Below are 72,089 nucleotides of genomic sequence, written 5' to 3' on the forward strand. Positions count from 1 at the left end.
TACAGCAAGATCGACAACAGAAATATAATAAAGAGCCTAAATATTATAATAAAGAGCCTCAATATTATCCAAAAAAGTCTTATATTTATACAATATGTCAATTAAAACTTCGGAAACGAAACAAGTGTATGACATTACTTTTGCTGTATTTATTAGCATTCTTGAAGTATTTCCTTTGTTTCCCGCGGCTTATTTAAGTCACCAGTACGCAGAGTAAATCAAAATGCTAAGTTAAATTATGGGTCAGCCAAGAAAACAGACTAAGATGATTGTAAGCAATACTCGAAATATCATTTGTTTATTATCTTTGACAAACTGCTTGGAGGACAAGGACGTAACATAGTTTCGCTTTAGCTTAGCCTTCCGGAAAATCTATATTGAAACCTGTACATTAGGAGAAAACTCACTGTTTATGGTTAACCCAGTCTTCGAATTAAAAGAAGAGCATTTTTTATTTATTTTTAAAATGAAAACCAGCTTATTGGCGGCCGTTATATACATAACACAACGCTTCGTGTATTCATAAAGTAGAAATACACATACATATTTTGTATTCAAGAATTGTATAGTTCCGTGCCGTAATGCAATAAGATGTAAAATTATAAGATTACACAAAGTATTCCAAACAGCTAAAGCAATCCAAATAAAATGTACACTTTAAGCAATTTTTAAAACATAAGCAAATAATAAGTTTTACAGATTTATATATATCAAAATCAGCGCTGAAAATTCTCTCATTTTTATTTCTGTGAACAATATTCAAGATGTGCACCAAATATGACCTAACAAAACAAGTGAAATGTATATAAACTGGAACATACATGAACACCGACCTATGTCATTTTTATATTAAGTACTTAACAGTCAATGATTTATTTAAAAACACAATTGGTATTGTGAGACAGTGAAGGACTTTTCCTTGTACCTATCGGCCAAACCTATTCGAAGTATTTTTTATTTGTGCTTCTAGAATTTGATCTTTACAAGCCTTTGTAAATAGACATTAATCTCTGAAATGTATATGTGATACTGAGTAGATCTGTCGCTATTAACCCAATATGCATTTTAAAGATGAAACGAAATTTTGTTTGAATAGTTCAATTTCTTCTTGGTTTTATTGGAATACCTAAATCTTCGTGTAAGCTGTCTAAACATCAACATTGAATGGAAAGCGTTTTTCTAATTCTAGTAACAGTGACTTGGGCATTTATCAGTGACCAAAATAATATCTCAGGGTAAGATTTTGTGTAAGCTGGTGGTAACAGATGATGTTGATCTACATCGGCTTTGGGCAAAAAGAAATATATTTCTGTTAAGTAGATATGCCCTGAACATTAACCCCAAATGACATATAAAACAGTTTTCTTTATCAAAACAGAAGAAAAACGTAGAAATGTCAAGTTAAAAATTTATTTTATTAAGATACTTGGAAATGTATTTGCGCTAGAGTTATGATTCTTGCGCATTGCACTTCTAATTATTGTTTATTCTTAATATAAAATGCGTTCAAGTACATTTTATAATAACTGAAGTACCTTCTGTAAAAACTGTAAAAAGAACGAACAAAGAAAATGAACAAGCTACTTGTCCACAATTTGGCTGAAATTTTGCAACATGTTCATTTCGAATAAGTTCGGCAAATTGGTAAGAATGCAAGAAGAATGTAAATGATTATTATTTCAAAACCGTTACAACGGTTAACTACCTTTTGTACAATTCTTTTTGTTCAGTTAAAAATATCTTACAAAAATCTTATATCAAAAGTTTGTACTACAAGTCAATTTCAGGGTAATCGCTTTTTAAGAACTTTTAAAGTAATTATTTTTCGCCTAAAAGGTGTGGGATAGTTTCTTTAAAATTGAAATCAACACTAGAAACAATGATTTATGTATATTTGCTTTGAAGTATGCAAGAATGGCACGTTTCGAATAATGTAAACTTTAAGTGTCCTTTAGACTGGCCTAACTAATGTAAAAATCTGTTTGGCCCAAATTTAATACTTACACGATGTTTGTCAGCTTTCTTTGCATTAGCAAAGCAAATTTTCATTTGGTTACTTGTTAAAGATAGTTATGGCGACTGATGAAGAATTTTATTTGCTTTCAGAAACGGAGATAAATGCTTCTAAAAATTATTTGACTCAGTATCTGTATAAGATTTATAATGAAGAAATACAATTTAAAATTTGTGATGAGGAGCTGTCTCGGATCGAAAAAGAAGTTACTAATACGGTACAAATCATAGCAAAATATGCAAAAACACAGTGTAAACATAATGTTAAAGCAAGGCTAAATTATATTTGTTCGATGTTTCCGAATATGAAAATGATTAAAGATTGCAAAGGAGACCTTATTAAAGTCGGAAGCTTTTATGAGAGAACAAAAAATAGGTTTCCGGACGAGTTTGACTATCTATTCCCTATATTTACCTTTGAAACTGATTTACAGTATTATGACACCCAATATTTGCGCTACGAATTAAAGTGTTTCGAGAGCTTTCATGATGTAATCTCAAAACTGTTCTTGTCCAATGAGGATCAAATGGAACTATTTAGGCATAACGAACGGATATTCTTCAAAAGCTTTGCTGAAAGAAGAGGACCTTCCTCGAAACTCGAACTATGTTACAAGACAAATATTAAAGATACAATAGAAATTCCGGTGTATGTTGATCTGGTTCCGTGTTTCAAAATAACATTTTCTCAATCAACAAAATATAAAAGTGATTTCATTCGGAGATCTCTCCTTTGTGAGGAATTTGAAAGGCATGTAACATTGACAAACAGTTTCGTTCTTGTAGATCACAGAAATCCGGTCTCATTTACCGAGACGGAGGTAAGATTTATGAAAGAAGAACTTTCAGACAAACACAGGAAGGTGTACAGAATATTGAAATTCCTTCTAAATGGACACGTGGATAACGAAGCGCTCCGTACGGCATTCAAACAAAAGGGATTATGTTCGTATTACATTAAATGTGCAATTATATATCATCATTTTAGATGCGATAATGAAAATGATCATGGAGAGGAACCGTGCGTACTTGCTACATTAAGATACTTGAAATGCGACTTAGAAAAGAACCTAAATTATGTCACACTATTAACCAGTGTCGCATACGTGGGCAGTGGCACAACTAAAGCATTAAAGAAATTACTGAGGCATCTTGAAGAAATGCAAAAACCAGATAAAGTTAAAAAACAAATTGTAGAATCAGCAGCAAAAACACAATTTGATAACAATGTTAAAGAGATGAGAATCGATGATTGTAAGGAATGCTGTATGCTACCAGCTGAAATATACTGCGCAGTATGCAGCGACCCCTACGGTGCATGTTGCGTATGCCGCGAAATATGCTACGAGAACCTCAACGTTCTATGTGTATCGGGTTTGACTTGTGTTTGTATATTTACAGGCGTGATTACAATCGCCGGGATAATTTATTTCCTAGTAAAATTTTTAGGTATTTTCGCATAAGAATATACCTTAGTGTTCTGCATGTAGCGATATTTTTTTCCTTCAGTATAGATTTGTATTTGTCTTTGATCTTTCATTATTTCAAGATACTCGAGAAAACTTCAAATAACTGTTTTGTCTTTTGTTTTTAATTCAATATACCGAATGTCAAAGAATAATTTATTTTTCTAAGAAAAGGTAGATTCATCGATATTTTATACTCAGGGTATTTGACCAATTGTTAGGGATACCTATACCTTTTCTTCTATTCCAAGCAACCGCATTGATGTGATAAAGACCTTTTATTGACTGATACAGGTGGATAGTGTTAGCTAAATGGACTGATTGAAAACAAATACAAGGAATAGAAATTGACAATTTTATTTAGGAATTCGACTAGCCTTATTGGAAAACTGATATTGTCAAATTACCAGATATGCATTAAAAAAAAGAACATACAAGTTAATATGTTTGATGACTACGTATTGGTATATGATTAAGAAAAAGCTCAACTTATATTAAATGATTCACTATGATAGGTAAATAGCGAGGACAGACAGAATTTCTTTTTCATTGCAACCAACGAAAAACTCCGATCTAAAAAAGAGAAAAAACCTTTGGCGATAAGTACATAAGGTAGCAGGGTACACTTAGATTCGAAAATTTTGGGCACGGCCAGGTTTACATGTAGCGAGTCGCAATATTGCACTTCCCTTATGAGCAGAATCAGGGTGGCCATTTTATAAGTTGCTTGCATGTTTTGTGCTTTCAATTAGTGGCAAGATCAGGACTCTCATACAAGAATACAGAAAGTTATCAAAACCGAAGTTTTACATATTTCATTAAAAATGGCATGCCAAAATCATCAATTTTGCACTTTTTGAACAGCCTGCAATGATCCCGCTGCAGGAACAATGCCCAATTTTATTGCATTTCTCAATTTAATAGTCCCTACTGAACTACAGGATATAAACGGAAAGGGTGCCCATCCAGCTCGTTTTTAACAAAATAGCGAAAAAGTTCCTAAGTATCAATCAACAAGCATGGAACCCTCCCGTGATTTGAATTTCCCGCGCCAAGGTGACTCATTGATTCATACAAAGCTAGTAGCAGTTAGTTTTACAACTTACATCAGAATTTTACATGTTTCGGCTGTTCAAATTTTCTAAAGAATTAACAATCATTATCTCTCACCTTAATTTACAGACATCCAAAATCACGAAGTTCTAATTGTAGCAAATATTGACGGGGGCCAAAATTCGAAGTGTACCCTTAATTGTAATTCCGTAGAATAGTGAAATGATCACAGGAGTGTCGAATTGAAGAATATATTCTAGATGGGGTTGAGAATGATATTGCTATGTTTATTGCCATTTTTACCTATTTTCATCAGAAAATGCAATATCTAGCCTATTTCGTCGATGCATTAAAATGCAGATTCTTGCTACTTTTAAAAAGTGCAAATTCAAACTTACTATCTATTTTCCGATTTTTCTTTTTCTTTTTGTAATGATTTGGGGACATGCTTTGGGTGAAAATGGCCCTTAATAATTTAAATTAGAATTAAAAATAAAACTTTCCAGAACTAGGGCATACTATTTACCAGTAACCTGTTGTTTCTTATAAACTAGGCCTTTTGTGTAGAATAAATACTGTTTACAGAGGGCTGAAGAAATTTAACGCAAGTTGTTTAATTATATCTGTCATCCTTTTGTATAATGTATAAAGTATTCAACACAATCCTCTGAACCGGAAACATGAATTCTGTTTTCCGTTATATTTATTAAACTCACGAAGTTTGTACTTCATTGTTTCTTCGACTCATTCAAGGCAAATAAGTGTTTGGTTTAAGTCATTATATTGCACGTTGTAAAAGGAGATGTGATTTAGATGATGCATCAAGAAATCTTATTAAGATTCAGACAGTTATTTTGATTTTGACCGCTAATTTAAAGGCGTACGCTAGAATTCCCTGTATATGAGATGGGCGAAAATTTTCCCAATAACAGAATTTCTTTAAACTTTGGATATTGAAGGACAATCATCTAAGAAACCAAAAAATGCAATAAAAATCATAGGTCACCGGATTCGAAAAAGAGTTATCTGCCCTTGAAAACGTCATTTTTGGGGTAAATTCTAAAGTAACGCTAATTTGTCAAATTGAAACACAGTGCTACCTCCCCTTTATCGATACAGTATACATGTTTGACAATGCTCCCAAAAACAGCAGCTATGGCCCAAAAAGCATTGTTTGAACGATGTCTGACCTTCCGTCAAACTAACATTTGTAAATATTTCTCTTTCAGAGTCCGATTTATGCAAAAGAATCTACATGATCGATATTAAGCATACATGAGCATGTTGAGATTTGAATGATTGAGTTTTAATACTTTTGTTCTCATATCGCTAGCTGAGCTTCTCTTAAGACTGTAAAAAATAAATAGTGAAGTTTAAACACGTAAACCTTGTGCAAATTCTGAAACATGAAACTGACACAATATTTTTGAGTGAATGTTTACAAGCGCACGTAAAAGAATATTTTTCGTAGGACGGCCTTGTATTACATTTACAAGTTAAAGTCTGATTAGCTGTTTTGTCTCGAAATTGATGTCAAAGCAATCGGCACAGTGTGCGTTACATGTTATAAACTTTAACCTTTGACTCTTGGTATCGGATCAAAGATATTTATTGAATAGGAACAAAATATACTGGAGAAAAAAGGTACATATTCCAAACTCACTATTATACACAGGGGCCCCACTGACAGAGTGGTTAAGGTCACTGACTTCGAATCACATGCCCTACACCAATGTGGCTCCGAGCCTTTATCGGGGCGTTGAATTGTTTATGTGAGGAAGTCATCCAGTTGGCGTGCGGAAGGTCGATTATTTTACACGGGAACCCGCCAGTGATGAAATAATGCGTGGAGGGGCACCTTGGCTCTTCCTCCATCATCAAAAGGTAGAAAATGGAAGTATTGCCTGTACTTCTGTCGGTTTGACGTCAATCCGCACCCACCCCTATCCCCGACACATACACACACACACACACACACACACACACACACACACACACAAATCCAGCGAAACAACAACAATAAACACAGATGTTAAATAAAATCATTAACAACTTCCTGAATATCTGACTAGTACTTGTGCCTGTCAAAGTACTTGTGGAGAATTAAACGTGCGATGTCCGGGGTAAGAGTCTGTCCTACTTAATAGTCAATAGCCATATTCAAATACGTTCCAACAAAAATAGCTCCAGTAAACATATACGCGATTTGAAGGCTTTGGAAAACTTTCCGAAATAATCAAATAAACTTTAGGAAATTTGTCAAAAAAAAAAGAACAAACAAAACAAACAAACAAAAAAAAACAAATAAAAAAAAACGAACAAGCTTGTAAACTCAGCGAAAGAAAGAGTACATATTTCTCGGTGTAGAGCTGAGAATCTTTTATTTACATACGCATCTTCTTTATCAAAACTTGAAAGAATAAAAAACTGAAAATATTGCCATTCATGATATTTCTTAGCCACGACACTAGTAATTACGACATGTTTTCCCCATACAAAATTTACACTTCTCTATGAAAGCTACGGACATACAGTCGAGACTGTTTTAAGAGACCGAGTTTGGGAAGCAGCGAAAAAGGTCACATATGACAGGGAGTCTCTTAAAACAGTCTCACTTAACAGGATGACGCTGGTTTCATATATTTTTCCAATTAAAGTATATGAATATCGGATACTTCAATACTGGCCTCTTTTAAGGTAGGAGTGAAAAATGATTAAATACTATTTCTTTAATTGCATATTGATAAAATATAATTTGCATCATTCGTATGATGTTGATAAAACAAATTTAAGCTCATGATCTGGCAAGAAAATAAAGGGGAGCAGTAAAATATAAATGTTCCATTTGAACTACTTACACACTGAGGTTTATGACATTTATATTTTTGTGTACTAATTATTTATTGTCATTTATTCGATTATTGACTGCATCTTTAATCTGTGTTTACTTCGTCGTTTCCTGTTAAATACCGCCATATTTTTGTTTTGTATATTACGCCACGGAAATTTAATGTACGCAGACAAAAGGTATACGTCATAGATCATTTATGGACATTCTAATGAAATTAAGATTCGAAACAAGCGTAGTACGGATATTTACATATCAATAAGTGACCTATAACCGATTTAGAGCTAAAACGCCCCGTTTCATTCAGTTATTAACAGGTTCAAATGACAAAATCTCCCCCTGGAAAAAAAAATAGAAAAGTGGAAAACCATAGGTCGCCCAACGCGACATAATCCTGGCCTTGTTTTAGTTTCTAAAATGTCAGTGGATTGTAATATCTGCAACAACAAAAGCTTAAGTTTGTAACTTCTGTCATTGTATTACTTAATTTGATGAACAGTCCCTGTATTTTTGGCAGTTGTTTCGTCTCCTTTGAATGTTTGTGATCCGTAGTAGGCGGAACTATGAATTCCCTTTAATTTTGATCCACCTTGTGGTTAAGTGCATCAAATTGCTCCGTTAGGAAATAACATGAAAATAAGATGGTCATTATTTCTTTTTGAAAATTCTTTGTTTAGCAATGAATAGAAATAGCCTTAATTCACATGAGTTATTTTAAGAGCAGTATTTCATGTCGACCACATTATCTGGAAAAGTTGCCCAATTTTATTGCATTTCTAACCTGTGTTCCTGGATTCTGTACCAGTACAAACCTGTTCTCTGCAAGTAACTGCCAACTTCCCCACATGAATCAGAGGTGGAGGACTACTGATTTCAGACAGTGTCGTTTATCAAATAGTCACGGAGAACATACGCCCCGCCCGAGGATCGAACTCACGACCCCCCGATCCGTAGACAAACGCTCTTACCTACTGAGCTAAGCGGGCGGGAACTTTAACTTTAGAAAGACAGTAACAAGTGCCATTGTAATAAATTCACCGATAAGTTGCTATGAATTCATGAAATAATTTTCATTTCCGTACGCCGAATCTAGGCTTTATTCTACGTTTTCCGGATAAATGACGTTACGACATTATTTCCGGTTTATCAAACGTGCAGAACTATCTTAGGTAGAGATGAGCCAAAAACAAATATGATACATTAAACAGTATATATTTTTATCATACCTGGTATCTGTATGCCTTGTTTTAGTTTTCCTCTCAGTGTTAAGGACTATCTGGTCATCAATTTCAAATACGAGTCAATGACATATAGAGTGGATTTATTTTTCTTGGGTTTTTATCTCCCAATGTTTTGACTTCATCTTTATTTTCGAATGCACGTCAAGCAGTGGCTTGGCAGTTTTATAGGGTTTTTGCCGTATCATTTTCTGTCATCGGCAGACTTTTTTACCACTCAAAACAATGCGGGCTTTAGAAGATTCTGGGTCATTACTAATAGACAGTTTAAAGTGTTTTTTATGTATCTATCTTTGAACTAACAAAACTCCTTCGTGTATTGTACTCGTACTCGTTGTTTTTGTTGCCCCCAAGAGAAATTCACAAACATAGGCATTTATCGCATTAGATGGTTTAAATTCAGGGATTCTTATTTCATATTTAGACAGAAGAAACATGTCGCAGAATTTCATATCACATTCTGTTTTCTTTTAAGGAAGCATCAACATCAACTGATCTGAATGTCCTTTCAGCAGTAAACTAGCTCTGTATTTCAACCTGATTTTCAGTGTGTAGAATTTCCTCATCAAAGAAGGAATCAGGATCAAACCAATGGCCAAATACAGCCTCATTTCTTTAAATGTTCTCCATTTTGAAAATTGATTGATGTTGTTGTTGTTGATATCACACTGGTAACAAAGGGAGGTAATAAATAAACGAAAGAAAATATCTAAATTGAAGTATTCATAATGGGTATCCATGAAATATACTGATCTCATACTGGATGCACATGGTTTAATGTGTATCAATGCATATTATATACCCTGATGTGAATGAAAAATAAACTTGAAAAATAAAAGAGATGTAGAATAGATAAAAGAAAGTAGTTTCGGCTCTTTTCTCAAAATAGCGAAAACTAAAAATAATATTTTCACTGCTTTGAAACAGTGAAACATATCAATGTTATTTCATTGATATATTTCAGTATTTTACCAAAAACCATAAAATAGATATAAACAATGTATCTCAATCTAGTTCGTTATATAATGATGAGAAATTCTAACGATAAATCCTACATTATATAGGATGATCGTCAACTTTCAGTTCATGCTTTGCATAAACGGAAGACATAAGGCTCATTTACTTGCCATTTGTTAACTACAAGAAGGGTTTATAAAAGTTCATCTGTTTGATGATGAATACTGATGATCATATCGAAGTTTTGAGTGAATGACATGTAATAGCGTAGTATAGAAGAGGAGTAATGAAATAGCCCATATATGTAAACGTTGCTAGAATTAGAAAGTCAGAAAATGCATAACTTCTCATTAGACAGGTTGAGTTTTTGCATGTGTGTACACATTTTGAGAATTTTGTTCATACATATTCAATTTACTCGCAGATGACAGACTTTGAACCGATTTTTACCGTGGATTTGATTTTCCTCGTCGTCCTCGTCCTCGTCTTCCTTATCATCACTATCATCATCATTATCATCATCATCACCACCACATTACCATCATCACCAACACCACCTTCACCCTCATCATCATCATCATCAGTCTTAAGTAGAAGATACACTAATTAGACATTAAACTCATCATTTTCAGCTTTGGAGTGAATGTAGAAGTATGATGAGGTGAAAACATAGCATGCACTACGTGGTACACAGTTAATCAAAATCTCAATGTGGCCAAATACTGTTGGGATAAAGAGCGAAATTCAATAACCTAATCAAGTTTATTACAGAGGAAATTTGGTCTTTATATGTCTTCATGAAAAACTGGCCGGTTTTTGGATGCTTCGAAAAGCTGTCTTAAACAATGTCTATAAATATTGAAGCATACTATCAAAGGTCGGCTATAAGTTACTAACTTTTCACATGTAAAATATAAAGTTTAGTTTGATACTGTTTAAAGTTTTTTTAGTTGATTTTTTTTCAACAGATTTATAACAAGGGAGTTTGTGACGCCTTTACAGTGCCTGTTTTCTACACAGCAGCATGCCTTTAAAGCTTCACAACATATTGGACAGCCTCTTTAAATGCACTTAAGATAATTTTCAATGCTGTGCACTCCATGTGTATATCACTGACTTATCACAAATACATGATAAAGTTATTAGCTAAATGGGTACACTAGACGCTTGTATCTTTACTACTGGATACGCATTATGTTGGTTATCAATGTTGAGTGTTGTATTTGTTTACAAAATCTGCATATTCTCACGTATATTGGTCATAATGACCTGGATAATAACCAATTTACATTACATTTCAAGTTTGATAAACACGGTGCATCAAAGTTGGAAAAAAAGGATACGCAATGACGGTTTACTCCGTGAATAAAACTTTAGGCAAAATTTTGATATAAAATTATACCCGGCTATTGAGATTAGACTAGCCACTACATTTTCGAAGCCATACAGACGCCCGAGAAAAAGTGCTACAACACTGAATCTATTACTTTACATAAAAAAAAATCATTGTAGAAAGGAAATGATATAACAGAAACTCACACAGAATCTCTCAGAACTTGACAATTCCAGTACATTTTTTATTTACCATTTTTGTTGTTCTTGGAAACGGTAAACATGTTTTAAATATCCGTATCCAGGGCCAAGAAATAAACAACACTATCAAAAGCGCATCCTGAAGGTCTTTACATTACTAAGTAATCTTAAGCAAAAATGTTTGCATCTGTGATATCTTGCAAGATGACGGTTTCAGTTGGTATTGCAGAAAGATACAGATAATTAAGAAATAAATCAAGAAGACATATTTGTGAATGTATGATGCCAAAAAGCACTTTGATTAAATACGACATCAACAAGGTCCTCATGTAAAAATGCAATGAAAGCAAGACAATTAAAATCACCTGACACCACGATATCATAATGATGATGAGGGATACAAAAAAAGGAAGACGACTATATACATGACTCGATATGGGATAATGACGAAGGATGGATGCAAAAAAGACGATCATGAACACGCATGCTCACGATGGCCTGATGATGGATGCCAAGAATGCAAGATAAAAAGACTCGAAATAGGAACATCACTTTGTGATAAAGAAAAACAATGTTACGGAATTTGTGCACTATATCTTAGGCCTACACATTGAACAAGCGTGTCAAGTTTCAAGTCATTTCAACGAGCAGATGCAAGCTCAAAACGAAAAGCTAAAATATCTTTGGCAGCTTAACAAACGCTCATTTCTATCACGTTTTCATTTTAATGGTTCGATGGTAGACATATTTAACTTCTTAATAATTTAGATATGTAGGTTTCCGTTTACAAGTCAACCACTACACACTTTTCTGATAATCTAATAGGCTTTCTGCGCCACCATTTTACGGAATCCAGCTAAGCTCCTGTCGTGCTTGTCTAATGCGACACGATTCGCTACACTGCAACATGACTTACGACAATAATGACGAGATGCCATGTTGTATTATCAGCCTTCGCGTCGTATGTTGAGCATAATTTCTCATTGTTGTGAGTCATGTTGTGTGTATACCATCTACTCCACTGCGACATGAAATATGACGAACGAAAATTTGAAACGGCAACATGTCACGCCTCATATCGCGTTGTCGTGACTCATGTTGCATTACCGTTTTGTAAACTCTTTAAGGTCGATCCTTTACAGGATTTTCTTTGTTTTATTAAAAAATGACCTAGATGGTTACTTTACGAATTATACTAGCTTAAATTCTACCTGACCTCTTATGTATTTAGGTTAGTTTTGTTTTGATATGCATTAGATGAAAAACAAAACTTTATATTAAATGAAATTGTCTTCTAAAGAATGACTTGTTTATCTTTTCAAACTATCCTAAAATTCAATTCTAATGAAATCTGAAATACATAAAGCAGGGATGTTTTCCGAATTTTAGGAAGGCATTACAAACAGTTAGTTAACACGAGGTGATGCATAGACTCACAAATTTCATATCATTATTCCTTCTCCTGAGAAGGAATATTACAGTTTAATAAGTCACACTTGACTGAGCTACTGATACCGAAAGCTGTTGTCATTACATGCCGGCCAATAAAACTCCGTGACCTTAGAAATAACCTCTGACGTTAAACTATTCTTTCTCAATGGGGGCGGGAGGGAAGGGGGGGGGGAGTCCATGGGTTACACAATACTAAACCCGAATATGATTAATTGATTCTTTTATTTCCTCCTGAACATAACATATGTACATTCACCAGATAGACATATATCAGCAAATTTAAATGTAAACAACCAAATATTATCGTTACCTTCAAATGCATGGTTAATATATGAAAACAAACCCCATTGCGGCCCTATAATTATGTTTATTGGCAAACTGCTTCTTAATGGTTTCCCCAAAAATTCAGTAATTTTTAACTGACAGGTTTAATTGGGAAGGTCATGATAAGACCACAATCAAGTGATAAAGGCAATTTATTTATCAGACTCATTTATTTGTGGTGTACTTTACAGGAATACAGTGACATACTGATGTTATGAAGTGTGAAAATATTCAATTAAACATTTCACTATAAGAGCTATAGCTATGGAACAAATGACTCTTTTAATTCTTTGCTCAACATAATCCTTTGAAACAAACTGAAAACAGGCCGTCATTTTGCTAGACATTCATATTTGTTTTGGCTATAAATTGCAGAAAAAATAGATGGCGGAATTCACACTCAGCTTACCTCTAAAGACACAAATTTGTTTGACAACTGTTACAGCAATTTCATGGTTAATTAGGAAGGTCAGATTTCTTCACCCCACATATTTGCCAATAAGTAGGTGAGAAGTTCTGATAACAGGGCAAATTTACTATACTGAAAGAGGTAACAGATTTAATTTGTTGTTGGATTTAACAATTTATGTTAAATAACTATCGTAAATACTTACCTGGTAGTTTTGGCAGTATAAAACAGACGTACATTACAACCAAAATTTTACAAGATGGTCATTTTATATTTATATAGATGTGCCCTAGAAGGAACTTTTGGTATGCTTTAACTTGTATTTACAACTGCAATTCAGTTAATCAGCAAGGTTATTGAAACCGCGTGATCGAAACAGAACTATATCATATTTATCATTTTAAATCAGTTAATCAGCAGGGTTGTTGATACCGCGTGATCGAAACAGAACTATATCATATTTACCATTTTAAATCAGTTAATCAGCAAGGTTGTTGATACCGCGTGATCGAAACAGAACTATATCATATTTATCATTTTAAATCAGTTAATCAGCAAGGTTGTTGATACCGCGTGATCGAAACAGAACTATATCATATTTATCATTTTAAATCAGTTAATCAGCAAGGTTATTGATACCGCGTGATCGAAACAGAACTATATCATATTTATCATTTTAAATCAGTTAATCAGCAAGGTTGTTGATACCGCGTGATCGAAACAGAACTATATCATATTTATCATTTTAAATCAGTTAATCAGCAAGGTTATTGAAACCGCGTGATCGAAACAGAACTATATCATATTTATCATTTTAAATCAGTTAATCAGCAAGGTTGTTGATACCGCGTGATCGAAACAGAACTATATCATATTTATCATTTTAAATCAGTTAATCAGCAAGGTTATTGATACCGCGTGATCGAAACAGAACTATATCATATTTATCATTTTAAATCAGTTAATCAGCAGGGTTATTGATACAGCGTGATCGAAACAGAACTATATCATATTTATCATTTTAAATCAGTTAATCAGCAAGGTTATTGATACCGCGTGATCGAAACAGAACTATATCATATTTATCATTTTAAATCAGTTAATCAGCAAGGTTGTTGATACAGCGTGATTGTGTGAAATTTTGAACTGATTACCGACTTTAACCCGGCACATTGGGGATACTAGATAAAGATAGTTATCAGTTTGGGTCACTGGCTTGAAGCGCGGGGCGTATGTTCTCCGTGACTATTTGATAAACGACATTGTGTCTGAAATCATTAGTCCTCCACCTCTGATTCATGTGGGGAAGTTGGCAGTTACTTGCGGAGAACAGGTTTGTACTGGTACAGAATCCAGGAACACTGGTTAGGTTAACTGCCCGCCGTTACATGACTGAAATACTGTTGAAAAACGGCGTTAAACCCAAAACAAAACAAACAAAACAAACACCTGGCTTGAAGCATGTCGTTGGGTTATTACAGATGATGTGAATGGTATCTTAAAGTATAATGTAACCCGTCAGGAACCTCTTTGTTCCATAGTTCCTTTCCGCAATTTTCTTTGAAAAACAGTTTTCTTTTAGCAACCTGTTAATCATGGACATTCCACATGCTGTATTTACTAAAGGATGTACCTAATACTGGTAATATATATCAGGGGCGGAACGAGACATTGGGTTGGTGGTGGGGGCGCAGAATTTCTAGCGAGGTCAGGTGAACATCTTGTACAATGTTTAGCAAGTATACATCAAAAGGTGCAACTGCACGTATAATTTACATAGTTTTAGCAATTTGGCACAATGTCATGTCTTAAATTTGTTGTCTGGTTCTACGACATTAATTACAAATGATATTCATAAAGCGTTTTGCGAGCTAACCAAACTTAATGGTTTGACAAAAATGACTTTTAGGCTATCAAAATGTTTGTTTAAAGTTTTTGAGGGCGGGGGTAAGCTGCATGCTTACTTCTTCCTTGGATCCTCCCTTGTGACAATTCAGCAAAATAACTACAGGTTTCCCGAGGATACATTTATTTTTACGATCAATTCACTATAAAATTATAATGAAATGAACGATTAATTTGTGTGTTTAAGTTTGTCATCTCTGTCCTGAGGTATGTCATATTTATTTCTTTATATATCTTCAAAGTTTGTGAATGCTATGATTCGATGTTATGATGGAGACACAGGATTTGTTATAAACATATAGGTGCTCACCCATAGAAAATGCTAACGGTTCTACACAACAGCAGAGTAAAAATGTTTCCACCAATGTGTAGTTTTGTGTTACAGTAGAGTACACAAGATTGCTTGTTGACGTACAATAGAAAATGCTATGGTTCTACACAACGGTTAAGTATATTATTAATTATTGGGTATGGTAGGGAACCTCCACGGAAATAAGTATGGTCAGTATGATATATAGGGGACGCGATAGCCGAGTCCCACTCTTTATAATACTGACCCCACATATTTCAGTGGAGCGTCCCTAATAAATCCTATGATTGATTTGTTTTTTATCGACCACATATGTTAACCTACAACGGTATGACCTGGTGACCACTTTTTGTTCAGTTCAAATTTGGGAATCTTAAGACAGGTAAAACAATATTGGCAACCTTATTCAAAGAGCATGCAATTGTTCTACATTTAACTTATAGTCGAAAAACGCTTGACCATAGAACATGCTATGTCTATACGTTTAAACGAATATATATGGCTTCTTCTTGGCATAAAAGCGCCTATAAACCATGTACTAGTCATACGTTGCAACAGTGGACATATAGGTTTTTGACGCTTGTCAATAAAGTCGGCTGTCGTCTTAGTTACAACTGAATACCTATGGTTATACGACATGATTCCGAAAAGAAACTTTCTCATAGAGCATACCATGATTCTATTTTACAATAAAAGACGCTCGCCATAGAACGCGTCATGGTTCTACATTAAAATAAAGTGAATGGGACTTCCGTCTGGAGTATAGTTGCTCGTCCCTGGGACATGATATGGTTCTAGGTTGAGGTAGTTCTGCACGTTTGGATCGAAAATTTGTCTACAATGTAGAATTTGATAAAACACTCATTTTTTCAAAACTTCGAAATATACCTAGAAAATTCAGCAAATAAAAAAGATGGGGTCGTGTGCTCTATATTTTGCTAGACTGATTTTAAAAAATCGGATCTCACGCAATGTTTCACAATGGGAGTCTATGGGAAAATCAGTTTTCATACCTTTTTCGTGAATAGAATTTTTTCTACATTGTAGATTTTAATGAAACTTTTCAGTCGTAAATAAACGCTAAGCCTATACTTTGGTGAAATAGAATGTTTAGGTCCGTGAGCTTTTTTTTTTTTTTTAGATATTTGACCATGATTAAAGTGACCCGCACATTTCAAGTTAATTTTCAGATGTCATTTTGAATTATCTAACATGTCAGATGTTTTAATATCATATTTTAACTTTAGAAAGAAAGTAACGGTGCGTGCCGTTGTAATAAATTCACTCACAGGTTATCTTTAATTCACAAACTGATTTCATTTCCGTGCGCCGGCCGAATCAAGACTTTATTCATCGTTTTCCGGATAAATGACGTTACGCTATCACTTCCGGTTTATCAAACGTGCAGAACTACCTTAAAATAGTTTATATGCGAAACATTTTCGGCGTAAATGCGCTACCCAAAGAACAGGCTCTGATTTTTTGTTATAGTAAAGGACGTATACGAGGGGCGCTCGCTCATCCATCATGCAGCTGATCTGCTTTACAATAAAGTCAATATGGATTTCATAATGGCGTAAAGGCATACTGCTGTATACAAATTGTATACGTCTTTGGAAAATGATTGTGGAAATACCAAAACAAATATACTGTTGCAGGAACATCAATTTTGGCGAAGCTGTGTTCTACATACATTTGACAATAATCGGCCAAATTTGGCTATTTCCGGAAGCTTCATCTAATTTAAAAGTTGCATTTTTGTCTTATGTTGTATTTCATTATACATGTATTAAGAGGCAAAAACTATCAAGCATTTGAAAAATGCCATTTTCTTAAGACTGAAGAATCAGTACGTCCATTTTCTTAAGACTGAAGATAATTTCTTACTTTCGAATTGAAAACGCATTTATATCTTCTACCTAAGTGGCACATTTGTTTGAATGAAGAGGACTGAAAACCGAATTTCTCATATGATCGTCCTTACATTTATTTGCTTCTGTAATTATTTTAACATTTATTTCTTTAAGTAGTTTTATTTCTTATGCATATAAACAGAGATAATTAATAAAGACATAGTAGTTAGGCGTAAAAAAAAATATTTGTTTCCGGTATCCCGACCTACCCTAAATTTTTTGCCCGACCCTAAATGTTTTTATTTCCTTGGAGATTTTTTTTTTTTAACTTTTTAACAAAAAGTTGCAAAACTGCACTTTTCATGCTTTAAACATGGCCAGTGATGTTAGAAATAAACTTACTGGTGCTCTAAAGGCATAATCCCCTTATTTGTATTCATTTTTAACATAAAAATAATTTCCGAAAAGTCTCCCTTATAAAAAAAAAAGTCCAAAAAAAAAATATTTTCCGACCTACCTACCCTACTTTTTATAGCATGTTACCGGAAACAAAGATTTTTTAGACCTTATACACATATTGTTTTACGGATTAAACGCCTAGAGTTTTAAATGTTTATAATGGACAGATTATCATATTGCGAGATGTCCATCTTCCGGTTCTCCGAGACAAAAACAGATGCTTGAAGTTAAATGTGACTTGTAAGTGCTTTGTGGCGGCCGTAAAAAGTCGCCTCGACTTCATCTCAGTGTTGTTATATTTTCTGGTCCTTCGGGATCATTGATTTCAACTCATTTATATTTGAAGATTGAATACTGCTTAAGCCGGTGCTAGGGGGGCGTGGGCAGTGTTGCATTTTCCATTTCTGCTCATGAACAGACTCAATTAAACCGAGTCTGCAATTTTCACTGTTTGCATTGTTTTCGGTGCTTCCGAGGGATCTTCTTTCCAGATTTTATTTGTTATTGTATTCTATCTAGTAAAAAATCTTGACTTGTTATTGTAATTATATTCAGCAAAACAATTTGAGATCCAGCATATTCAAATGTCAAGTCATGTGCCTCGTCACCTGATACATGATAAGATAAATATTGACATACAGATAGGCTACACTCAGTGAGTAAATTATATTTATGTGGATTGCCTGTAATAAATGCAATGACATTTCATTGACTATGGACTGTAGCAGAATGAATGATGTGATATGACAAAATAAAATGGCCGGTAAGTAATTTCTCTTTTGAAATGCATTCATAATTATAATTATCGTAATCATCACCAACAACATAACATGGGGTATCATTTATTTTTCGTCACATTTTAGATGATACCAGTACGGCCTAAAGCAGCATGCCTCCAGATCGTTCGACAACAACAAGTTTTTTTTAGATATCTTGAAATAAATGCTATATTTCTTGAGAAGGCTTTAAAACTTAATTACTGACAAACTTCCTGTAACGGAAACACTTGAGAATTTGCTGTTTTTACTACATTTTACGAAGAAAATTGAAAAGCGTTTGTCACGCTTTTACTCCATGTAATCTGTCTCGATTATAAATATCTATATTTTGAAGTCATTATTCACTATTTCAGCTATAGCGCTATTGGTTACGACGATGGAAAAATGTCTTCATTGACGCGGCTGACCGGGGCTCGATTTCCGACGGTCATCTTGTTTTTTTTTCGTGATTTGGAACTTTTAAAATATTTTAGAAACAAAAAATGTTCATATTATGACCAAACTTCAATTTGAAAGAAAGATAATCTTTTTGTTTAAATCTTGAGGCGAGCTGCATTAACTGGTTTGATTAAAAGAATTAAATACTATCATTAGGTTCATTTTCAAGTTAGAAATATCAGTACGATTGTGAATTTAATGATTGATGAAAAGTGAGTTTCAGAATGACACTTATATTTCTCCAATCACATTATCTCTTTTTTTATTCACTGTTAACATGTAACTTTGCAGAATCAAGTAACAGTCACTGCTTTGAGTGAAGTTTGAGATTTGAGATTGTGCAGTTGTAGAGATGGTAAGTTACATGAACTGCTGTGTGTTATGTGTAACTATATGTGTTATAGTGTTATATACGTTATTGGATAAATATTTTATTTTGCCACCAGTCGCGCTTGTTGTTATTTTCTAAATGTGAACGTACGCTTTTTATGATTACATGTGCATTATGAATCCTGTAATGTTTTTGCTATGTTTGACCATATTTTGAATGTCTTTTAACCTTTGTTTTCAGAATGTGTTGGTGTAACTACATTTATCATATACTACGGTTGTATTGTACTGGATAGAATTCAACCAAATCGTTCCGTCAGTATTATACAACAGTTTCACATGTTGACAAATCGAACACGTTAAACCTTAACGCCTCAGACTATTATTATAGCGCCTGAAAACACTGTATAATGTTTTAACTGAAATTCAGACAGACACAACTAATTAGGTTTCATATGATTCGTTTCTATGAGCTATGCTTTGAAATATTTTAGAATCTTCTTTTTCGCATAATATAAGTGTCCCCGAGATAGTAGTCTTAACGTCTGGAAGGTTGAGTGGGCTGGAAAACAAATGTTAAGATTTGTATGATCCAACTTTGATACATGTGGTATGCTCAAGCTGTATATGTAGAAGAATTGACGTCGTTTCGTCACATGTTTAAAACAGAATATTTTCACTTGCGTTCTAAAACGGCATATTATGATAATGAAAGACGATCTAACATTCGTATCCCATACTGAAAATGCCTGAAAATGCTTCTAGAACTAGTCTCACTCAATATTTGCATCATATTTATGATAATGATATACAATTTAAAATTTGTGATGAGGGCGTATCAAATATTGAAAAGGGAGTTGTTTCTATAGTGCAATACATAGCAACATACGCACTAGAACGATGTCAAGAATACGTTCAACGACGCCTAGATTCTACTTTTATGAAAAAGATAAAAGACTGCAAAAGTGAAATTATTGGCGTCGGGAGCTTTTATGAAAGAACGAAAAATGGATTTCCTGACGAATTTGACTTCCTATTTCCTATTTGTACTTTAGAAACTGATGGTCAGTGTCATAACTGGGCCCTCAGGTTTACTTTCGAATACATTCATTACGCAATCTTCAGATTTTCCGAGCATATCGACGAACATAGGAAGGAGCTTCCGTATAATGAATGGGTAATCTTCAAACGTTTAGTTGAAAGAAGAGGACCATCCTCGAAACTCGAATTCCTTTACAAGAAATGTAAAGATGGCGCAAAAGAAACACCGTTGCATGTAGATTTGGTTCCGTGTATTAAAATAATTTTTTCTCCAATAGACATATATAAAAATGATTTCATTCAGGGATCTCTGCTCTGTAAGAAATTTGAAAGAGATGTATCATTGACAAACAGTTTCGTACTTGTAGATCACGAGCACCCGGTCTCATTTGCCGAGACGGAGGTAAGATTTATGAGAGAAGTCCTTTCAGACAAACACAGAAAGGTTTACAGACTACTGAAATTTCTTCTAAATGGAAAAGGGGATAACGAAAAGCTCCGTTCTAAATTTCGCGTAAAAGGATTATGTTCTTATTACATTAAATGTGTAATGATATACCATCATTTTAAATGCGGTACTGAAAATGATAATGAAGAAGCACTGTGCGTTCTTACTGTATTAAGAGACTTGAAATGTGACTTAGAAAATAAACATGTCACACTATTAACCCATGTCAAAAACGTAGACAAATACATATCCACTACTGAAGCGTTAAAGAAAGTACTTGGGCATCTTGAAAAAATACAGAAATCGTACAAAGATAGAAATTTGAATTTAGAATCAGCCGCAAAATTACAATACCATAGGCTAGAAAAAGAAGTGCAACAGAATATCAGAGAGGAGAGAATCATTGAATGCGTAGTTTGTTGTGTGCGTCAAGCAGTATTTTTCTGCGGAACATACTTTAAAATCCGCAGTCAATGCAGCACATGCCTCGGAAGATACCTCAAAATATGCAACATACACTGCACATGCTGCGAGAGCTGTGAAGTACGCCACGAGTGTATATTTATAATTAAGTATTTAGCCTGTATCTGTATGTGCGTGATTGCAGTCGTTGGGATAATTTATTTATTAATAATTTATTAATTTATTTCGTGATATAGTATTTAGATAATGCATAAGTATATAACTAAAAGTTATGCATTTAGCGATCACTTTCTTGCCCTCGTAACTTGGCATATATGAATCATACTGTCCTTTCGTGTGTTTGTGTGTGCGTCCGATAGTGTAAAATCTTGTCCGTGCTGTAACATTCATAGGAGGATTTGAAAATAAAGTTAACCATATTCAGGTGTTCGCGCATATGGCCCGGATCTCTAAGGCCAAGGTTACAATGTGGTGTGACTGGTTATCGTGTACGGATCATATGGAGGGATTTTGTTCATCTAATCCCAGGAATGTGAGGTGTCAACGATCCGGACCGCTTGGATCTCTAGGATCAAGATCAAGGTCACAATTTGACATATCGGTTTTCTACATGCGGTCATTATTTTTGTTTTTGTTATACATATATGGATTTAAAAGTCAGTTTGTGCAAATAACTATTTTAGCCTGAAAATATGCCATGGGCATGATCCCGGTCCCTCGGGTCATGGTCATTATGTACATTTTTTATCTTTTTTGCACAGACAACTGTAGCATTCTTGGGCATGCTTCGGGGCATTTGTCACTAATACTGACAGCCCTTATTTCTACAGTGTAGACTTTTATTTGATCTTACAACAGAATAAAAGAAACTTAAAATAAACAAAAAAAAATTGATCGTTTTGTTTAATATACTGTTTGTCAAAGAATGGTTCACATTTTCTAAAAACATGTATAACTATTGGTGTATCGTGCTCAGTTTAATTAACAAAACGGTGCGGGCCTTTTCATTCAATCAGACTGTGTACACGTTTATTCCGTTCCAAGCAACCGCTATAATGTGTTAATGAGATAATCAAATGAGAACATGTGACTTTGGCTGAAAATGAACACCGCCCCCCTTTCCCCGGCTCCTATCCAAAAATGGCCGAAACAAGTGAATAGGACCTGAACTTGCATTGCCAAATACACCTAAATTACCTTCAGCATGGCTATTTTGGCAAAATTGGGCAGAAAGTTGAGGAAGACATTGAGAAAAAAAAACACAACTAAATTTAACTTTCGGACCTTGGAGTGTTGAATGCAAGGAAAGGAAGAGTCATGAAGTATATTGTTATGTTCATATTACAGATTTTGCAGATGAAAACGGCATACTATTAAGTGTATTTCAGTGATGTTTTTCGGGATAATTAAAGATAATTAAAGAGTACTTAATGTTCATTTTGCTACATTATAACAATTGAACATTCAAATTTCAATGATTACCTCTTCTTCGATTTTTTTTTCAATATTATTTGACTCGACTTTGGGCCCCCAATTAAATTTTAAAAAAACTCCTCCAAAAATAGTACATAATATTTACCAGCAACCTGGTTGTTGTTCCTCATAAATCGGGCCTTTTTGTGGAACTTAGTTGTATATGAATACTGTAAACAGACGGCTGAAACAATTTAACGCAAGTTGTTTCATTTATGTGTGTCGTCATATTGTATATCATAATCGTAAAGGTTGAGATTTTTAAAATAAAACATTCAACACAATACTCTGAAACGGAAAACGTACATTCTGTTTTCCTTTATATTTAATTCTGTTTTCCGTTATATTTATTAACATTTACGAAGTTTGTACTTTATTGTTTCCTCAATTCATACGAAATAAAAGCGGCAAATAAAATGTTTGATTTAAGTCATCATTTCACGAAGGAAAACGAGATGTGAGTCAGATAACAGATCAGTCAATCAAGAAACCGAGCTCACAAATTATTTTGATTTTAAACACTGATCAAAATATTTGTTAATATTAGCTTTAACCAAATGATTTACAAGAAATTAACACAACACAAATTTATCTTGAGCTATGCCTTTCGGAAAATCCAAATGAAAACATGCTCATAAGGATATATCTCACTGTTTCTGACTTTCTTAATGCCCTACTCTTCGGCGATTCAAATTCTGTTTCGTGTATGCAACCCATGATTATAATAGGTAACAGTTAACGGCCACGCGCCACAATTTAAAACGTAAAACCACAGGTATTGTGCTATATAATAGACCTGTCAAAACATGTTCTCGGCTTTCATATTAATCTGATACAGGCTGGAATAGAATATAATGAAAGCCGGGTCCATGTTTTGATAGGTCAAATAAAATGGACAATATTCTATAGTGGACGCAACTTGACCCCGATGGTTGACCTTTGTATTATAATACATAATGAGGCACAACTTTTAATTGAAAAGCAGTGTGCGTAAAACATGAGCTGCACGAGAAAAGGGAAATATAAATTTGTGTAAATATAAATTAGTGTATTGGAAGGTTTTAATTGATCAAATGTAAGTATATATACTTTGAAACTACACTATACACAAACTAATTCCATATAAATATATACGGCAACCCTAAGCACCCTTGATTTCTATAATGATATAATCGATATGAATAATCAGCCTAAGGTCAACCATCGCGGTCAAGTTGCGACTACTATACTGGATTGTCAATATGTTTCTTTACCAATAGCCTGTACGGGTACGTAGCCCAGAGGATAACGGCGCTGTCGTAATAACCGAAATGTACCGAGTTCGAATCCGGTCGGCGGAATTTTTTTCCCACGCAGTATTTTCTTATTCATCTATATAGTTATCTTGATTTTTTGTGTTTCACGAATTATGCATACAGAATAATTTCTGTAGAAAACGTTAGTCATTTCACTCCACATAAAATGGCTAAAATGCCTATGAACACTTTTTTAACTGTAACGAGCCTTTGGAGAATAATGTTGCGTTAGCATTTGGTAAACTTCATAATGAAATAAATGGTTGATAATTAAAAAAACTAACACGAAAAACATATAAAAACAACATTTCAACAACTCAAGTAAAGCAAATGTAACTGGTCTTTCAAACAATATGTTTTTGCTACAAAATAAAATAAAATATAGTTCGCCTACCGCTGGTTTCGAACCTACATCGCCCGCATGACAAGTAACCAACACATCCACTGGGCCATACCTTACTTAAAGATTTTGATATGATAAGGACATATTTCTATTTAATATAAGTGTATATCCGTTGGGGATATTCCACGGTTATTTATAGTTTGTTGACAAAATGACGTCACTGTCAAAAATTGTAGGTGGATTAGTATATAGAATTTTATATAAAATAGACTCTATTTTGACAGACGTCACTGTTCATACTCAGGATTTTCATGCTTTTCAGTAACAATGTAAGGTTAAAAGGTTCGACCATATTATCGGGATTAGGTGTAATTTTGGCTGCAAAAACAACAACAAAAAAACAACACATTTTTCGACCCAGATTTTTTTTATTTTACCCGATATAAGATGCACAGGTTTAAAAAGCAGACTCCTTAAACACCAACATGCACGTGTTTGTATAACGTCCTTTCTAAACCTTAATACAAAATTTCAATAATAGTTTGAAAATACGTAATGACACTTTGAATGTGAAGTAGAGATGAACACAAATTAAACATGCTACACTAAACAATATGATACTTTTATTCCAAATCATCACAGACTTCTGCATAGAGAGCAGGGACATAATTACTGTCCCTCGTAGAATTGTTGATTTAGTAGAGTCGATTCTGTGACAAAGTCCTTTCAGGTAGAACGGAAAACCTATTGGCGAAAGCAAATCAGTAACCTCGAAAACAGAACACCCAAATAGCAATTACAATAACTGTATCAGAATATACAAAAAAAGAGGATATAAAAACTACTACTACTTTTAGTTATCAAATAACAGTAAATAATGTACACTCAACAAAATTCCTAATCGGTCAGTTTATATTTGTATTACTATTTTGTTAATAATGCATGTACTTACACGAAATTTCACATGTCGACATTTGAATACGTACTGCAGCTAATGATTAATTTATTTTTGGCTACTCATGTCCAAAGTAACCGCATTAGGCGTTTTGCCTAATGTTGGATATTTTGCAAGTGCAGGGCATGTGCACCAATATGCACGTGTTCGTTTACACTTTTGGCAATACTGGTGAAATTGACACATGAGCAACGCGATCGAGCTGTCGGAATGTTGCTAGCTGGGACACATTTACGACACGTGTGTAATTATTTTTGCAATGTCAAAAGAATTTTGATGTAATTTGTTTGTAGCTGTTACTTTGATGGTTATTTCCATTTGTAACCTTATTTCCGTTTACAGGAACCTTCAATCGTTGGATATCTACCATCATCGCTCTTTTGACGAAATTTAACCAAAGAACAATTCATTAAAGTGACCGATTTTGAAGTTTGTTGTATAATTCCAACAGCCCGGGCGCGTTGCTCTTGTGTCAATTTCACGATGATATGTGTTTTTCTAGTAGGACTTTCGTCAGTTATGCCAAAAGTGTTCGTTAACACGTGCTTATCGGTGCACATGCCCTGCACGTGCAAAATATGCTAAATTGGTCAAAACGCCTAATGCGGTTACTTTGACGGTGAGTCGGGAAAAAATAAATCAATAATTAGCTGCAGTACCTATTTAAATGTCGGTATGTGAAATTTCGTATAAATACAAGCATTATTAACAAAATAGTAATACAATAAAAACTGACCGATTAGGAAATTTGTTGAGTGTGTAATACGTGACGCACCCTTGTTTACTGGAAAATGTATAAAATAATTATCTACATTTGCTAATATTGTTACATGTATATACAGATCAAAAATGACAATATAAAATATATAGATCCAGAATGACAATATGATATGTACATAACAAGATATCAGAAATATTTACAGACAAAGGTTAAATCCCAAATTTTATGTACATCCGAAAAACTCTATCTAAGACTTTGCCAGGCTACAGTTCTCGTCAAATTAGAGTTCCTTATATGTACCAGCAGATTTTCAATGTTCCTGTGATCCTAAAAAGTAAAAAAAAGAAAACATAACTAAAAAACTTAGATACAAAGTCCTTAATTACGCATCATAAAACGTCGAGAAATAATTTGTCAAAATAACCAATAGCCCTTAGTTAAGCTACATATTACTTTGAATTTTATATCATAATTCTAACAGCCCTATAAAATCCATTATTAGCACTTAATAGACGAAATTTCTAAAAATGTCGACTTGGTATTTTGACCTAAGTACTCGAAATTTTGGCTTATTAACTCCAAATTCTAAAAGATTATCTCACAATTTTTACTTATATCTTGTTATGATCCACAAAATTTGAACGTCCGGCCGTCTTTCAAATGTCAAACTATTGCGTATTCACCGTATGCGATTTCGGCATTCCCCGGCATTCTCCGGCATTCTCGCTTTATTTTTTTTTTAAAGCAATATCCACGTTGTGCTATGTCTACGTCCGAAGAATGCCGAATTGCATAACGAGAATACGTAATTACACGGAGATTGCCGAGCGTGAGTATGGCTCTACAGCCTTAAAGTTATTACCCTTGCACAAGCCCTTGGTAACAATTAAATCGTCAATGGCGTAGTCTCCTTTTGTCCCCAAGCCTCGTTCACTTTCTATCCCGATCGAAAAGTCGTTCTGCACAACATCAGAGGTGATGTTGAAGGTAGCTTGGTGCCAGCTGTTGCGTTGATTACCCAAAATACGTGTCATTTCTGTAGTGACTTTTGTGGTAAGGTCCTGTAATAAATTTTAGCTGCTGGATGGATGCATTTTAGGTGTTGTTTTATATTTTTTGTCGGAAAATATTTTAACGCTCCTGACGTCCGGGTGCTTAGAGACGTTGCCCAAGGCATTGGTAACGTCAGATTGAATGACGTGAATATATTTTTTATCACATGTTTGACGCCGTGGGAGTGTCACAGAACATTACTTAAAAATAATAATGCACTAGTGTAATAAAGCTTTCACGTCGACGACGTTAATAGTAAAGGAAACGTTGGTGAAATCGACTTGTTTACATGGGAAAAGAAAGTAGATATTTTATGTTTCGACGGCGGGAAAAGCTAACATGTAATGAAAAGAATATCGACAGGGCCTCACAAATTATTATTCTATTAAACTCATTTAATAATTTAAATATGAAAAGACTCGAGTAATATCCTCTATTTATTTCGCCTCTACCTATTATTTAAAAAAGAGGTGTCAGCTGTTGAACAAATTAAATGACACAAAATTTAGAATTAATATTATGAAACAGTATTCATGATATCATGTATTATCTTTATTATCTGTCATATTACAAGTATTATAAGGTAAGTAAAACTATAAACAACAAATACTAACTATACAATCAATGTTTCATACTTAAATTTTGAGTTTTCTGACCTATCACACTAGCACCTGACCAGAATGAAATTGGCGCTGTACATGTTATACCCTACCTGTATGTATACTGTAAGAATCATGGTCCTTATAGTGTACCTAGGGGTAGAGTATAGCATGTACAGCGGCATTTTCTTTCTTGTCTGGTGCCAGTGTCCTATCACATTCCTCTTTTTTTTTCAGATTACAACGCTAGTACAAAGATATGCCAGCTGCTTTTCAGACAACATGGTGTAATGGGAAAAACAAAGCCTTTACTTGTTAAATTTATTTGACAGATGAATATTTCGTTGAAAAATATCAACATTTTTTACACTGCAGTTCTGTGCCGTTGAGCTGTAAACTACGTGTTTTTGTTCTTGTTGTTGCTTAACCCTTACCTTGCTAAATTTCTCAAATGGACTGGTCCATCGTTCAATTTGGGCAGTATTATTACCTGTTAAAAGGGGTGCTTACCAAAAAGATGCTGACTGAATGGCGAACTGTGCAGACCATGGTCAGACTGCAAAGACAAAGTTACTTGCCACCAGTGGCAGGCTAAGGGTTAAAGTTAGAGCGTTTCTAATGTCGGTGACTGAAGCTATACAGCAATGGTACTTGTATATATTAAGCATTCTACAAACCTGTAGATAAACCGACATATATACTATCTGTGAGCCATACATGTGGTACCAAAACTGAAAACAATACTCCTGGTTCCCGGTAAAGGACGGCAGAACGAACTGTGCGACGTCCTGATGTTCCGCAGGCGCGTTAGCTTCTAGGTAAACATAATGACCCCAGTCTGTAAGATAACGGAGTGGCTCATATGTTCGGGTATGCGTATGTTTTGTGGCAAAATTTAGAACGTTACAATTATGTTTATATTTAGACATTGACAATCTAACTTGTATTAAGCAATCAGTGGAGAAATCTACACAATTTAGCTGCTTCAGACAGTTAGCAGAGCTTATATAGCAAGTCAGACTGAGTAACTGAGTTGGTTGCTAAGGCGGGTTCGACTATATATTCGGTATATTACAAAACAACAGAAATTCTCTGACAAACAACTTGTCTGTCCAATACATGTTTAACTATTCTGTACCATAGAATTGGATACTAAATATATTTTGACCGAGTTGTCCCCCTTTAAAAGGAGAATGCCATTTGTAAAAAATAAATGTAAAATAAATGTCAAAAACGATGTTTTACATAGTTATGCCGAGTTTCAACACTGATACATTGTTACAAATGCATCTAGACGAAGAAATGTAACAGATATTTTTTTTTAAAAGATGGTGAGTTTTTAATGGCGCTAAACTGTCCAGTGTGGCCCCTTCATGCAATCCCTTTCTGGAACTCAATACATTTACGAGTAAATTGACAATGCATTTTTGTTTGTTTGTTTGTTTGGGGTTTAACGCCGTTTTTCAACCATATTTCAGTCATGCAACGGCGGGCAGTTTACCTAACCAGTGTTCTTTGAATCTGTAACAGTACAAACCTGTCCTCCGCAGTAACTGCCAACTTCCCCACATGAATCAGAGGTGGAGGACTAATGATTTCAGACACAATGTCGTTTATCAAATTGTCACGGACAACATACTACCAGCCCGAGGACCGTACTCACGACCCCACGATCCGTAGACCAATGCTTTACCTACTGAGCTAAGCCAACGGGCTGACAATGGTTTTGTATAATGATATTCATGTTTTATATGCTAATTAATTTTCTTCATGTAAAACAATGATTTCTTTCTTTGATTTAGTGATGTTCGAACTTTTTTCTCCGAAACATGGACCTACTTCTAACAAAATAGTGTTAAACCATCTAACTTTGTAGTTCAGAAGAAACATTCTTATAGTGTCCTAACCGCTCGCTTAGCGTAATAGGGAGAGCGCATATCTATGGATCGTGAGTTCGATCCTGTTCTCGGTGACGATTTGATAAAAGGCATTTTGTCCTCCATCTCTGATTCATGTGGGGAAGTTGGCAGTTTCTTCCAGAGAACAGATTTATACTGGTAGTACCGTAGAGAATCAAGGAACACCGGTTAGGTTAACTGCCCGCCGTAACATAACGGAAATACGGTTGAAAAACGGCTTTAAACCCAACACAAACAGACAAATCTTACAGTCGCCTATCGAATGATCAGCGTCGGGTCCGGTAAACCAGGTTCCTGTCTCTCCGTTATGACGTGTCCAGCTGTACCTTGCTTTGCCTACTGAGTGCCACTGACACAAATTCTTTTGGTCTTGTTCTTCAAAATCACATGCTATAACAACGTTGTCTGTTTTTTAAAAAAACGGGAATCGTTATAAACCTATGACATTTAGAACAGATATACTGAGATAACTCGAACATCACCCTCCGCTTGAACTCATCGCCAGGTCCCGGCCAAATTCCTATACAAGCAAATTCGATGAATTGGAATCCCCCGCCGAAAGGGTCAGAGTCGAGGAACGGCAAAAAAATATATCCAGCAAAAAGTTAAGAATGTTACCAAGAAGCAAATAATTTCATTAGTCAAAATCAAATTAAAAGAAAATGAATGGTTTGTTTGGGTGGGGGTGGGGGATGGGGTGAGGATACAACAGTTTACATGTTGATTATAAATATTGATAGAAAACGAAAAATGAAAAAAAAAAATTGGGGGGTGGGGGGGTGACCAAGGTAAGGTGGTGACCATGTGTAGGTACACAACATCACATGTTTGTAATAAATGTTCACGGAAAAGAATGGAAGAAGTTTAATGAAATTCTTCCAATTGGTTGGTTTGTTATGTACAGATCTGTGGATTTTTAAACAATTAAAGGGCAATAACTATATGGAAAATTGACCAATCGAAAAAAAACTTGAAGGGCATCGTCGCAGTATCTTGGTTCATGTCTGCTTCAAGTTTGATGACATTCTACCTGCTAGTTACTGAGAAATGGCTGCAGACGGACATTTTTCATTAAATCAAGGGCAATAACTCTGAGGGAAATTGGCCTATCAAAAAAAAACATGACGGGCATCAGCGCAGTATCTTGGTTCATGTCTATTTCAAATTTGATGAAATTCTACCTGTTAGTTACTGAGCAATGGCTGCAGACGGACATTTTTTATTAAATCAAGGGCAATAACTCTGAGGGAAATTGACCAATCAAAAAAAAAAAAACTTGACGGGCATCACCACAGTATGTTGGTTCATTTCATATTTATTTCAAGTTTCATGAAATTCTACCAAGTAGTTACTGAGAAATGGCTGCGGACGGACGGACTGACGGACGGACAACGCCATTTCAATACCCCCCTCCCGATTTCATCGGCGGGGGATAATAATGTATATTGTTCTATTACTTGAACTACCGATAATTCGGACTTATTATGCCAGTCTTGTCCATTTTTCAAAACAATCAATTTTAATAAAATATACAAAGATGACAATCGACGAGCATAAGGTTAACTTTCATAGAGAGAATATATAGCTTCTCATGCCATCGAATCAACACAAATTAATAAGCAGTTTAATTTGCTTTATGAATTAGTTAATTTGCATTATAAACTATTTAATTTGCATTATAATTTAGTTAATTTGCGTTATAAAGTACTTGAAAAAATAAGACATTAGTGCAAACAGCTTCATGAAGTAAACGAAAGTCTACACTGCCGGGCATTTATGCGGCTTACATTGAATCACTTGCCTCTTACCATTGTGTTTCCGAAACCTCTTTTGGGGTTTAAAAATATTTGTGAATGTCAACCATGTAAATGATTCTACTAAGCTGCCAATTCGTGCAATAAAAATGTCCTGATGGGCACCTGCGGTCTTTCGGTCTTTAGTAAAATATTTTTACATAGTATAATTTTTCCAATGAATGATTAATAGTTATTTGATACATTCCCAAAAACGGACAGACTCTTACTCATATGGCCTTAAAATTACATTTATCTTCATCATGTGAATATTATAGAGTTTCAACGTCTTACTGGTGAAACAACATCATAAGTCTTGCGTTTACGGTTTTGTCGTACTACTGATATTTTGGCGAACTAAAATTTACCAGTTTTAGATCACTCTCCTGGTTCCCATACACCCTTTTTTAAGACAAGTAATGGACCTATTCTTGGCTTCCATAACGAGGCTGCAAACTGCATATAGTCGTATTATTGATATTTTGGCGAATTAAGACATACCTGTTATAGAACATCCTATTAGTTCCCATTCTCCATTTCCTAGGCAAGAAATCGACTTGTTCCTGGTTTCACTACCGAGACTGCAAATAGCTACTGATATTTTGGCGAACTAATACATACCTTTTATGGAACACCCTGCTGGTTCCCATTTACCATTTTCTAGACAGGTTATGGACTTATCCTCTGCTTCCATACCGAGGCTGCATATAATCGTAGCAGTTGCGTCAACGTAAACGTTAGTGGGGTCGTCTAGAACTGCTCTTCCGTTCCGAACATTAGGCCTCGTGGTACAAACTAACGATTAAATGTATATTACACCCAAATTTCATATTTAAAAAGAATGTTTCTCATTGCAGAGTTGGTGCAGCCGTTCTGCGCATGCGCGGAATTATAATACATTGGAGCGCACGTCAAAATTGATCATTTTTTGCATGCCCGCACACATTTAGTGTATAAAATGCATAATAAACTGACTAGAGGTTAGGGTTAGTATCACCATGGTTACAAAATATATACATTTAAGATCTTTTCGTTCAAATTTAGTTAATCCGGTATATACCGGAGTTTGTAATATATCACAGGCGCACCAACTCTGTATTTAGTCACAGCCATTTAAAAACATGAACAATTCCTTCATACTATAAACATTTTATGTAAATAAAATTAACAAGTTTATGTGTATTAACACTACTGTAAAAGCAGAAATTTTCGCGAGGGTTTAATTTTAGCTATATTCGCGAGGCCTGACATCTCGCGAAAATTAATCCTCGCGTAAATATTAACCATAAGTATGATTCAAATTAAATTTAAATACCATTTTCACAATTTCGCGAATATTAAACCTCGCGAACATACTCAAAATTTCAAATTCGCGAAATTTTGACCCTGCGAAAATATGTGCTTTTACAGTATGCATTACGTTTAAAATTGTACACGCTGTATACATGTGTTTGTTTGTTTTGGGTTTAATGCCGTTTTTCAACAGTATTTCAGTTATATGAACACAGTGTAAATGTGTACTACCACTAAAACACTAGTTGTTTTTAGCAATTAATTGTTACTGCAAGCCATTTAATTATTAATGCAGTTCTATATGCAAATTTAATTTGTATGTTTAGTAAAGTTATATACATTTAATGAGGATTTTATAGATTTGAAGTAAATATCTAAAGATAAAATACTTATGTAAAAGATGGCCAAAGGATATCTTTAACACAATAGAGCTTATTACAAACATGCCAATGCAGATAGTGCAAATACACTCGCCCCATCTATAAATACACTCGCCCATCTATAAATACACTCGCCCATCTATAAATACACTCGCCCCATCTATGCATTTGGAATATTACTTTGATCCAAGCAATTTTCGTGATGCGCATATTAGACCTTTCTAACGTAAACGTAATTACGAAACGGAATACTGAATACGTAAAATTTTAGGCTAATTTGTGGTCTAGGGGAGACAATTTCATCCAATATTAATGCAATAGTATCTCCCTTAGACCATTATTTGCAAATAACATTTACGAATTCAGTATTCCGTTTCCGATTTACGTTTACGTTAGAAAGGTCTATTTATGGAACATGCAAAATAAATAAAGGTATTAAGGTGGTAATTTGTTTGTGCTAAACGAAGCGTGACTACCGCTTAGGTAGCTACTTGGACAGGTTTTATTTGGACACATGTAAATAAATTTGGTTGTCGTTGCTGGAAAGGAATATCCGTTTCAAACACTAAAACACTGAAAGATTGACTATTTGACTACTTTGTCCAAAGATTAAAGGATCCATTGCTTTTCGCGATGCAACACGCCGTCGTCATTTAAATCGTTCATGTGGTGGTGTCAACATGGAACCAAATATTACTGGTTTGTGTTTAATATTTTTACTAAATAGCGTTTCAATAAAATAAATTAAAATAAGAAACGCCTACTTTTGAGAAGAATAAAAGTCAATGTCTATTTTAATGAAAAGATGTAAAAATAAATATAAGAAAGGAAATTTTGAAAAAAAGTAGTTTGTAATCGACTTCAACATGAAACTACATTTATTTGTTTTAGATACAGCACGAGATACACGTCCACAGGCGACAAAGGTCACGCTTCAATTATACTAAAAAATCACCATATCAGATCAGACTAAATGAATGACATGATTCTGCTTACAGTGGAAAAGAAACGTTTTTGGCAATAATTAAACAACGGTCTGCCTGTTTTATTGTATATCTTATAACTTTTGCCGGAGAAAACTGTTTTAAGTATTTCAGGTGTATATAGCCAATTACTAAGATATACATCTGTGAACTTGAAAATGCGCAGTAACATTATTAAAATAAGGAAAAAAATGAGAATATAATCATAAGAATTGTAACACTAGTACTAGCCTGTTTTCTTGCAATTTGGCTCCTCCCATAGACCTTTACGCAGACACCTTATTGACTTAGCTCGAGGTTCGTATCCATAGTTACAGCTTACGGACGCAGTGGCCCCGACAGTGGTACTGCTAGGATCATCCAAGACGATATTCCCGTTTTCAACAATAGGTACCTGTCCGCAATCTTAAACGAGTAAACACATTCATGGTTACTTTTATATTTCAAAAAGGATTTCAGTCTACAATCTGGTAAAATTGTTGTTCTGAACCACAGTATATGCACGTAATCTGCATGTAAATCTCACGTAAACATACTCTTTATGTACACTTATATCTCAATAGTTATTGGATAAACCCATAACAAATCGGGCAAAGAAAAGGTCAAAATTTATCTCAGTTTTAAAGCGTTACATTTCGCGAAATCTATCTCAGTTTTAAAGCGTTACATTTCGCGAAATCTATCTCAGTTTTAAAGCGTTACATTTCGCGAAATTACTTACAGCACTTCAGGCACACGCACTAACAGATAAATAAGACTGATTCTGGTTAGCCACAGTTTTACAAAAGCAAAATAACACACAGTTTAACTTATGTAAACATATGTATTATTGGTGTTTGAGAAGTTCAAGATAAGGGCAAATTAAAAATAATGACTTAGCAAGCGACATCCTTCCCTTGAACTTATCATGGTCATATTATCATTGTTATAACTCAACAATAGTAAATTAATGACACTGACAATATGATCCCGAAAAGTCTACGGGAAGCATATCAGTCGCTCATTGCATATCCTTCCTCTGAATTTTGTCAGTGAATCAGCGAATGTTGAGCCGCAAGCGATATCATTCCCCAAGATTTTTTGTATCCTTTTATCAGTGCTAAAAATAAACAAAACACTGAGCACATCGGTATTAACTATTTTATGAATCATTTAAGTCTGTCGGATGCAATATGCAAAATTAAACTATTGTGTCTAAATCTAATGGTGTATAACCCTGCGAGGCTTCAAATGACTCTCCAAAATATTTACTACATATTTACACTTGATAGTAACTTTTTGGACGGCTTTGCCCCGTTTTATGAAATATCAGAGACTTATCAACAATATAGAATGAAATCCTACATTTACCCTTACTATTATGATGCCACAACCTCTCGTTTGTTATGCATCTAAGTTATACAGTGCTGTTATTTGGACACTCCTAATAAAATTGTCAAAAGGTAGCGGAATAGTAAATTCTGTTCGCTTTCATATTTCTACATCTCCTGGTTTGCACGGACCATCATGCACCGGGAGCTTTATGTGTGGCTAAATCATACCAAATTCGAACATGAAAATATGTAAATCACCAGGCATTTGCAGGCTACTAGTATTTCGTTACGTATGAACGTACATACTATCTCATAATAATTTACCCAACAGCTTACTACTGTTACAAAATTTAGAAATATTTTAATATGATAATATTTACGTTTTTGAAATGACATCTACAAACTATCTGAACTACTTCCCTACTTATACCTTATTATAGAATAATGTTTAACTTTACCGTTTACAGAACACACCGGTGTCTCCCATTCACCATTAATAAGGCATTTTATTCTTTCTGTTTCCGCCCTGTACCCAAGTTTACAGCTGACTGTGGCTTCGGCTCCTGCCTCCGAATTGCTAGGATCAACAAGTCTGACTTTTCCATTTGCAACTCCCGGTACAAAACCGCAATCTGTACGAACAACATCCGATATAAATGTACCTCGTAAAAACTTTTTTGCCGAACCAGTTATAAATAAAATAAGGTGTTGTTTTCTGACCCTCAAAGATCATGAAGTACATTCAGTTTTATAATAATAGATAAATCATTTTCGTCTAAGCCATGGCTAGGGGGCGTTCACTGCAACCATGAACAGACTCAATCAAATTGAGTCTTTTATTTCTTTTGCATGTTAACTTTCTATGCTTCTACACGCTACTTAAAGACTGTTGAAAAGTAGCATATCCGGACATTAGGAACATTTGACAAGACATTTTCTTCATTTACACCTTTTTAGCTCATCCAGTATTTTCTAAATTTAAACGGCCTTTAACCCTTATCATGCTGGACACGATTGATTCTAACTTTGCGACCAGTGTAGTCTGGTCATCATCTGGACTGTTCGCCATTCAGTCAGTATCGTTTTGGTAAGCACATATAACAGTTAATGGTACTGTCCAAACTGAAAGGTGCACAAGTTCATTATAGAAACTTAGCAGGGTAAGGGTTAATGATGGAAATACTTCATTTGACTTGTAATGTACTAAATGTTATACTAAAAGGAAATACCTCAATAACTGAATCCTAGTAGGGCATGTATAAGAGTATTGACAATGAAAAAATAATTTACTTTCGGAACTGTTATCTTACCTGCACACGACCCTTTTGAAACAATCAGATCATCTATTGCATAATCGGACTTGACTCCTTGACCTCGTTGAGCTTCAATCACGATCATGAAGTCATTTGGAACATTATCCGCTGTGATTTTGAACCCAGCTGGGTGCCACTTGTTACCCTGATCACCAGATACACGAATTATCTCTGTCATACCGTTAGTGACTGTGTCCTTAAAAATATTATATATTTGTAATTAGCTGTAAGCAGAATTTGGAATGGACACACCTTCCTATGAAGATTCTGAGATTTCTGTGATATCACAATAGAGATTAAATTTAGACCTCTAGACTCCCTCACCACTCCCCCCCCCCCCCCCCCCCCACCCACCCCCGCGCCCCTAAAAAAAAAAAAAACCAAAAAACTCAAGACTTATAGACAAGTCACCTCTAACAGAGTTATACATATGGTAGCATTGAGAATTATGGGCATATAATCTATGTCAGAAATATAAATGTGTTTATTAAAGGTATACACATTTACAAGGTATCGCTTCGCTCTATGATTAAGACAATTTTGATATATCAAAACTAAATACTGATATAAAGAAATTGAGATTTCATCTTTTGACATAATGAAATCATTTCTTGATATCAAGAAGGCTGTCAAATTTTCAATACCAAGTTTTCGGTTTTATATTAAGAAATACTTACATACAGACATATGAATATATACTTTATAATTAAATCATACACAAGGATCAATTGCTATAAGTACGAACCTCGAGACTTATGGACATATAATCTATATGAGAACCATACATGTGGTACCATAAAGTAAAACAGTAATCTTCGCTCCCGGTAATGGGATCAAAACGTAGCTTCGCGATGTCTTGATAGTCCGCAGGTGCGTTAGATTCGAGGTACAGGTAATGGCCCCAGTCTGAAATTAAAGTTTGCGGTTAACTTGAATACAGTGTTCGAGTGAAATACAATAATTCAGATGCACATGGCGTTTCGAATACCAATAAGTTTGTTTGTTTTGGGGTTTAACGCCGTTTTTCAACAGTATTGCAGTTATGTTACGGCGGGCAGTTAGCCTAACCAGTGTTCCTGAATTCTGTACCAGTACAAACCTGTTCTCCGCGAGTAACTGCCAACTTCCCCTCATGAATTATCAGAGGTGGAGGACGAATGATTTCAGACACAATGTTTTTTATCAAATCGTCACACAGAGGACATACGCCCCGCCCGTGGAACGAACTCGCGACCCGGCGATCTGTAGACCAACGCTCTCCCTACTGAGCTAAGCGGGCGGGCGACGAATACCGTTAAAGGAATTTGGAAATATTTTAAAGCGATGACAAATAAACCAAATGTGTTTCTTACTTTTTTTTTATTTTGGTGTTTAAGAAAACAGCAAGAAAAATTATGTTGAATTTGATTATATAATTTTAAGCAGGTAGAAGACTGAATGATTATTTTCTTTATTTCAAAGCTAACCCTGAATGGAACCTTTCTGGTATATCTAAATGATTTATATATATAACAAAAGATTTTTGAAATTGATTAGAATTATTTTTGTTTAGTCTAAAGATATCTACACACATATTCATGCATAACACATCAATAAAACGGTTGAACGATTTATCGTATGTTTCGCGTCTTTAAATAGGGCATTTTGCGGCTACTACAGCAATACCAAATTCGACAAAACAAATTATTCCAGCATCCTTTTATTAATTGCCAAAAAAAAAATCAACAACAGAATAAATAAATAAATAAACTATTTCCAGAAAAAAATACCTAAGTATCCCTTTAAACATAAACTACCAATAAACATGAACGACGGAAACAAAAGAGAAAAAGAAAATTGAGCCGTGCCATGAGAAAACCAACATAATGGCTTTGCGAACAGCATTGATCCGGACCAGCCTGCGTATCCGCGCAGTCTGGTCAGAATCCATGCTATTCGTTAACAGTTTTTTTAATTGCAAAAGACTTTGAAAGAGAACTGCATAGATCCTGAGCAGACTGCACGGATGCGCAGGCTGGTCTGGATCCATGCTGGTCGCAAAGCCACAATGTTGGTTTTCTCATGGCGCGGCTCAAATAGTGAACGTACATTTTCCTCTTGTATGATCAGCAGTAGGTCCAGTGTACCACGTGTTTGTTTGTCCATTGTTCCGAGTCCATGCGTACCTTGCTTTGCCAATTGTTTCATACTTACATGACTTATCATCAAGGATTTCGAAATCACAATCAAGAACCTTATTATCTGTAAATTAAGCCATTTATATATTAAATACAGGCATTTATTTTATGTTTTTCGGTGGTTTATCGAAATATAACGGTGAATTATATCCTGATAATTTCACTGGCCACTCAGTGAAAATTATCAAATCTGATACCCGGATTAACGTCAAAAAGTTTACCGAGCGTACTGAAAGCCGGAAACAATATGACGATGACGTCGTTAAAATGACGTCATCTTTGCGATGCTTCCTGATAAAATTTCCCGCAAATTTCGACATTTTATTGAAATAAACACAACAAAAGTAGAGTTTTAGACATAAAATAAACAGAAAATTTGTTGGTATCGATGTAATATCACGGTAATTTCACTCGTGAACACCAAAAGTTGTAATTTTGACTTAACAACCTCAAGACCTTGGACGATCCAGCTTTTGCCACATTAACCTTTCATTTCATTTAAATTATTGACATATTGGAGTAAACCGTATTTGATAATTTCAGACTTAAAGTGAAACAATCACATCTACAATTTTTAAACCATTAACACGGTAAGCAACCCTTTTGAAGTTATTGGTACTGTCCAAATTGAAAGAGGGACAAATTCATTGTAGGAATTTAGCGGGGTTAGGGTTGCGTTTCAAATGAATACCGCTCTGTCAATAATCGTAAATCACGGATCGCTGTTTCCATATGCAACAGTATTTTATCACTTTCTCTTATTCATTAGTCAGTATATATTCACTTAAAGAATAAAACAAAACAAAAATGAACTAAGATTGTTTACATTTGTCTATGCGTCATGTTTAATATGTCATATATTAGGAAGAATTTTCTTTTCAATTTAACTTCCTATATTTGTGACATATTAGCAAATATTAACACTCGTAAATTCAACTTCCTAGATTCATGTCTGTATCAGGTAAGTAAGGTCTGTAAATTGTACAAAGAATGCATTCAGCAACACATGTATCCTAAAACATAATTTTATGGAGTGTTACTCTTAATTTGTCATAATGAAACTTACTAATCTTGGAACAGTTGGATATTTCCCATTCTCCGCTTTCGAGGCACATAATTGACTTATTTTTTGTTTTATAACCTTCATCGCAGGTGACAGTTGCAGTTGCACCTAACTCTATGTTATTGCTTTCATCTAACACAGCACGTCCATTTGCGATATCAACGGTTTTCTCACAAACTAAACATTTGAAATAATGTAGTATATATAATATGATAATAATAAACAGTAGAAGTAATAGTAATAATAATTATAGTATGTAACATATTTTCATCTGATTTCTGAGATATTTTAAGGACTCAGTACTGAAAACAACTTTTTTAATACTAAAAAGTCTTCTCACAAACTAAACATTTGAAATAATGTAGTAAATGATGATAATAACATATACATAATAGTATTAGTATGTAATCATGTAATTATTTGTTTTCTGTGATGCTTTAAAGACTACGGAAAACAATCATTTCATTTTTTTATAAAATATACTGATATGAACTGTTCAAGAAAATTCCACGGTCCCAAGGGATTAAACTAACGTTACTTAAGGCCTAACTAAACTAAAGGAACCAGCGTGGGAGCCATCTGGTCTAGTCGCGTAATGGCTGCCAGGTATTTGAACACTAATTTTTCACTTGGCATGGCAACAGAGGTCTAAATTGAGGCTAGTTTTTGTTTAAATTTCATTGTGGATGTATTGTTGACATTTTGGTAGGAAAAATGGGAGAGCAAGTTGTATTTGGTGAAGTCAAGCTCAATTTTAGTATGAGTAGTACTTCCAGGTCATAACAGTGTGATTTTGATGTCAGTTTAGAGTAAGTAAATGTGACCAGAGAAATCTCTCTTTGAAGATAATGACCCCTACTTTTCTCTTCATTTTATATCAGTTTTATCATAACTCTTTAAAATGAGGTAAGAATTTGTTCTCTGAAATGGGTCTAGCTATGTTTGGTAGCTCTTTGAAAAAGGTCAGTTTTATATAGAATATATAGGGAAAACTATTTAGGCTATTGTGACCTATAAGAAAATGTGGGCAAAAATTGAGATTTGTCCAGATATTGATATAAATGAACTAGTTTGGTCAGATTTTGGTACAAAATGAGCATTTCATTGAAAGTTTGCTGCAAAAAATTGATAAAAACCCAAATAATCACATTTTTACTGTTTCGGGGATATTTTTTTAAAAAAATGCAAATTTGCACTCTAAATTATGCCCATCTATACCTTTCAGAGGGGACATTTGGTATATTTTAAAGTGTTTATGTGTAATTTGCTTGCAAATTATGGTGAAAATTTATGAAATAGGGCAAAAACCAGCTCTGGCTAGAAGAACTGGTTAAAAATTATGTCGCGACATCAGTTTCGAAGGAAAACTGGCGCAGGGACCCGCGTTACTGAAAATGCCATAAAACCTGGTAAACTAATTTAATCAAGCTGAAACTTGGTATTTTTCATGCAGATGTGTTACTGGTACTATACAAATGATATTGAGACTATTACAGAAAAACTGTTTTTCTTATAGGCCTAAATAAACTAAAGGAACCAGCGTGGGAGCCATCTGGTCTAGTCGCGTAATGGCTGTCAGGTATTTGAACACTTATTTTTCACTTGGCATGGCAACAGAGGTCTAAATTGAGGCTAGTTTTTGTTTAAATTTCATTTTGGATGTATTGTTGACATTTTGGTAGGAAAAATGGGAGAGCAGGTTGTATTTGGTGAAGTCAAGCTCAATTTTAGTATGAGTAGTACTTCCAGGTCACAGCAGTGTGATTTTGATGTCAGTTTAGAGTAAGTAAATGTGACCAGAGAAATCTCTCTTAGAAGATACATGACCCCTACTTTTCTCTTCATTTTATATCAGTTTTATCATAACTCTTTAAAATGAGGTAAGAATTTGTTCTCTGAAATGGGTCTAGCTATGTTTGGTAGCTCTTTGAAAAAGGTCAGTTTTATATAGAATATATAGGGAAAACTATTTAGGCTATTGTGACCTTAAAGAAACTAAAATTGTGTTCGAATTGTCAAGCGTTTTGGAAGCGACATGGCAATTTTCGAATAATACAGTTTGGGCTTCATATATGAAACATGTTTTATCAATTCATTATAACAATGTTCAATGTATTCTCTTAAGGTAGTTCTGCACATTTGGATCGAAATTTTTCTATAATGTATTTGATTATACTCCGATTTTTCAATACTTTAGATAATACCAACAAATTTCGGCAAATAAAAAAGAAAGGGTCATGTGCTTGATTTTTTTTTTGTTGCTAGACTGATTTGAAAAACTTGGACCTCGCGCAGTTTTTCATAATAGGAGTTTATGGGGAAATCATAACTTTCATAACATTTTCGCGAATGAAAACGTTTCTGCAATGTAGATTTTGACGAAACTTCTCACAGTTGTAAATAAACATATGACCTATAATGTGGTGAAATAAAATGTATAGGTCCGTGTGCTTATTTTTGATATATTTTACCAGGATTAAAGTGCAGCGAATATTCCGCGCTAATTTTGAGACATTACTTTGAATTATTTAACGTGTAATATACTTTAACGTTATATTTTGACTTTAGAAATATAGTGAGAGTGACATTTTAATAAATTTACTCACAAGTTGTTATTAATTCATAAAGTGATTTTCATTTCCGTACGCCGAATCTAGGCTTTATTCTACGTTTTCCGGATAAATGACGTTACGCCGTCACTTCGGGTTTATCAAAAGTGCAGAACTACTTTAACAAATAAACAAAGCTTTTCTACAAAGATGATTTCATTGCTTGGATGTCATTTTCACTTACATTTATTTGTGAACTTCAAAGAGATATTTTTTCCTCAAATATGCGTCATATAATTTCTTAATCTTCCCTTATAACAATATCATATTAATTGATTTAAGAAATAATTTAGAGCAAAACAGTGCTTTATCACTATTTATACACGATGGGCGGTAAACGTCGAGCGTAATAATTTTCACTAATAATTATCCTAAACCATGCTTTTCGAGTGTTACTTTTAAAGAATGCATTCAGAAACACGTGTATCCTGATTATGTATTTTTGAGGAATGTTACTCTTTATTGTCATAGTGAAACTTACCTATTCTGGAGCAGCTTGCAATTTCCCATTCTCCACTCTTGAAGCACATAATTGACTCTTTCTTTGTTGTATAACCGTACTCGCAGACGACAGTTGCAGTTGCACCTACCTTTCTGTTACTCTTATTATCCAACACAGCATGTCCATTTGCAATATCAGCGGTCTTATTACAAACTAAATATTTAAAATGATAATATTTTATGTAAGACTAAATACCCTCAACCTTGAGATGCTGGCTAATTTTATGAACAACTGAGTATGCGATATCCTTCCGTAGGACTTATATTATATGTTATTTACTTTGTATGTGAATATATGCACGAGTTCTGCAGAGGTAATATTGCGCGACTTCAGGAGCGAAAGAACGAGTGCATTTATCCACACAGAAATTTGAGAACCTTTTTTATTACATACCCACTGTCAAATAACTAACTCATGCCTAAATTATCGTTATGTAACGAAAGACAGGAAAATACGATTTAAATTTCTCCAAAAATGCGATAATGCGCATTAATATTTTCCCGCGAAAAATGATGTCAACTTCTTGTCGCAACGTGCGCGTGGACGCCATGGACGTCACACAATTCTTTCCATTACAACGTTAATAAAACATTCCACGTCCGATATGAAAACGTTCCACGTCATGATATGGAAAAATATTGCACGATCGCGCTCCATTGAAACCCAATGGAAAATAATTTCAGGTATGTAATAATTAATGTTATAAAACAACGGTTACTGACAAAGAGAAAGAAAAAGAATTTTGCCAGTACAGTGAATGTGATTATAACTCTCTCAACGGAACAAAATATGTATAAATCACTGCAATAATGTGTGTTAAATTTTATTATATTATTTTATGAATCTTTATTGGAATACGCCTCAAAGAATAGAAATACTAGCAGTTTCGCGCATCAAGATTTTTTCTAACGGAAACACTGTTTATACCAGTCTAACTGAACTTACGGCAACCTTAAATTGCAATATATAACGCTTCAGAATTTGATTACTGGAATTAAAGCTGATTTCGAAAATGGCGTATAGTTTCACAAATAGGTGAATTATCTGTGTATCCGTCCTTGAAAGATTGCATGCAAAACTCTTTAATTGCCGTTTTGATTTATTGTAATAATATCAGTACAATTCTAAAACGTAATGTATAATTTTACCGTTTATAGAACACACCGGTGTTTCCCATTCACCATTGATACTGCATTTTATTCTTTCTCTTTCCGCCTTGTACCCAAAATTGCAATTGACTTTGGCTTTGGCTCCTGCCTCCGAATTGCTAGGGTCTACTAGCTCGGCTTTGCCATTTGCAACAACCGGTACAACACCACAATCTATGCCAAAACAATTAATAAACATGTATTTCATAAATTATAAATGTTTTTGCCGTATCAATAATGAATAAACTTTAGATTTATATTTTCTTGTCCTTATGGGATCATGGAATCCATTCAATATCTGTGTAATAGAATTCGGCTAAAGCCAGTGCTATGGTTTCTCTTATAAAACGGACTAAATCAAATATAGTCTGCTACTAATTCAACTGGCTACATTAAGATTTTATTAGTGTTGTTATATATCTTGGCCATGAATTTCCCGTTTTCAATCTGCAAAACAATCTCGTTGATTTCCCCGACGGGAGTTTATCATCCCAGTTGGATTCCTCTTAGATTCCGCTGAGTCCCACATTAGTTTTCTACAGGGTTATATGGTGTGTATGATCTACGCTAATTTCAGACTTTGTTTAATTCAAAAGTGTATGGTCCTCCATGGAAGCTATGTCTAGCTCATACATATATACACACACATATATATATATATATAACACTCGCTGAACAAGAATTTCTACGACATTTATGATATACGTATACATCATAGAGTAAAAGAACTATAAATATCGCTTCGGAATTTGCTTACTGGTGTTATAACAGGCAATTTATCTGTGTACCTATCTTAGATTTCATGCAAATTTCTTTGGTTGATGTTTTGCTTATTTGGAAGAACAGGGGTGTATCAGTACCACACTACAAAACAAAACGTTTAACTTTTACCATTTATAGAACACATCGGCGTCTCCCATTCACCATTGACCAGGCATTTTATCCTTTCTTTTTCCGCCCCGTATCCTAAGTTGCAGTTGACTTTGGCCTCGGCTCCTACCTCCGAATTGCTAGGGTCAGCTAGTCTGACTTTACCATTTGCAACATCCGGTACGGAACCGCAATCTATGCAACCAACATTTTATAAACATGTATTTCATATAAAAGCTTTCGCCATGTCAGTAATCTATGAACTGAAACATATATTTTCTTTTACGTTAGAGCCAAATAGTACATTCAATTTCATTAGAATTCCGCTTAGACCAACACTTGGGGCGTGAGGGGAGTTACGCATTTCATAACTCCTCATGAATAGACGCAACCAGATTGAATCTGCTATATGTTTGCATGACTTCCGCATATGCTTCTAAAGGATTATCTTACAGATCTTATTGTTTTACAAAGAGGGTAAATGTACAGAAATCCTGTAGAGTAAAAAAAAAAATGCTTCCCTTGTTAAACCGAACAACACCTTATATTTTCTTGTATGGAATGTAGATCATCGAAATATTGATAATCACAGTGAAATGAAAAATATGTATAACGAAGACAAAACTAACGCATAGTTGAACATAGTAGGGCAACGACTTGGAAACTAAGGCTGGATTGTTTATGCCGGGATAGAGTGCGTGCAAACCGTCACGTTTTACCCAAAAATTTTTCGACAAATAGTACAAATGATATCCCGTTTTCATTTTGCAGAACAATCATTTCCCCGACCGGAGTTTATCATCCCAGTTGGATTCCTCTTGCATTCCACCGAGACCCCACATTAATTTGCTATAGGTATATATGTTATGTTTGCTCTACACTAATTTCAGATAGTGTAAACCCTCACTTTGGAAGCTATGTCTAGCTCATGCATATATTATACACGCCGAACACGACAAGAGTATAACAACTCCTATATATATCGCTTCAGAATTTGCTTACTGGTGATTTATCTGTAATTTATCTCTGTATCTATCTTAAGAAGATTTCATACACATTTCTTTGATTAATGTTTTGATTATTTGGAAGAACAGAGATGCATCAGTACCACACTATAAAACATAACTTTTAACCTTTACCATTTATAGAACACATCGGCGTCTCCCATTCACCATTGACCAGGCATTTTATCCTTTCTTTTTCCGCCCCGTATCCTAAGTTGCAGTTGACTTTGGCCTCGGCTCCTACCTCCGAATTGCTAGGGTCAGCTAGTCTGACTTTACCATTTGCAACATCGGGTATGGAACCGCAATCTATGCAACCAACATTTTATAAACATGTATTTCATATAAAAGCTTTCGCCATGTCAGTAATCTATGAACTGAAACATATATTTTCTTTTACGTTAGAGCCAAATAGTACATTCAATTTCATTAGAATTCCGCTTAGACCAACACTTGGGGCGTGAGGGGAGTTACGCATTTCATAACTCCTCATGAATAGACGCAACCAGATTGAATCTGCTATATGTTTGCATGACTTCCGCATATGCTTCTAAAGGATTATCTTACAGATCTTATTGTTTTACAAAGAGGGTAAATGTACAGAAATCCTGTAGAGTAAAAAAAAAATGCTTCCCTTGTTAAACCGAACAACACCTTATATTTTCTTGTATGGAATGTAGATCATCGAAATATTGATAATCACAGTGAAATGAAAAATATGTATAACGAAGACAAAACTAACGCATAGTTGAACATAGTAGGGCAACGACTTGGAAACTAAGGCTGGATTGTTTATGCCGGGATAGAGTGAGTGCAAACCTTTACGTTTTACCCAAAAATTTTTCAACAAATAGTACAAATGATATCCCGTTTTCATTTTGCAGAACAATCTCGGTGAATGAATCATTTCCCCAAAGGGAGTTTATCATCCCAGTTGGATTCCTCTTGCATTCCACCGAGACCCCACATTAATTTGCTATAGGTATATATGTTATGTTTGCTCTACACTAATTTCAGATAGTGTAAACCCTCACTTTGGAAGCTATGTCTAGCTCATGCATATATTATACACGCCGAACACGACAAGAGTATAACAACTCCTATATATATCGCTTCAGAATTTGCTTACTGGTGATTTATCTGTAATTTATCTCTGTATCTATCTTAAGAAGATTTCATACACATTTCTTTGATTAATGTTTTGATTATTTGGAAGAACAGAGATGCATCAGTACCACACTATAAAACATAACTTTTAACCTTTACCATTTATAGAACACATCGGCGTCTCCCATTCACCATTGACCAGGCATTTTATCCTTTCTTTTTCCGCCCCGTATCCTAAGTTGCAGTTAACTTTGGCCTCGGCTCCTACCTCCGAATTGCTAGGGTCAGCTAGTCTGACTTTACCATTTGCAACATCCGGTACGGAACCGCAATCTATGCAACCAACATTTTATAAACATGTATTTCATATAAAAGCTTTCGCCACATCAGTAATCGATGAACTGAAACATATATTTTCTTTTACGTTGGAGCCATATAGTACATTCAATTTCACTAGAATTCCGCTTAGACCAGCACTTGGGGCGTGAGAGGAGTTACGCATTTCATTACTCCTCATGAATAGACGCAGCCCGATTGAATCTGCTATATGTTTGCATGATTTCCGCATATGCTTCTAAAGGATTATCTTACAGATCTTATGGTTTTACAAAGAGGGTAAATATACAGAAATCCTGTAGAGTAAAAAAAGAATACTACACTTGTTAAACCGAACAACACCTTATATTTTCTTGTATGGAATGTAGATCATCGAAATACTGATAATCACAGAGAAATAAAAAATATGTATAACGAAGACAAAACTAACGTATAGTTGAACATAGTAGGGCAACGATTTGGAAACTAAGGCTGGATTGTTTATGCCGGGAAAATGCGTGCAAACCTTCACGTTTTACCCGTAAAATTTTCAACAAATAGAAGAGTACAAATGATATCCCGTTTTCATTTTGCAGAGCAATCTCGGTGAATGAATCATTTCCCCGGCGGGAGGTTATCATCCCAGTTGGATTCCTCTTGCATTCCACTGAGACCCCACATTAATTTGCTATAGGAATATATGTTGTGTTTGCTCTACGCTAATTTCAGATTTTGTTTGATTCAAAGTGTTAACCCCCACTTTGGAAGCTATGTCTAGCTCATGCATATATTATACTCGCTGAACAAGCATTTCTACGACAAGAGTATAACAACTCCTATATATATCGCTTCAGAATTTGCTTACTGGTGATTTATCTGTAATTTATCTGTGTATTTTCATACAAATTTCTTTGATTAATGTTTTGATTATTTGGAAGAACAGAGATGCATCAGTACCACACTTCAAAACATAACGTTTAACCTTTACCATATAGAACACAGCGGCGTCTCCCGTTCACCATTGACCAAGCAATTTATCCTTTCTTTTTCCACACCGTATACGCTACTTTAAGACGTGAAAAGTAGTATATCCGGACATTAGGAACATTTGACAAGACATTTACTTCGTTTACACCTTTTTAACTCATCCAGTATTTTCTAAATTTAGGCGGCCTTTAACCCTTATCATGCTGGACACGATTGATTCTAACTTTGCGACCAGTGTAGTCTGGTCATCATCTACACTGTTTGCTATTCAGTCAGTATCTTTTTGGTAAGTACCCCATGTAACAGTTAATGGTACTGTCCAAACTGAAAGATGGACAAGTTCATTATAGAAACTTATCAGGGTAAGGGTTAATGATGGAAATATTTCATTTGACTTGTAATTTACTAAATGTTACACTAAAAGGAAAGTAACTTAATAACTGAATACTAGTAGGACATATAAACGAGTATTGACCATGAAAAAAAAAATATTCTTTCTGAACTGTTATCTTACCTGCACACGACCCTTTTGAAACAATCAGATCATCAACTGCGTAATCGGACTTGACTCCTTGACCTCGTTGAGCTTCAATCACGATCATGAAATCATTTGGAACCTTATCCGCTGTGATTTTGAACCCAGCAGGGTGCCACTTGTTACCCTGATCACCAGATACACGACTTATTTCAGTCATACCGTTTGTGACTGTGTCCTTAAAATTATTATATATTTTTAATTAGATGTAAGCAGAATTTGGACTGGAGACACCTTCCTATGAGGACTCTGAGATGTCTGTGATATAAGAATAGAGGTTAAAGTTTAGACTTTTAGACACACACAGACACCTCGAAAAACGTTCTTTCTACAAGCGCAACTCAAGACTTACAGACAAGCCACCTCTATCAGAATGTGGTAGCATGGTAGCATAAACCAGTACATATTCATCTCGAGAATTATGGGCATATAATCTATATCAGAAACATAAATTTGTTTATCAAAAGTATACACATTTACATGGTATCGCTTCGCTCTATGTTTAAGACAATTTTGATATCAAAATTAAATACTGATAAGAAGAAATTGAGATTTCAGTTTTCATATATTGAAATCACTTCTTGATTTCAAAAACTCAGTCTCATTTTCTTTACCAAGTTTTGGATTTTATATTAGGAAATAGTTACATAGAGACATATGGATATATATTTTATAATAGAAACATACACAAGGATCAATTGCTATAAGTACAAACCTCGAGACTTATGGACATATAATCTATATGAGAACCATACATGTGGTACCATAAAGTGAAACAGTAATCTTGGCTCCCGGTAATTGGATCAAAACGTAGCTTCGCGATGTCTTGATAGTCCGCAGGTGCGTTAGATTCGAGGTACAGGTAATGGCCCCAGTCTGAAATTAAGGTTTGCGGTTAACTTGAATACTGTGTTCGAGTGAAATGCAATAATTCAGATGCACATGGCGTTTTGAATACAAATAAAAGAAATTAAGAAATTCAGACATATTTTAATAAGTAAAGCAATGATAACATAAACCAAAGTCTTACTTTCCTTTTGTTTTTATTCTGGTGTTTAAGAAAAAAAACAGCAAGGAAAATGATCTTGAATTTTATTATATAATTTGAAGCAGGTAGAAGACTGAATGATTAATTTCTTTATTTCAAAGCTAACCCTTAATGAAACCTTTCTGGTATATCGAAATGGTTTATTTATATAATAAAAGACTTTTGTAATTGATAAACTTCATTCTTCCCACCGCCTGTCGGTTGATATACGTTCAATGACATTATTTTTGTTTAGTTTAAAGATACATACACCCACATTCCTACAGAACACATCAATAAAACAGTTATATTTAGGACAAACAGAATAATCCTCAGCAAACAGAAGACCAACCGGTTAGCTTCAAGCTATCAATACGGTTGTTCTCTACGAGGTCTATGAAATTAGCAAAATGTAAAATGTTAGAAAAAAAGTTGAACGGAAATCGAGGAATAGATTAGTTTAAAGACATACACAAGTAAAATGAGATAAAAAAAAATGAAATTCTTTAAATCATTGTAGAAAATATATTTCTTACAACTGGTTGATATGCTAATATAAATTACAACTTTTTTACCTATGATAGAGCGCAATTTTCATGCATTTGCTTACATGATCGACATACATATTCCAGGCTATGACAATATCTGAACATTGCTATGTAAAGTAATATTCCACATTTTTGGTTCCTCATTTTTACAACGGACTAGGTAAGATATTTGAGTTTGAAGGTCTAATTCTTGGCAGAACGATTTGTCATGTTTCGCGTCTTCAAATAAGTCCTATTGCGGCTACTACAGCAATATCAAATTCGACAGAACAACTTATTCCAGCATCCTTTTATAATTGCCCCCCAAAAAAATCAACAACAGAATAAATAAATAAATTATTTCCAGAAATAATACCCAAGTATCCCTTTAAACATACACTACCAATAAAAATGAACGACGGAAATAATAAAAAAAAGAAAATGAGCCGCGCCATGAGAAAACCAACATAATGGCTTTGCGACCAGCATTGATTCAATATTCCGCGCAGTCTGGTCAGGATCCATGCTGTTCGCTAACAGTTTTTCTGATTGTAATAGACTTCGAAAGCGAACAGCATGGATCCTGACCAGACTGCGCGGATGCCACTATGTTGGTTTTCTCATGGCGCGGCTCAAATAGTAGACGTACATTTTCCTCTTGTATGATCAGCAGTAGGTCCAGTGTACCACGTTTTTGTTTGTCCATTGTTCCGACTCCATGCGTATCTTGCTTTGCCGATTGTTTCATATTTACATGACCTATCGTCAAGGATTTCGAAATCGCAAGCAAGAACCTTATCATCTGTAAATTAAGCCATTTGTACATTAAATAAATACAGGCATATAAGTAATTTTGACTTAATCTTCTAAATAAAATCTGGAAAGTAGATCCCCCGGAAGCACCGAAAACAAGGCAAACATTGAAAATTGCAGACTCGGTTTGATTGAGTCTGTTCATGAGCAGTAATGGAAAATGCAACACTGCCCACGCCCCCTAAAGACCTTGGACGATCCAGCTTTTGCCACATTAACCTTTCATTTCATTTAAATAATTGACATATTGGAATAAACCGTATTTGATAATTTCAGACTTAAAGTGAAGCCATCACATTTACAATTTTTTAAACCATTAATATGATAAGATAAAAAGACTTTTTTAGATTTTGTTTACGATTAAGACGAAGAAATAATATATGGTGAAAAAGTAAATACGATACATTTCAACATTGATGTGCATAATGGTAAAACAGTTCAATAAAACGTTCAGACAAAACATCATTAACTTGGTCTATAAATACCAGTATCAGTTGTAACTGTGATAACAAGGTCGATTTTCATTTAAATTAATATGATCGTGCTAATCGTATATCCGAATAAATGTAACTATTAATTCAATATAAACGTACTATTCATATGCAATTACCACCATGGAATTACAACAAATAAGTGTTTTTGGTGCTTTCTGCTCCCGAGAAATCTACCCCTACCTATTATCTTTTATATGTTTTAAGAAGGTCCTTTTGGAAGCATAGAAACGAAACACAAATTTCGTGTGAAGCGGCCAATATGCACTGAGCATCGATCATGAGCTCAGTCATATTTCATAATCATTAATTCGCTTGCAACTAAGTTATGACAAACTGAATATTTAACGTTCTTATTTGTTTGTTTGTTTGTTTGTTTTAAGTTGAACATCGTTTCTAAACAGTATTTCAGTTATGTATCGGTGGACAGTTAACCTAACCAGTGTTCCTGGATTCTGCACCAGTACAGTTCTGTTCTCTGCAAGTAACTGACAACTTCCCCACATGAATCAGAGGTGGAAGACTAATGATTTTAGACAAAGTGCCTTTTATCAAATCGTCACGGAAAACATACCCCAGGGCTCGAACTCACGACCCCGTGATCGTAGATCTGCGCTCTTCCTTTTGAGCTAATTTACTGTTCTTAAGTCTAGAAGCTTGAATTAATATCTAACAGGAGACACTACGTTCAAAGAACCCAAACTATCTTCAACTTCTATCATGCTGGGCACGAGTGAGTCTGCATTTGCGACCAATGCAGAACCCGTGCAGGCTGACCATGATCTGCACTGTTTGCCATTCAGTCAGTATCTTTTTGGAAACCACCCCTTTTGACAGTTAATAGTACTGTCCAAGCTGAAAGGTAGACAAGTTCAGTATAGAAATTTGGCAGGGTTAGGGTTAAGTTTCAGACTCGAAACGTGAATACCAATCTGTCAATAATCGTTAAATACAAATCGCTGTTTTCATATGCAACATTATTCTATCATTTTCTCTTATCCATTATTTAATGCACATTCACTTACCAAATAAAACAAAACTTTTGAACTAAGATTGTTTACATTTTTCGCATTTCATATGTCATATATTAGGGAGAATTTTCTTCTCAATCTAACTTTCTATAATCTGTTAGCAAATATTATTGAAACACTCATAAATTTAACTCCTAGATTCATGTCTGTATCTGCTAAGTAAGGTCTGTAGATTGTACAACAACACATGTATCCTGAACCATAATTTTGAAGAGTGTTACTCTTAATTTGTCAAAGTGAAACTTACCAATCTTGGAGCAGTTGGATATTTCCCATTCTCCGCTTTCGAGGCACATAATTGACTTATTTTTTGTTGTATAACCTTCATCGCAGATAACAGTTGCAGTTGCACCTAACTCTATGTTATTGCCATCATCCAACACAGCACGTCCATTTGCGATATCAAAAGTCTTCTCACAAACTAAACATTAGAAATTATATAGTATATGATGACAATAACATATACATAATAGTGATAGTATGTAACATATCTTCATTTGATTACTGAGATGTTTTAAAGACTACGGAAAACAACCATTTCAATTTCAAATGACATATACTGATATGAACGTTTCGAGAAAAGTCTACGCTCTAAAGGGATTAAACTAACGTTACTTAGCGAAACTAAATTTTGTTCGAATGGTAATTGTCAAGGGTTTTGGAAGCGACATGGCAATAGAATAATACAGTATGCGCTTCATATATGAAATATGTTTTATCAATTCATTATAGCAGTGTTCAATCTATTCCCTAAACAAATAAACAAAGCATTCCTTCAAAGATGGTTTCATTGTTTGAGTGTCATTTTCACTTTCATTTGTTTGTAAACATTTTCTCAAATATGCGTCATATAATTTCTTTATCTTTCCTTACAATAACATCACATTAATTGATTATTAAATATGTTTGAAAAGCTCTTTAATGTAATCATCTGTTGCCTGATTATACCAGCTTGGAAAAGTGTGTACAATGTACTAGAAATGCAGAAACACATATCCTAAATCAAGCTTTACGTGTGTTACTTAAGAAATAATTCATTGCAAAAGAGTGCTTTTAAGTTAACAATTTTTATGCACGAGGGCGAAGCCCGAGAGAAATTATTTGAACGACGCATTACCACCCGAGTGTATAACTAGTGTTAAAACACGCTTGTGCTATAAATTATTTCGATTCTAATTTGCCCTTTATCTAAATTCTAACACGATCCGCAGCAATTGCTATATAAACATATAGCGAAATCGCCTATACATGAATCTACGATAAAATATGGTTGGCTGTTACATTTCACCCCCCTATGATTGTAACATAAGAGATTCTACTTTACTTCCATTACATACGAATTATTTCAGGGCCAAACGGTTGAAAACAGCATTTCAAAAACATAAATATAATAAAAAGTCATACTGACCTATGTGTAGGTCCGTAAAACACGCTCTGATCTCCACGAGCGAATTCAGTTAGCTTAATTATGATTCAGCGGTGACGTCATAAATGTATGACATAAAGTATGACGTCATAATGATGTGACGTCATATAAAAGTTAATCTCGTCACTCGTAATACAGGGTCAACTCGCTTATTTTGATGATTCTGTTCATAATTAGTTTGCGAGCTGTTAGATTACTACATTATATATACTTCTCAAAATTCTGATAAAAAATAAACAAATATATATACGTTCCATTGGCTATGCAACACTTTCTAACCATAGGGGGTAAATTGTAACGGCATATGACCCGAATGACGTATTACGCTGAAAATGTAGTACTGTAAAATGCGAATTATTTGCGTTGTTAGAATCGAAATAATAAATATGTTCCAATAATTTTATCAATTAATAAAACATGGGCAGTCGTTTGGATGCGAATAATTAAATCACTCGTGCTGCGCACTCGTGATTTAATTATTACGCATCCAAACTCCTGCCCATATTTTATTAACTGATAAAATATAGGAACAGATTTATTATTTCTTAAACAGTAAATAAAATATAGAAGTGCTCTTTCTTGGTCGCAACAAAAACTTTGACGTCACCGCACGTTAATGTGACGTCATTCTAGCCTAAGTGTGTTTTAACTAGGACTGGGACGATTACTCGGTTAATCGGATTCGATTCTTCGATTACTATGTAAACCCGGTTTCAATTTTGCAAAACCGCTAATCGCTCTCAAACAATAAACACGAATTGTACTTTTTACATTTTTTGACCATCACGTACTTTATGATAGACCCGCAATATATTTCCTCTACAAGACATTAACTTGAACATAATTAATGGTCTCAGATTTGCCTCAGATATATCTAAAAAAGTACTCTAAAATCATCACATTAATTGCAAACGATAAAGTCCGTAAATTCTTGACGAAGTCCGCTGCTGCAAGTACATTGATACGTCGTCAGGAAAGAAAACAGGCATTTTGAATATGGCGGCCGATCAACCGGTTCGATTCGATTTCATACAAATGATTTAGATTTACCGATTTCAAAATTTAGAAATCGTCCCAGCCCTAGTTTTAACAGAAACAAGCATATTAGAGTTTTCTGATTATATATTTTTGAGGAGTATTATCCCTAATTTGTCATAGTGAAACTTACCTATTTTGGAGCAGCTTGAAGTTTCCCATTCTCCACTTTTGAGGCACGTAATTGACTCTTTCTTTGTTATATAACCGTACTCGCAGACGACAGTTGCAGTTGCACCTACCTTTCTGTTACTCTTATTATCCAACACAGCATGTCCATTTGCAATATCAGCGGTCTTATCACAAACTAAATATTTGAAATTATAATATTTTATATAAGACATAATACTCTCATTGTTGAGATGCTGGCTAATTTTATGAATTATTGAGTATGCGATATCCTTCCGTAGGACTTTTTAACATCATGACATACTGACAAAGAGAAAGAAAAAGAATTTTGCCAGTACAGTGAATGTGATTATTACTCTCCCAACTGAACAAAAAATGTATAAATCACTGCAATAATGTGAGTTAAATTTTATTATATTATTTTATGAATCTTTACTGGAATACGTCTAAAGAATAGAAATTCTAGCAGTTTCGCGTATCACCTTTTTATAGCGGAAACACTGTTTATATCTGTCTAACCGAACTTACGACAACCTTAAATTGAAACAACGCCAATATATATCGCTTGAGAATTTGATTACTGGTGTCGAAAATGGCGTATAATTTCACTAACAGTGACAAACAGTGACTTATCTGTGTATGTCTGTCCTTGAAATATTTCATGCAACACTCTTTAATTGCTGTTTTGATTTGTTGTAATAAAAGTGAGGCATAGATAAAACTCTAAAACGTAATGTATAACTATACCATTTATAGAACACGCCGGTGTCTCCCATTCACCATTGACAAGGCATTTTATTCTTTCTCTTTCCGCCCTGTACCCAAAATTGCAGTTGACTTTGGCTTTGGCTCCTGCCTCCGAATTGCTAGGGTCAACTAGCTTGGCTTTACCATTTGCAACATCCGGTACAGCACCACAATCTGTGCAAAAAAGCATAAGTTAAACATGTATTTCATAAATTATAAACGTTTTTGCCGTATCAATAATTGATAAACTTTAGACTTATATTTTCTTGTTCTTATGGGATCATGGAGTCCGTTCAAAATCTGTGTAATAGAATTCGGCTAAAGCCAGTGCTATGGTTTCTCTTATAAACAGACTCAATCAAACGTAGTCTGCTACTTATTCAATTGACTACATTTAGATTGAGCCGGCGCTAGGGGCGTGATGGATGTTGCACATTTCATTTCTCCTCATTAACAGACACAAGCAAATTGCGTCTGCTAAGTGTAATTTATCTGTGTATCTGTCTTTAAAAGATTTCATACAAATTTCTTTGATTGATGTTTTGATTATTTGGAAAAACAGAGACGCATCCGTACAACACTACAAAACATAACGTTTAACATTACCATTAATAGAACACATCGGTGTCTCCCATTCACCATCGATCAAGCATTTTATTCTTTCTTTTTCCGCTCCGTATCCTAAATTGCATTTGACTTTGGCTTCGGCACCTACCTCCGAATTGCTAGGATCAACTAGTCTGACATTACCATTTACAACATCCGGTACAGAACCGCAATCTATGTAACCAAAATGTTATAAACATGTTTTTCATATTGAAAGCTTTTACCATATCATAGACATATATATTTTCTTTTACTTTGGAGCCATGTAGTACGTTCAGTTTCACTAGAATTCCGCTTAAGCCGGGGCTGGGAAGGCGGGGGTCGTGAGTGTTGAACATTTCACTACTCCTCATGAACAGATTCTGCTATGTGTTTGCATGGTTTCTGCGTTTGTTTCTAAAGGTTTTTTTTACAGATCTTATTGATTTAACGAAGAGGGTGGATGTACAAAAATCCTTTAGAAATAAAGAATGTAACTCTTATCAAATCGAACAATACCTTGTATTTTCTTGTATGGATCATGTGTAGATCATCAAAATATTGATAATCACAGAAAAATAAAACATACAGATAAGGAAGACAAAACTAACATATAGGGGAACATAGTAGGGAACGACTTGAAAACTAAAACTGGATTGTTTATACCGGGAAATTGCGTAGAAACCTTCACGTTTCACCCGTAAATTTTTCAACAAATAGAAGAGTACAAATGATATCCCGTTTTCTTTTTGCAGAACAATCTCGATGAATGAATGATTTCCCCGGCGGGAGATTATCATCCCAATTGGATTCCTCTTGGATTCCACTGAGTTCCACATTAATTTTCAATAGGTTTATATGATGTGTGTGTTCTACGCTAATTTCAGACTTTGTTTGATTAAAAAAGTATGGTCCCTCCTTGGAAGCTATGTGTTGCTCATACATGTATTATATACGCTGAGCAAGCATTTCTACGACAATTCATGATATACATGATACATACTTAGAGTAAACCAACTACTATATATATGTTGTCGCTTCTGAATTTGCTAACTGATGTTATAACATGTAATTTATCTGTGTATCTGTCTTCAAAAGATTGCATGCAAATTTCTTTGACTGATGTTTTGATTATTTGGAAGAATGGAGATGCACCTGTACAACACTACAAAACATAACGTTTTACATTACCATTTATAGAACATATCGGTGCCTCCCATTCACCATTGACCAGGCATTTTATTCTTTCTTTTTCCGCCCCGTATCCTAAATTGCAGTTGACTTTGGCCTCGGCTCCTACCTCCGAATTGCTAGGATCATCTAGACTGACTTTACCGTTTGCAACACCCGGTACAGAACCGCAATCTATGCAACCAATATTTTATAAACATGTATTTCATACAAAAATATTTTGCCGCATAAGTTATAGATCTTAGACCTATATTTTCTTTTACGTTAGGACTTTGTAATACATTCAGTATCACTACAACAGAATTCCGTTTAAGCCGGCGCTGGGGTGGAGGGAGGGTGAGGGGGCACGAGAAATGTTACGCATTTCATTATTCCTCACGAACAGACACAATCAAACTGAGTCTGACATGTGTTTGCATGGTTGCCTCATATGCTTCTAAAGTATTTTCTTACAAATCATATTGATTTAATGAAGGGACTTAATGTACAACAATCATGTAGAAAGAAAACAAGAATGTTACCCTTATCAAATCGAACAACACCTAGCATTACTTTTATGGATTATGTGTACATCATCAGAATAGTAATAATCACAGACAAATGAAATATACAGATATTGAAGACTAAAAATTAACGTATTGCGGAACATAGTAAGGCACCAACTTGGAAACTAATGCTAGAATGTTTATACCGGGAAAATGCGTGCAAACACACGTTTCATCAAGATTTTTTCTACAATTAAAAGATATACAAAAATATCTCGGCTATGCAAAAAAAGCCGATGAATGAGGTATTTCTCCGTGGAATTGTATCATCCCATTGGGATACCGGTAGCTTTTGACTTTTCTATAGGTTATATGTAGACTCACGCATATTTCAGACTCCATTCGATTCGAAAGTCCCCTTAGAAGCTATGTCTAGCTCACAGAAATATTATGTTTGCTGAACAAGCATTTCTTCGATAAGTCATGATATACTTAATGCATGATTCATACTCAGAGTAAAACATATATCGCATCAGAATTTCCTTACAGGTGTTATAACTTGTATGAAAACGGCGTACAATTTTACAAATATATGATTTATCTTTGTATCTGTCTTTGCAAGATTCCATGCAACACTCTTTGATTAATGTTTTGATTATTTGGAAAAAACAGAGAAGCATCAGTGCCACACTATAAAACATAACTTTACCATTTATAGAACACACTGGTGTCTCCCATTCACCATTGACAAGACATTTTATTTTTTCTCTTTCCGCCCCGTTACCTAAGTTGCAGCTGACTGAGGCTTCGGCTCCTGCCTCCGAATTACTAGGGTCAACTAGTTTGACTTTACCATTTTCAACACCAGGTACGGAACCACAATCTATGCAAACAACGTTTGATAAACAACGTACTTCACGTTTTTGCAACATCAATAAATGATACACTTTAAGTTATATTTTCTTGTCCTTCGCCATCATTGGGTCCATTCAATATCGCAATAAAATTTCACTAAAGCCGATTCTAAGCAAAGTGAGGTGTGTTGCCTATTTCCTCTGATGTACAGACTCAATCAAGTCTGCTACTACTTTGCTTGGTTGCATTTTATGCTTCCAACGGATTCTCATCTCGATTTTATTTGACAGTGTGACTATATTTATATTTTTTGTCCTTTGGGACGATGTAGCACAAACAGTTTCAATATAAAGGAATTCCACTGGCTGGGGACGAAAGGGTGCTGTACATTTCATTACCCTCATGGACATACTCAAGCAGTCTTTGTTATTTGTCTGCATGGTCGAAATATGCTTCCAAACGACTTTCTTACAAGTTTTATTTATTTAAAAAAATTGGAAACGTACAAAGATCCTGTGCGGTAAACAAGTATGCTATGGTAACCCTTATCAAACTGAACAGCACATTGTATTTTCACATTGTTCATCAGTACATCATGAGAATAATAGATATCACAGACAAGTGAAACATACAGATAACGAAGAAAAAAACTAATGTATAGTGGAACATAATAGGGCACCGCCTTGGAAACTAAGACTGGAGTGTTTAAACCTGGAAATTGCGTTTCACCAGTATTTTCTTCTACAACTAGAGAAGTACAAATAATATCCCAGTTCTTTGTAAAACAATCTCGTTGAATGAATGATTTACCCGGCGGAATTTTATCATCCCAGTGGCATCCGCCGAGACTCCACTGGGATCATAAACCATGTAATTGAGTTGTTTCTTTTTTATAATAGGTAAACTTTTATAACCTGCACACGATCCCTTTGTGACAACCAAGTCATCTACTGCGTAATCTGATTTGATTCCTCGACCTCGTTGAGCTTCTATCACGATCCTGAAGTCGTTTGGAACATTATCCGCTGTGATTTTAAACGCAGCAGGGTACCACGTGTTACCCTGGTCACCAGATACACGAATTATCTCAGTCATGCCGTTTGTGACTGTGTCCTTAAAAAATATTGTGAATTGTAATTAGCTGTGTCCTTAAAACAGTTTGAAATCTATTTTGAAATGCATTTGTAATTTGTTGTGAATTGGAGTAAATATAGCGGCTCGTTCTATAAAAGCAACGCTTAGTTGTACGTTGACATCGGTCAGAATTTGAACAGGAGAATATCGTTCGACTGGCCAATTATGGGGAATCGGGTCTGGACAAAACTTCAAAAGAGTATTCTAAGATTTCTTTGATCTATGAATATTAGTTGAATTGCAAGTTAAATTTGAAACTTATTGATAAGTCATCTCTGTTAGAATCATGCATGTGGTAGCTGAAACCAGTACATATTAATTCGAGAATTATGGACATGTAATCTATATCAAAAACATTAAAGATGTGTCGCTAAAGTTATACAAACTTACCTTGCGCCGCTTTCCTCTAGTTTTTAGACATTTGTGATATCAAAATTCATTTTCTGATATTAAGAAATCGATTTATTGATATTAAGATCTAATTTTGATATTATGAAACCATTTTGTATCAAGAAATACTGAAACTTTCCAGATATCCTATAACTGATATCTTTATGTTCGAAAATCAGCTCAGTAATGTCATCATGGCTCCACTTTCAGTGCCAAACAATTGTGCTGCCAGACAAAAACTTGAAAAATGGTTTGTGAATATCGTTCCGATGGTCCCTTCCGATTGAGCTACAAATACCTGGCTCTTACACATTTTCTACTCAATTTTATTTAGATACATGGAAAAACATTGATATACTTTTTCTACCGGCCTTGCGCAACTAAAACAATACACACTAACCTAGAGACTTGAACATATTCAATTTCTTTCAGAACCATACATGTGTAACCAAATAAAAAATAATTACCTCGAAACTTATGGACATACAAATCTTTATCAGAACGAAGCACTTGGAACTAAATTCAATAATTACTAACATCAAGTGATGTGGATATAATATTCTATAACAGAACCATACTTCAGGAACCAAACGCAATAAATACTAACCTCGAGAACAATGGACATATAATCTATATGAGAACCATACATGTGGTACCATAAAGTTAAACAGTAATCTTGGCCCCCGGTAATGGGATCAAAATATAGCTTAGCGATGTCTTGATAGTCCGCAGGAGCGTTAGATTCGAGGTACAGGTAATGGCCCCAGTCTGAAATTAAGTTATTTAGTTAACATTGATATACCAGTTTACCAGCGACATAATTATAATAGAGTGCAAGTGCTAAAAGAAATTAAAGATAATAAGTAAAGAAATTACAAAATTAACCAAATCTTTTTCTTACTTTGGGTTTTACCTTAATGTTTAAAAAAATCTTTAATTAAGATTTTCTGGTGTATTTAAAAATAGATATTTGCGAAATTGATTAATTCCATTCTATCGTGTGTAGGTTGATATACGTTAACTTCATTATTTTTGTTTAGTTTAAAGATGCATTAGCACATATTTCTACCAAACACGGCGATCAAACAGCCAATTTAGGACATATATAATAATTCTCAATGAACAGAAGACCGACCGGTTAGCTTCAAACTATTAATGAAGTTGCTGAGCTGTAAGAAATGAGTAAAATGTAAAATTTAAAAAAAGAAACTTAAAAGAATTTCGGAAAAATTAGAATCTATACTAATCGTCTTAAAGACTTAAATTGTGCATGAAAGAATAAAATCCTTACAGTCGTTGTAGAAAATATATTTATCACAACAGCAGATATTGTTATTTAAATCATTACTCTTATCTTACATTGGCAGCTTTCATGTTTTTGCTAATATGACATACATATTCAAGGCTAAGACAACACCTGCCAATTGCTATATAATGTAAAATCCACTTTTCATATGTTGTTCCTCATTTTTTCACCGGATAAGATATATTTGAGTTTGATGATCACATTATAAGCAGAAAGATTTGTCATATGTCTTCAAATAAGTCACAAGGCGGCTACTACAGCTAGATTTAATTTGACAAAAACAACCTCTTCCTGTATTCTATAATCAATTTCCAAACACAGAATAAACCATTGATCTCTTTCCTGCAATATTATGTGCGAATGAGCGAAGGAGAAAAGAAAAAACAGTAGACGTACATCCTCCCACTGTATGATCAGCAGTAGGTCCAGTGTGCCATGTGTCTGTTTGTCCATTGTTTCGCGTCCATGCATATCTTGTTTTGCCGACTGATTCATACCGACATGACTTATCACCAAGGATTTCGAAATCGCAAGCAAGAACCTTATTATCTGTAAATTAAGCCATTTGTATCCATTAAATATAGGCATACATGATGTTTTGACTTAAAACCTTAAATCCATGGACGATCCTGCTTTTGCCACATTAACTACATATACCATATGAATTACTTACATATTTGAGTAAAAACAGACAAATATCAAACAGGGAATACCACGTACCGAAAACGCAGCCTCCCCAAAACGAAACCCGAAGCACGTTGACGTACACACAACAACACGCACACTCGCACACAAAGCCAACACACAGGACAAGACGAACAAACAAAGGAACACAGTAGGCCACCGCCTTGGAACGGGCAATGGCAAAAACACCACTGGGGAGCTTAAATTGGTTTATGGTGCGCACCCAACCACACTATGTTCCAAAGACACGGGACAGTGTAAATAAAAGTAATTCCCTCAAGGTGAATCTCTAACACACGTAATGGAAACACAAAGGCACGGCATGTAAAAGTCGTATTTGATAATGATAATTTCAACTTAAAGTTAAACCGTCACATTTACATTTGTTTGAAGAAATTAAACAACATGAATTAGAATGACTTTTTTGTTATTTAAATGAAGAAATAATATATGGTAAAAACGTAAATAAACATTTCATGTGGTGTGATGATAATGATAGAATAGTTCAAAAGACGTCGGGCAAAACAAACGACCTGGGTCTTATCCCAGTATCATTTTTTTTACTGTTATGTCGGTTTTCATATAATTCAATCTGATCGTGCTAATCGAATATAATTACCATCATGGAATTAGAATAACAACATATTTACGTGCTTTAAAAATGTCGTGTTGGAAGCATATAAAAAACAACACTAATTTTGTCTGAAGTGACACATGATCATCACCATTTTTGTAATAATTCAAAACCTTAGCCATTGAAATGCTAAATTTTCTTGTTTGAATGTTATTCTTATACTTAAACAGATTGTTAACTTCGCCTGAATATGCACTAAGCATTGACCATGAGCTCAGCCTAATTTCCTAATCATTTATTATCAGATATTCGCTTACAACTAAGTTATGATAAATTGAGTATTTACCGATCTAAAGTCAAAAAAGTAGAATTAATGCCTTCACTAGCGAAGAAAACAAATCTATTAGACTAAGATTGTTTTACTTTTTCTAAAAAATCATTTTTTTTTAATTTTTATTCTTTCTTATAATATTAAGGAGAATTTTCTTCTCAGTTTAACTTCCTATAATCTATTATCAAATAAGATTATAGAGCTTGTAAATGTAACCATGAGTTGCATGTTTGTTTCTGTTAAGTAAGGTCTGTGAATTGTACAAAGAATGCGCGTTACTCTTGATTTGTCATAGTGAAACTTACCTATCTTGGAGCAATTGGATATTTCCCATTCTCCACTTTCGAGACACATAATTGACTCATTCTTTGTTGTATAACCTTCATCGCAGATGACAGTTGCAGTAGCACCTAACTCTATGTTATTGCCATCATCCAACACAGCACGTCCATGTGCGATATCAAAAGACTTCTCACAAACTAAACATTTGAAGTAATATAGTATATATAATATAATAATAATTATAATAATGATAATAAAAGTAATAATAATTACAGTCTGTTACATATTTTTATCTGATTTCTGAGACGCTTTAAGGACTGCTGGATACAACTCTTTTAATACTATGAACACTAACAGTTTGCTCGAAATATATTTTGCGAATTTCCTCTGATTTGTCCTACTTTTATTAAAACTGCGAAGTTGTGAATAGCAAATTTAAAACTACAAATTTTAAATGACATATAAATACAGATATGAATTTTTCTAGAAAAGTCTTTTTTGACTACGCACTCAAGAGATGATACTCACATTATCTATTAAAAAAAACTTTGTGCGAATGGTATTTATCGAAAGAGATTTGGAGGCGACATGGCAACAGTCGAATAATCATGATAATACAAATGGCGCTGTTCATATATGAAATATGTTTTCATCAATTCATTATAGCAATGCTCAATGCATTTATTTATCAAGTAAACAAATTCATTCGACTAAGAACGATAAACTTTCTTTGAATGTTATTTTTCTCTTTCCTTTATTTAATATTTCTCTATTGTGCAAAGACTGCATTCAGGAACACCTGTATCCCAAGTATTGTTTAGATGTGTGTTACTTATGTAACTTACCTATTCTAGAGCAGCTTGAAAGTTCCCATTTTCCACTTTTAAGGCACGTAATTGACTTCTTTTCTGTTGTATAACCGTTGTCGCAGACGACAGTTGCAGTCGCGCCTACCTTTCTCTTATTATCATTATCCAACACAGCATGCCCATTTGCGATATTAACGGTTTCCTCACAAACTAAATATTTGAAATAATATTCTAGAATGTAAAATATTAAATGCTTATTGTTGAGATGCTATCTAAATGTCTGAAAACAACCCGTTCAATATAACACAATTTGTAAATTTGCGCGAACGTTATTTCGTTAATTCCTCTGATATGTGCTCTTTCATTAATTCGGGAAATACATGTATTAAAATTGCAAATCACGTTGAGACTAAAAATCATGGCCTGGGTCTATAAATGCCAGTACAATTTGTAATTGTAATGACAATATCGTTTTTCATATAACTGAATATGATCATCTTGCTAATCGTATATCCAAATAAATTCATGTGTATTAGCAAAATCAACTGTTGCAAATAGTACACACTTTACAGAATGGTATATTTTTTATCAATAGATATTTTGCAGCTACACCCCACTCCCTGGGCTGTTTTCAGTTAATGATACTGTCCAAATTGAAAAATGGACCAGTTCATTATAGAAATTCAGCAGGGTAATGGTTAACCTTTAGCCTGCTGGCGGCAAGTGATTCTGCCTTTGCGACCATTGCAGACCAAGATCAGCCTGCACGTCCGTGCAGTCTGATCATGGTCTGCACTGTTTGCTATACAGTCAGTAAATTTTCAACATCCCTACAAATAATAAATGGTATTGTCCAAATTAAATGATGGACCAGTCCATATTAGAAATTTAGCAGGCTAAAGGTAAGTAAATTGGTCGCGTTATATGCATCAAAAGAATCTGTTCACATATTTTATTTCTGCGAATAAAGGGCTTGTAATTGTTTCAATTATATCAGTATTCTTGTTTAAGGTTGGCATAGACTTTTTGGCATTCCTTTAACGATATTCTGCTCAAGCATGGCCTCAACTTGTCAGTAAATTGTAAACATATACAGCTAGTGGTAGTATAATATTTAGAAATCATTCTAAAATGCACAGGTACTTTAAGCTTTTTTGTACCTACCTCTTAGAGGCGACATCAATAATCATGTAATGCAGACTGACATAAAAAATGCTTTTACACATTCACTTCAGTAATGCTCAATGCATTTCTTAACAAAGAAAAACACTTACTAGAATAAGAGCTTTTTACTTTTCTTAATTCGATAACTTAAACTTGAATTTTCTTTTCAGTTATGTATGTCCAATAATCTTTTTTATCCTCTCAATATGATTGCAGCGTTCATAAATGTAGTCGATAATTGCATGTTTGTCTCTATTTTTACGTGACTGTTCACCAAAGACCTTACCTTTCTTTGTGCATTTAGATGTTTCCCATTTTCCACTTTCGAGGCACATTATGAAGTCTTTTTTGGCTGTATACCCTTCTTCGCAGATGACAATTGCAATGGCGCCAACCTTACTGTTGTTCTCGTCTTCCAGCAGAGCTTGTCCATTTGCTATATCTATAGCTTTCTCACAAACTAAATAATTTAAATAATATCCTTCTATCTTATTTTTGAGATTTGAAAAAGTTATGCTATCTAAAGTTATGTACTGGAACAAACGTTTTTCAAAAACATTAAGCCAACTAGTGATATAACTGGCGGATTTTACAGAACATAAACATTACACGAATGGAAAGACTTTATATACTATATACAGTCAAACTTTGTTAAACTTCGTTAACTCGAACTCGAGCAATTCGGACACTACCATTCTCTCGAACATATTTATTTATTTGGGTTTTACGGCGCACCAACACAGTATAGGTTATATGACGCCAAACAGGACCTCAAATTTTGGTTCAATATCTCAATTCTATCGAACAACCGATCACTCGATCAAATTTTGCTGGGCCCGTCGAGATCAAGCTCACTTTGGACCAACCTTTTGCAGAAATATTCACATACTTTTAATTACTGTTTCATCTTCCTAATCCATAACTCGAATTTTCATAAATTTCAGCTTTAGAATAAGACTAAATAACTTTACATCATTCTGTAGGTCTCTGTGGGCAATAAAGAATTTTAGTGGCGTAGCTGTCAAAGCCGCCAATCTTTGACCTACTTACAGAGCCAAAAAATATTGTACAACAAAAGAAATACAAAACAAACAAAAATCGAAAGATAAATAACAACAAATAACAACAAAAAACCGTGGCCAGAACAGAAAAGAATGCATGCGTAAGTATAATATGAATAGCGTTTTCTTACATATGAAATACTCGCGTAAAATTCATGTAACGGACAATGTGGATAAAAACAGTTGTTTAGTTTAATTAAAAAAAAAAGAATTTTTATAGACTTATGAAAAAATAGGCAAAACTTTATACCTTAGCTTATCCGAAATTAGATATGACATAGAAGGGATATTTGTTTGTTTCAGTGTAAGTTTGTTTGTTTGAGTTAAACGCCGTTTTCATCAGTATTTCAGTCATGTAGCGACGGACAGTTAATCTAACTGGTGTTTCTGGATTCTGAACCAGTACAAACCTGTTCTCCGCAAGTAACTGCCAACTTCCCCAGAGATGGAGGACGAATGATTTCAGATACAATGTCTTTTATCAAACCGTCACGGAAATCATACGATCCGTCCGGGGATCGAACTCGCGACCCCGAGATCCATAGATCTGCCCTCTCTCTATTGAGCTAAGCGGGCGGACTGAAATATCCTTCAGGAATTAACACCTGATGCAATATTTCCAAGATTGGCATAGTCACAAAAGAAAATGTAAGTAGTGGTGTTCATGAGTTCTTTCACGTAAAACAAAGAAATTTTCTTTGTATTTCATGTTTTGACTTAATTTACCCTTTTTATAGTATCTTCCTAGTAAAACAAAGATACAAGTATTAGATATTTTTCAGAGTGAACATACCAGATGTATCACACTCTTAATATTCCGACAATTCATTGATAAACATGTAATAAAATAGACTAATCTACACTAAACTTAAACACAGCGCTAAGGAATTTTGAATGAAACTAATTTCCTTGAATTCTTAAATTCTGTTTTAGAAGGACAAAGTGGGTAAATGCACTGTACAATTTCTATAGTACTTGTATGCAAACAAAAATGAAGTTTTACAAACCTGTATCCTCTTCACCAGTTACACTACCCCCATTTCCACCGCCAAATGGAGGTATAACTATATCTGTGGAATTATTGTCTCCGTCGCCCGTATTCTTTCCGCTACCATTTCCCCCCTTGTTATCTCCCGTATTGTCTCCATCGCCCGTATTCTTTCCGTTGTTATCTTCTCCATTACCTCCAGACTTTGACCCGTCTTCTGTTTCTTCCCCGTCATTATGTCTTCCAATTGCCTGAATGCAATGAAGAAAATTCGTTGAATCCATAGAATATTATTTCCGATTATTTATATGGAGAGAATCATAGGTGTTGATTTCCAGAATGCAATTAGTAAAGTCAAAGATATTTGTTCAAATTATCTGAAAGCAATAAATATAAAAGTCTAAGAAGCGTTAAGACAATAAATCTCATTTTGACTAATAGTATAATGTAACAAAAGAAAAAAACCGCAATATTATTGGAAATGCTTTCAATTTACAATGCTATATTGTTGGCAATGTTTTAAATGTCCAATGTCATATTGTTTGCAATGCTATTAATTTCCAAGGCTTCATTATTAGCAATGCTGTTTACTTCCAAAGTTGTTATCTTGGCATTATCATAAATTTCAAAAGCACTGCTTATATTTATACTTCCCAAACATTTCTTCTGGATACTTTCAAAGATTTTCAAAGCTATGGTCTTGGCAATACCAACAATTTCCAAAGTTACTCTTGGCAATACATTTATACTATTATTTTCTAAAGCTAAACTGTTCGAAATTCCATAGTTATATTTTTGGAAAACAGTTAATTTCCATTGTTTTTGTTTGTTTTGTTTTAAAGAAATTGAGAAACCGTATCATCATGTTAGATTCCAAAGTGCATATTACAACTGTTACTTTAGAATATAATATACAATACTAAATGTTTTGCTGTATTACCGACTATCTAAAAGAGGGTGTTTCTTAACTGGTTTGGTAAGGTAATACAAATACATTTCGACATTGAGTCCGAGCTTACAATAATCCGGACGGGGACCCGTTAGTTGAAAGATGAAGGTAGGTTCGGAACCACGATCGGGGTGTAACTTTTAACCATCTGACTTACGGACGTCCGGTGGTTCTACCGTAGTTCTACAGTGGTTTGCGACTGTGCTCGAAATAATACGCATGAAAACAGTTTAGTCTTCTTCCACCATCTATGACCTAAAAGTTTGGTCGGAATAACTACAAACGAAAATCAAATCACATATTATTGTATTTATTTTACTTTCACAATGTCGTCAGCAAAGTACGACATTTGGACGGCATGTAGTCTGTCCCTTTTACAGGTACTTCCGGCAGAGTAAAGTCCCCTCAGATACAACTTCCTTTCTTTCATACATAGAAGAGGAGAGCCACTGTCTCCCTGTAAAGACATGTACATAACGGATAAAATCACATATTCTCGCGAGGTTTAAAATTTACTATTTTCGAAAGTGGTTTGATTCGCATACTTGAATAATCGGGAAATATTAAAATCAAATTAATAATAATAAATACATGTATATAGGAATACTAATAACAATAATAGCGCTTTTTCGAATATTAATTTTCGCAAAGACGACATTTTGGGAACATTTACCTGCTCTGTATAGTAGATATTAAGTGTCTTAATTTGATTTTAAACAAAGAAATATACATGTCTGAATGGTTTGGTACATACTGTGAAATAACTAATTTTCGTTGAGGACTTATTTTCGTCAACTGTATGCTTTTGTTAATCCAAGGATTAAATTCCAACAAACAAGTAAATTTTATGGTCAAAAACCACTAAATATCGGACCCAAAATTAACTGATTTTGCAGTAAATGCAATGTAAGAGTATCCAACCGATTTCCAGAAGACTTATTTAACTGTTTTATCACACATTTTACGTCGAGGGAGTGGGATAAAGCAATTAAATATATTTGATAATATACTAGTGTAAAAAACTTTGACGTCGACGTCGATACTTTGAAATCATTTTATTTTGTGGACAAGATATTTCATGGTTTAGGCAGGAACGGATATATTTCGTGGGTTTTTAAACCCACAGAAATTGTCCTCCATGGAAATTTAATGATTTTACAGTAATTTTGAACTGTGGCATATAAATGGAAGTCGAACATTATATACACCTTAATAACTGGCTATATTTGTAAAAACTTCAACTACAAAATCTCCCCTTCTACCTACAAGAAAGAAATTACAAACTGGAAGAAGCATTGCAACAGCCAAAAGATGAAACATACGGATTGTTATACGAAGCATAAATTGAAATTTCTTTTCATATTCGGGCAAAGGAAAATACAAACCGGACAGACTTTCCCATCCTTTGATTCGAAACATACATTTTTCTTACTGGTTGCCCTAGGACAGTCTTTATCTCGGAGTAATTTAACTGGAACTACGTGTTGATGAAACTCGTCGCGACCTTGAAAATAGGAGGAAAGCTTTTATGGCAATATAACAAAACTATGGCAAAGAATGCAAAATGCCGATTTGAACACCTAGTTTACAATATGAACTAGTTCTCTTTTTAATGTAACCTTATAATATCACATTGTTATTTGATATTTACACTATAGCTATCACTTGATTAAGGAGATGCACAGGCCCCAACACCGCTTTGATATTGGGGAAATCAGTGATATTTGACCTTCCAGTGTGATCTTGGCCTTGAAAATAATGACCTAGGTTGTATACTTTGCATGTTGCTTTGATGACGTTAACAATTAATACCAGGTTTATGAAACAGTTTAAGCGATTTAAAGAGCGGGCACGAAGTCAAACTATTTGACCTTTTGACCGCAAAGTGTGACCTTGCAATTGGACTTCGTTTTCTGGTTACTGCGCTCTGTGCATGAAATTAAGAGATTGATAATTGATGCAAGTCCTGACGGCCAAGAAGACAACGTTAAGCATAGATCAAGGAAGCACGGGCCAACGGATTTGCATGGCTCTAATATAGACGCAAGTTGCTAAACATACAGGGAATATTAAAACAAGTGCATTTCCAAATTATAAGGCCTAGTTATGATTGCATTTTACCACAAACTGTTTAATGTCGTAAATTCAGCAAAGAGCTTTTGTCTGTAGATATATTTAATTTGTCAGTGGCCAATGAAATTCTTTCGGAATTTATATATTTTGTCAATATTGATATACAATGTATGAAATTTTAACTTGTAAGAATCAATACTTAAGGAGGTAGGTTACCTTGTTACAAGGGTAAATTCAAATTAGTTGAACCGCAGCATCTTTTTGTATTTCGTGTAATATGAAGTTTTAACTGCTAAAATCTCAGTTTCGTTTGTCTCTGTCCCTTCAAGTTCATTTTTTATCCAGGTTTGAAGAACATGACCCTCCAAAGGTATTTCATATTGAAAGAAGAAGGAAAATACGGATATTTAACACTTTTCAGTATATTTTAGTTTCATTGAAATCCGTAGAAGTCAACATAATCTACAATTTTACTAGTATGCACGTTAGCTTTCTAATATAAGCTTAAAATGTATATGTCGCGGGGCTCGTGTTTCCATGGTAACGCATTTTCTCTCATTTTTAAACAACTATGTATAAAAATAGGGGTTTTCGACGGCTTCAGGGCCATTCTGTTAATGACCAACATGGAATATTTTGGTAATATTATTAGCAAAATACCAAGCACTATACATGGTACCCTATTTTTCTTAAAGTTTAAAGTAACCATGGCAACAGAGATGTTTAAAATGGCTTATATCTTGCTTTTTGTCGTAATTTCTTATAAAATAATATTGAATAAGATTATCTTTCTAGCTGATGTAGCTTTAAAACATATTATTTCTAACGTAAGTTATATTTTCGTGTTATCTGCATTTATTCAAACAAATTTCTAAGCTTAGAATACTTACAGCAGTACCCCTTGTCTGGCATTTTTCATGGAAAAATCGTTCAGCATGCTACTATTATTCTCATGGAAATTGTTGAAATGAAA

General features: G+C 34.4%; 3 protein-coding genes across 3 annotated transcripts; 1 reads left to right on the forward strand and 2 right to left on the reverse strand.

Annotated features, from left to right (window-relative positions):
- Positions 1-18,465: 18,465 nt before the first annotated feature.
- On the forward strand, positions 18,466-22,173 carry LOC123543181 (uncharacterized). Its single transcript, XM_045329270.2, has 3 exons — positions 18,466-18,583; positions 19,329-19,392; positions 19,609-22,173. Exon 3 carries the CDS (start codon positions 20,113-20,115, stop codon positions 21,496-21,498), a length of 1,386 nt encoding a protein of 461 aa, XP_045185205.2. The 5' UTR covers positions 18,466-18,583; positions 19,329-19,392; positions 19,609-20,112; the 3' UTR covers positions 21,499-22,173.
- A 3,863-nt stretch (positions 22,174-26,036) lies between these two features.
- LOC123543099 (MAM and LDL-receptor class A domain-containing protein 1-like) lies at positions 26,037-32,221 on the reverse strand. Its single transcript, XM_045329163.2, has 5 exons — positions 32,052-32,221; positions 29,887-30,042; positions 28,396-28,556; positions 26,929-27,127; positions 26,037-26,393 (listed from the first exon to the last, which is right to left on the reverse strand). Exons 1-5 carry the CDS (start codon positions 32,122-32,124, stop codon positions 26,377-26,379), a joined length of 606 nt encoding a protein of 201 aa, XP_045185098.2. The 5' UTR covers positions 32,125-32,221; the 3' UTR covers positions 26,037-26,376.
- Positions 32,222-34,312: 2,091 nt separating this feature from the next.
- Positions 34,313-43,479, reverse strand: LOC123542080 (MAM and LDL-receptor class A domain-containing protein 1-like). The gene is made up of 8 exons (XM_045327714.2): positions 43,476-43,479; positions 43,043-43,216; positions 39,956-40,129; positions 38,801-38,953; positions 37,458-37,618; positions 36,710-36,908; positions 35,858-36,031; positions 34,313-34,491 (listed from the first exon to the last, which is right to left on the reverse strand). Exons 1-8 carry the CDS (start codon positions 43,477-43,479, stop codon positions 34,313-34,315), a joined length of 1,218 nt encoding a protein of 405 aa, XP_045183649.2.
- Between the last annotated feature and the right edge of the window lie 28,610 nt (positions 43,480-72,089).

The sequence above is a fragment of the Mercenaria mercenaria genome, chromosome 19 (genome assembly GCF_021730395.1).
Source record: "Mercenaria mercenaria strain notata chromosome 19, MADL_Memer_1, whole genome shotgun sequence".
Lineage (NCBI taxonomy): Eukaryota > Metazoa > Mollusca > Bivalvia > Venerida > Veneridae > Mercenaria > Mercenaria mercenaria.

Coding starts and splice junctions, on each gene's coding strand:
- LOC123543099 (XM_045329163.2), bottom strand. CDS start 32,124: ATGGAAGCAGAGGATAAGTCCATAACCTGTCTAGAAAATGGTAAATGG. Junction 30,043..32,051: donor AGCAGGGTGTTCCATAAAAG/GTATGTATTAGT, acceptor TTTAAAAAACAG/ACAACGTTGTTATAGCATGT. Junction 27,128..28,395: donor ATATGTCGGTTTATCTACAG/GTTTGTAGAATG, acceptor AATTTATTACAG/GACCTTACCACAAAAGTCAC.
- LOC123542080 (XM_045327714.2), bottom strand. Junction 37,619..38,800: donor TGATCATACAAGAGGAAAAT/GTACGTTCACTA, acceptor CTTTAATTTCAG/ACTGGGGCCATTACCTGTAC. Junction 36,032..36,709: donor TTCAAAAGGGTCGTGTGCAG/GTAAGATAACAG, acceptor TTGTTCGTACAG/ATTGCGGTTTTGTACCGGGA.
- LOC123543181 (XM_045329270.2), top strand. CDS start 20,113: ATGCCTGAAAATGCTTCTAGAACTAGTCTCACTCAATATTTGCATCAT.